This window comes from Dipodomys spectabilis, unplaced genomic scaffold (assembly GCF_019054845.1).
Source record: "Dipodomys spectabilis isolate Male_0828 unplaced genomic scaffold, ASM1905484v1 ptg000609l, whole genome shotgun sequence".
In the NCBI taxonomy this organism is placed as follows: Eukaryota; Metazoa; Chordata; class Mammalia; order Rodentia; family Heteromyidae; genus Dipodomys; species Dipodomys spectabilis.
The window spans coordinates 786018-850814 of NW_024871286.1; the positions used below are offsets into that span (position 1 = coordinate 786018).

General features: G+C 63.6%; 6 protein-coding genes across 9 annotated transcripts in view; 3 read left to right on the forward strand and 3 right to left on the reverse strand.

The window, feature by feature from the left end:
- Ncan (neurocan) overlaps positions 1-5797 on the forward strand; it is a 14920-nt gene extending 9123 nt beyond the window's left edge. Inside the window, exons 8-14 of the mRNA XM_042671246.1 lie at positions 61-177; positions 1238-1351; positions 1643-1801; positions 1917-1999; positions 2476-2620; positions 4680-4862; positions 5611-5797. Of these exons, the coding sequence (XP_042527180.1) occupies positions 61-177; positions 1238-1351; positions 1643-1801; positions 1917-1999; positions 2476-2620; positions 4680-4862; positions 5611-5756 (947 nt within the window). The 3' untranslated portion in view covers positions 5757-5797. The remainder of the gene's footprint in view (positions 1-60; positions 178-1237; positions 1352-1642; positions 1802-1916; positions 2000-2475; positions 2621-4679; positions 4863-5610) is intronic.
- Positions 5798-11998: 6201 nt separating this feature from the next.
- On the reverse strand, positions 11999-17000 carry Hapln4 (hyaluronan and proteoglycan link protein 4). Its single transcript, XM_042671248.1, has 6 exons — positions 16948-17000; positions 16033-16468; positions 15086-15203; positions 14550-14912; positions 13202-13531; positions 11999-12775 (listed from the first exon to the last, which is right to left on the reverse strand). The coding sequence occupies exons 1-6, from the start codon at positions 16998-17000 to the stop codon at positions 12384-12386; spliced, it is 1692 nt and encodes a 563-aa protein (XP_042527182.1). The 3' UTR covers positions 11999-12383.
- A 265-nt stretch (positions 17001-17265) lies between these two features.
- Positions 17266-24157, reverse strand: Tm6sf2 (transmembrane 6 superfamily member 2). The gene is made up of 10 exons (XM_042671249.1): positions 24054-24157; positions 22668-22771; positions 22047-22144; positions 21874-21977; positions 21501-21583; positions 20956-21080; positions 19869-19970; positions 19548-19640; positions 18746-18865; positions 17266-17544 (listed from the first exon to the last, which is right to left on the reverse strand). The coding sequence occupies exons 1-10, from the start codon at positions 24149-24151 to the stop codon at positions 17266-17268; spliced, it is 1206 nt and encodes a 401-aa protein (XP_042527183.1). The 5' UTR covers positions 24152-24157.
- Positions 24158-25846: 1689 nt separating this feature from the next.
- On the reverse strand, positions 25847-39742 carry Sugp1 (SURP and G-patch domain containing 1). 2 transcript variants are annotated; one of them, XM_042671177.1, is made up of 14 exons: positions 39688-39742; positions 37116-37287; positions 35489-35592; positions 34571-34789; positions 33523-33634; positions 33101-33201; positions 32422-32545; positions 30595-30941; positions 28819-28925; positions 28392-28569; positions 28155-28261; positions 27195-27340; positions 26520-26649; positions 25847-25954 (listed from the first exon to the last, which is right to left on the reverse strand). In XM_042671177.1, exons 1-14 carry the CDS (start codon positions 39719-39721, stop codon positions 25928-25930), a joined length of 1908 nt encoding a protein of 635 aa, XP_042527111.1. In that variant the 5' UTR covers positions 39722-39742; the 3' UTR covers positions 25847-25927. The 2 variants fall into 2 exon arrangements, with proteins under 2 accessions (XP_042527111.1, XP_042527110.1); XM_042671176.1 differs by having other exon boundaries at positions 33523-33646.
- A 372-nt stretch (positions 39743-40114) lies between these two features.
- On the forward strand, positions 40115-58105 carry Mau2 (MAU2 sister chromatid cohesion factor). 3 transcript variants are annotated; one of them, XM_042671180.1, is made up of 19 exons: positions 40115-40429; positions 48706-48723; positions 49160-49225; positions 51776-51871; positions 52182-52276; positions 52804-52831; positions 52919-53074; positions 53306-53452; positions 53523-53613; positions 54374-54477; positions 54724-54801; positions 54924-54989; positions 56309-56395; positions 56694-56743; positions 56864-56941; positions 57090-57201; positions 57406-57496; positions 57752-57879; positions 57962-58105. In XM_042671180.1, the coding sequence occupies exons 1-19, from the start codon at positions 40154-40156 to the stop codon at positions 58034-58036; spliced, it is 1842 nt and encodes a 613-aa protein (XP_042527114.1). In that variant the 5' UTR covers positions 40115-40153; the 3' UTR covers positions 58037-58105. The 3 variants fall into 3 exon arrangements, with proteins under 3 accessions (XP_042527114.1, XP_042527115.1, XP_042527116.1); XM_042671181.1 differs by having other exon boundaries at positions 56309-56392; XM_042671182.1 differs by having other exon boundaries at positions 40132-40429; positions 57969-58105.
- A 5003-nt stretch (positions 58106-63108) lies between these two features.
- The window catches only part of LOC122100868 (basic proline-rich protein-like), a 7163-nt gene continuing 5474 nt past the window's right edge, over positions 63109-64797 (forward strand). The window contains exon 1 of the mRNA XM_042671250.1: positions 63109-63127. Coding sequence (XP_042527184.1) covers positions 63109-63127 — 19 coding nt within the window. The remainder of the gene's footprint in view (positions 63128-64797) is intronic.

A 64797-nucleotide genomic window follows, 5' to 3' on the forward strand; every position in this document is an offset into this window, starting at 1 on the left:
CAACAACAACAACAACAGAACTCATAACCATGAGCTGAGCCCTGCGCTCTTCACCCCCAGCCCCAACGGACCCCTGTGAGAACAACCCTTGTCTGCACGGCGGAAGCTGCAGCGCCAACAGCTCCACCTACGGCTGCAGCTGCGCGCAGGGCTTCGCGGGGGAGAACTGTGAGATCGGTGAGTGGCCTGCGATGGGGAGCCCCCAAAACCTCTCCTCCTCACCCCTCATCTGCACATTTTGTTGTGGTTGTTTTGTGTTTAAAGACGCTTTCAAAACACCCAGACCACGTCTCAGTGGGGAAAGGCCGCAGAGAAAGCCTCCATAGGAAAGGGTAGCGGGGTCTTTATAGCTCAGAGCGCAGAGCCAGGCGCTGGTGGCTCCCGCCTGTAATTCCAGCTTCTCAGGAGGCTGAGGTCCCAGGACAGAGGATGGCAGTCCCGAGGCAGGGGAGTCCGAGATTCATCTCTAAGGAGCCGCCACAAAGCCAGGGCGGGGCTGTGGCGCAAGGGGAAGAGCGCTAGCCTTGGGCAGAAGGGCCGGGGACAGCGCCCAGGCCCTGAGTTCAAGCCCCGGGACTCAAACAAGGAAAAAAAGAGAGAGAAACTGAGTCTCAAAAGAGGAACCGAGCTCCATCCACGGAGCACTCCGAATGCTAATGCGTGCTCACCGTGCAAGGTGCCACAGCTCCGAGCTGCGCTCGCATTGGCTGGGGGGGGGGTCCTAATCCTGACTCCCACGGGAGGTGCACGCTCACTGGCTGGCAGGGCCCTGACTCCGCCCCTGTACGCTCACTGGCTGGCAGGGCCCTGACTCCGCCCCTGTACGCTCACTGGCTGGTAGGGCCCTGACTCCGCCCCTGTACGCTCACTGGCTGGCAGGGCCCTGACTCCGCCCCTGTACGCTCACTGGCTGGTAGGGCCCTGACTCCGCCCCTGTACGCTCACTGGCTGGCAGGGCCCTGACTCTGCCCCCCACTGCTAGGGCTGTACTCTCACTGGCTGGCAGGGTTGTGGCTCCGCCCCCTGCCCACGGGGGGGTGCACACTCAATGGCTGGCCAGGTCCTGACTCCGCCCCCACCCCAGGGCTGCACTCTCACTGGCTAGTGCGGTCCTGACTCCGCCCCCGCCCCAGGGCTGCACTCTCACTGGCTGGCAGCGTCGTGGCTCCGCCTCTGCTCGGGGCGGGGCCGCGCCCGGGCCCTCCGCTGACCTCTGGCTCCCTCCCTCCCTCCGCAGACATAGATGACTGCGCCTGCAGCCCGTGCCAGAACGGGGGCACCTGCATCGACGAGGTCGCCGGCTTCGTCTGCCTCTGCCTGCCCAGCTACGGGGGCGGCCTGTGCGAGAAGGGTGGGTCCCCCAGCCGCGGCGGCTGAGCCCGTGCGGGTGGCACTGGGATTCGAACTCACGGCCTTGATCGGGGGGCGGGGGCTCCGCCGCGGGGGGACGAGGCTCCGGCTTCTCGGCCTCCCGGTGGGAGCTGCGATCACAGGCCCGCGCTCCGCCGCTGCCCAGCGCTGGCCGCCGCGGAGATGGGTCTCCCTGGGGCGCGCGGCAGAGGCGGAGGCGCGGGGACCGAGCCGGGCCATGGCGGCCGCCCCAGTCAGGCCCGGCCCCTTCGCTCTCCCCTCCCATCCCCAGACACCGAGGGCTGCGACCGAGGCTGGCACAAGTTCCAGGGCCACTGCTACCGATACTTTGCGCACCGCCGGGCCTGGGAGGACGCCGAGCGGGACTGCCGCCGCCGCGCCGGGCACCTGACCAGTGTGCACTCGGCCGAGGAGCACCGCTTCATTAACAGTAGGGAGGAGCGAGGGGCGCGCCGTCCTGGCGCAGGGCGTCCCGGGGAGGGGGTGGCGGCCATGTGGCCAGCTCCAGCCCCTCCCTGACCGCCCCCCCCCACCCCGGCCTGCAGGCTTCGGGCAGGAAAACATGTGGATCGGACTCAATGACAGGATCGTGGAGCGGGACTTCCAGTGGACAGACAACACTGGGCTGGTGAGTGGCGGACTCTGGCCTCAGTTTACCCACGTGTGGCAGCCCTGGAGGCCCCCGCCTCCTTCCCCAGGGCTTCTCCTGCCCATCTTCTGCATCTGTGCATCCACACCAGCTTGCTCTTCCTTGCCTGGTCTCGCCGGGGCCCTGCCTCTGGGCCTTTGCACGTGCCATGCCCGCTGCCGGCGCTCTGTTCCCTGTCTGGTTCTCCTTCCCCTCCGGTCCTCCACTCTCCTATGGCGCCTCCCAGAAGCCACCGGGTCTGGAGGCCTGGTCGCCTTTTTTTCTCTCAGTAGCCATTTGGGGGGAGGGGTCACACAGGAGGCAGGAGGCCCACTCGGAGAGGCTGTGGCCTCCTAGCTGGAGGGGGGCCGGCTTGGGCCTGGGCGGGGCCACAGCGGGGATGGGGAATGTGCATGGGGGGGAGCCCGGGGCCGGGACCCAGACTCCCGGATGCCGCCCGCTCCCTCCTCCCGCAGCAATACGAGAACTGGCGTGAGAACCAGCCCGACAATTTCTTCGCGGGTGGGGAGGACTGCGTGGTGATGGTGGCCCACGAGAGCGGCCACTGGAGTGACGTGCCCTGCAACTACAACCTGCCCTACGTCTGCAAGAAGGGCACAGGTGTGTCCCTCCCCGTCTGTGTCCCTCCCCCCATCTGTGTCCCTCCCCCGTCTGTGTCCCCTCCCCCGTCTGTGTCCCCCGTCTGTGTCCCCTCCCCCGTCTGTGTCCCCCCCATCTGTGTCCCTCCCCCGTCTGTGTCCCCCCCATCTGTGTCCCTCCCCCGTCTGTGTCCCCCCCATCTGTGTCCCTCCCCCGTCTGTGTCCCCCCCGTCTGTGTCCCCTCCCCCGTCTGTGTCCCCTGTCTGTGTCCCCCCCGTCTGTGTCCCTCCCCCGTCTGTGTCCCCTCCCCCGTCTGTGTCCCTCCCCGTCTGTGTCCCCTGTCTGTGTCCCCCCCGTCTGTGTCCCTCCCCCGTCTGTGTCCCCCCCATCTGTGTCCCTCCCCCGTCTGTGTCCCCCCATCTGTGTCCCTCCCCCGTCTGTGTCCCCCATCTGTGTCCCTCCCCCGTCTGTGTCCCCTCCCCCGTCTGTGTCCCCTGTCTGTGTCCCCCCCGTCTGTGTCCCTCCCCCGTCTGTGTCCCCTCCCCCGTCTGTGTCCCTCCCCGTCTGTGTCCCCTGTCTGTGTCCCCCCCGTCTGTGTCCCTCCCCCGTCTGTGTCCCCTCCCCCGTCTGTGTCCCTCCCCGTCTGTGTCCCCCGTCTGTGTCCCCTCCCCCGTCTGTGTCCCTCCACGTCTGTGTCCCCCCATCTGTGTCCCTCCCCCGTCTGTGTCCCCCATCTGTGTCCCTCCCCCGTCTGTGTCCCCTCCCCCGTCTGTGTCCCCTGTCTGTGTCCCCCCCGTCTGTGTCCCTCCCCCGTCTGTGTCCCCTCCCCCGTCTGTGTCCCTCCCCGTCTGTGTCCCCCGTCTGTGTCCCCTCCCCCGTCTGTGTCCCTCCCCGTCTGTGTCCCCCCATCTGTGTCCCTCCCCCGTCTGTGTCCCCTCCCCCGTCTGTGTCCCCCCATCTGTGTCCCTCCCCCGTCTGTGTCTCCCCATCTGTGTCCCTCCCCCGTCTGTGTCCCCCCATCTGTGTCCCTCCCCCGTCTGTGTCCCCCATCTGTGTCCCTCCTCCGTCTGTGTCCCCTCCCCCGTCTGTGTCCCCCGTCTGTGTCCCCCCGTCTGTGTCCCTCCCCCGTCTGTGTCCCCTCCCCCGTCTGTGTCCCTCCCCGTCTGTGTCCCCCGTCTGTGTCCCCTCCCCCGTCTGTGTCCCCCCGTCTGTGTCCCTCCCCGTCTGTGTCCCCCCATCTGTGTCCCCCCGTCTGTGTCCCTCCCCCGTCTGTGTCCCCTCCCCCGTCTGTGTCCCCTCCCCCGTCTGTGTCCCCCGTCTGTGTCCCCTCCCCCGTCTGTGTCCCTCCCCGTCTGTGTCCCCCCATCTGTGTCCCCCCGTCTGTGTCCCTCCCCCGTCTGTGTCCCCTCCCCCGTCTGTGTCCCCTCCCCCGTCTGTGTCCCCTCCCCCGTCTGTGTCCCCCCCGTCTGTGTCCCCTCCCCCGTCTGTGTCCCCCCGTCTGTGTCCCCCCGTCTGTGTCCCCCCCCCCCGTCTGTGTCCCCTCCTACCCCCCACCCCCACCCCAGCCAGATGGGAGGAGGAGGCCAGGAGGACTGAACAAAAAAATTGTCACAAGACCCTCACCTCCAATCGTGAGCTGGCTGTGGCGGTGCCCGCCTGCCGTCCCAGGCCCGTACATAAGGGGATCTGGGCCACTTTGGGCAGAAAGATGCCGCCCTGTCTTACTAAGGACGGTGGAGGCCTGGCCTGGGGAAAGGCGGGCCCTCACTGCAAGCCTCACCCGGGCAGCCGTGCTAGCCGCTCAGGAGGGTCTGGGGTCAGAGCTCAAAGCCAGCCCCGGCTGCAGTCTGTCTCTCCTTTCCAAAAGGCCAGACAAAGGCGCGAGTAGACAGCCAGCTTTGAAGGGAAAGGCGCAGTGAGGGAGTGAGGCCCGAGCTCAAGCCCTGGCGGGGGCAGGAGGGGAGCAGGGCGGCCACGCCGCGATCCCAGCCCTGGCGAGCTGAGTTCAAGGCCAGCCGACGCCCCGGCCTCAGGGGCCTCGGGCGCCGCCCGGCCGCCCCTGACCGTGCCGTGCCCCCAGCGCGGTGCGGGCCCCCTCCGGTCCTGGAGAACGCCTCCGTGGTCGGCGCGCGCAGGGCCAAGTACAGCGTCCACGCCACCGTCCGCTACCAGTGCCACGAGGGCTTCTCCCAGCAGCGCGCCGACGCCATCCGCTGCCGGGCCTCGGGCACCTGGGACCCGCCGCGCATCCTCTGCGTCAGACGTGAGTCCCCACAGCCCCCAAACGCCCGCCGCCCGCCCGGCAAGGCGGAGGACCGCTGCTTTTGTTGTTGTTTTTTGTCGGTCGCGGGGCCTGAACTCTGGGCCTGGGCGCTGCCCCTCAGCTCTTCAGCTCAAGGCGAGCGCGCTACCCGCCTGAGCCACAGCGCCACTTACGGTTTTCTGAGTGGTTTATTGGACATCAGAGTCTCACAGACTTTCCTGCCCAGGCTGGCTTTGAACCACAATCCTCAGATCTCAGCCTCCTCCTGAGTAGCTGGGAAGCCAGGCGGGAGCCACCGGCGCCTGGCAGGATGTTTTTGCCCTCCACCCCTCCCTCCCTCCCTTCCTTCTTCCGGTTTGTTGGCGCCAGGCCTGGGGCTGGAACTCAGGGCCTTGCCACTCTGGCTTGGCTTTTCCACTGGAGACCATTGCTCTGGTGCTCTACCACCTGAGCCACCTCCACCTCCAGCTTCTTCCCTGGTTAACTGGAAATCAGAATCCCTTGGATGTGTCTGCTGGGCTGGCTTCCAGCCGCAGTCTCCACGTCTCAGCCGCCCCCCCCCCCCCCCCCCCCCCCCGCGGAGCTGGGGCCACAGGCCCCGAGTGATGGACAGACCGCAACACCCTCTCCCTGCGCCCATGCTCCCCGGCTCCCGCCTGCTCACACAGCCTCGCAGCCTCGCGGTTTACCCCGCCGCCCCCAGCCCGGCTCCTCACCGCCCTGCCTCTGCCCCCTCCCTTCCCAGCAGCCCGAAGGTCACACCGGATTCGCCGGCACCGGCGCCACCACCCGCACCACCACCAGCGCCGCCACCACAGATCACACAAGGAGCGGAGGAAACACAGGCTCCACCCGGCTGAGGACTGGGACCAGGAGGGAGGGAATTTCTGCTGAGGAGCAGGGGCAGGACGGAAGCAGAACCAGAAGCACAGCCCCCTCACCCCCCACCCCCACCCCCCCACCCTGCCCTGGAGCCCCAGGGGAGGGGCCGAGCCCCCCAGCACCCCCAACCCCCCTCATGATCCTTTGTAAAAAGCTCCTTCCTTCTCTCCCCCCCCCCCCCCCCAGGTCTTCTTAGCCTTGTGTCTGCCAAGTCCCCTCCACCAAGGCCGCGACCCTGAGGCCTCTGTTCCTGGAGGAGGCCCAGCTGGACCCCGGCCTCTCCTGGCTCTGCCTCTGATGGCCAAACGCCCTGGGGTTAAACTAACACTTTGATTAAGTCTGCATTTGGGTTCATGCGAAGGGATCACTTTGTACCGCAGGGATTCAGGCTCAGTAAACACTTTGCTGTCCTCCATCCAGGATGAAGCCTTTGCTTCTCCCTGGACTGGAAGATGGCATGGGAATCCCATGTGTTTGGGTTGGGCGGCGGCGATTCCTTGGGCGTGTCGTGTGGAGTTGATGTACCCAGCCCTGAGATTTGGTGTGCCTCCCACCTCCCCACCTGTGTGGCAGACCTCGTACACGCAAGTGGGGCCAGTTTCGGGTTCCACGAGTCAGACTCCTCCCCCTCCATCTCTCAGGGAAACGGAGAACCTCTTTCCTAAACTTTCAAGGGGGTACCAAGTTTTCTAACCCACTACCCTGTGCCCTGCCCCCTCCCCCTCCCCCCCAGCCCAGTCTCCAGCCACCGCCTGGGGGGCCTAGAAACCGCCCAGTATCATGGTGTAGGGAGATGTGAGGAGTTAGAACTAACACACGTGTGCACACACACACATGCACAATGCTTTTTTTCTAATAGTTTTACAGTTCTGCGTTTTGTTTTTCAATGGGAAAGAACTTTCCCATCGCCAAGCCAGACTCCAGCCCGCCTCTGTGATCCCTGGCGGGGACGCCCCGTGTCCCTTCAGGTCTGCTGTCTGCTCCCACTCCTTCCACACTGTGTACCATCTGAGGTTTTGGCCACATCTGAGAAGGATAGGTTGCCCAGTGGTGGGTGCTGACCCAGAAGCCCACGCAAGGCCCCGCGTTCATCCCAGAACCACAAGCAAACAACAAATTTAAACAAAACAGTGATGAAAGGTCCTGTATAGGAAGGCAACACAAGTCAACGCATGGCTGGATCAGTATGCATAGAAATGTTAACTGAGCCTAGATCCCTGATGAGAAGTCAAAGTCATGTGTGACCAAACAGAAAAAGAAAATCACAGTGAGAATCAAGCTAGACACTCACCATGCCCGAGTCTTAGCAGCCCTGCGACTCATGGCCCATTCCATCCTCCATTGTCTCCCCCAATTATTTCATGGCTAAGAGCAGAGAAAGGATTGAGTCCTCCCCACCCCCCCTCCTCCCCTGTGTCCAGCTCAGTACTTCAGGTAGAGACCAAACATATCACCATACCACCAGCGTCCCTCACGCAGACTTGGCCCTAGCTGACCGGTGCTAACAGCATACTTGGCCCTGGTGCCCAACAAGCCCTTGGCAGCCCGGGCCTCACCTCACCCCGGTGCTCAGGAGGCTCTGGATGTAGGCGCAGCGCTTCTAGAGGAACACGGGCCACGACTCTGCCCGTGGCTGGGACCTGGGGCGCCGTCCGGGGCCTTGCTGGGCGCTCCCTGAGTAGGCGGGGTTGTCTTTTGCTCTTTTCCTCCGAGGTGTGTGCGTGTGCCTGCGTGGGCCCTCCCTCCTCTGTTCTGTGTGTCTGTGTGTGTGCGCGCACGTGCGTGTGAGCGGCCCTGGATTCCCGGGCGTGACTGCGGGCCTGCGGACCGGGACACTGTGGCCGGGTTGATGGACTTGGACATTTTAATAAAAAATTTTTTAACTGTTCTGCTTTGCCCGAGCTCTCTCCTCTGGTGGCTTTTATGTCATTCATTCATTCACGCTGCAAAGGAAGGAAGAGCAGACCAGTGTGAACAGTGCTTGGTCTGGGCAGCTGCGACCCTCAGAGATCACGAAAGAGCTGGGAGAGGGAGGGGGGAGGGGGGAGGGGGAGAGCTGGGAGGGAGGAGAGCTGGGAGAGGGGGTGAGGGGGGAGCTGGGGAGGGGGAGGGGAATAGGGGGAGGTGGAGAGCTGGGAGGGGGAGAGCTGGGAGAGGGGGGAGGGGGAGGAGGGAGAGCTGGGAGGGGGAGGGGGGAGCTGGGAGAGGGGAGGAGGAGAGCTGGGAGATGGGGAGGGGGCAAGGGGGAGAGCTGGGAGAGGTGGGAGGGGGAGAACTGGGAGAGAGGGAGAGGGGGGAGCTGGGAGAAGTGGGAGGGGGAGAGGGGGAGGGGGGAGAGCGGGAAGGACAATGCAGGCAGAGGAGAGCAAAGGGCACATTTCTTTCAATTAGTGATTTGTTTTTGTTTTGGTCAGTCGTGGGGCTTGAACTCTGGGCCTGGGCACTGTCCCTCGGCTCTTCAGCTCAAGGCTGGCGCTCTACCACTTGAGCCACAGTGCCACTTCCGGCTTTTTTCCTTTATGTGGTGCTGAGGAATGGAGCCCAGGGCCTCAGGCATGGAGCCTCGCGCTCTACCACTGAGCCGCCTTCCCAGCCCCCTGAGCTTTTTGTTGTTCTCGTTCAAGCACGCTACGCTACCCGAGACACAGCTCCAGTTCAGGCTTCTTGGTGGGTCAGAGCCAGCTGGGACAGAAGTGACTGACTCCACCTCCGACTCAGGAAGTGGATGTGGCTCAAGTGGCAGAGCATCAGCCAGGAGCAGCAAAGAGGGGCAGGAAAGGGGCCAGGGTCCCTGCGATGCCCCTCGGGGCCACACCCCAGAGACCCCAATTCCTCTCCCTAGGCTCCGCCTCTCAAAGGTATCAGCACAGCCCTGGGAAGGGGCAGTCTCACCCGGGGGTATGGAGTCCGCTTTTCTTTGGGGGGCACGGGGGGGGGGATGAAACTATCTTTTGACTAGAGCTGGTTGAACAGCGCTGTAAGAGAACGACCTCTCAGTTCGGGCTTGGTGTGTGTGGGGGGCGTCGTTCTGGGGTTTGAACTGTGGCCCCTGGTGTCTTTCCGTGGAGGCTTGCTAACTGTGAGCATCGCTGCTTGTGTTGTGGGGAGTGCGCGGGAAGGCAGGGGTGCAGGCCAGCAGCTTGGCGCCAAGGCCTAGCATTTTCTGGGCTTCAGGGACCTGCACCTAACCTAAGGAAGTTCTCCTTCCCCACCAGCGGCGCGGCCTCATTGGTCGGCGTGAGGCCACACCCTCACGCATGGACCAATTGCGGTTGCCTAGCGAGATGGAGCCTAGCACTCATTGGCTGAACTCAAAGGGGGCGGAGTCAACCCTTCTGAAATTTACATATGCCAGGTGAACCCGGAAGTGGGTCCCAGGGAGCAGAGCTGGGAGCCTCATTTCCGGTCCCCAGGAAACCTCAGGGGGAGGGGGCTGGGGGCGGGAAGGAGGGGAGGCCTGCGCGGGGTCCCGGCCGCCCAGCCCAAGCAGCCCCCAGCCCGGTCCTGCCCGCCAGGGACCCGCAGGAGCCGCCGCGGGCGCCTCCATTTCTCACTCATGAAAACAAGGTTTATTGAACCCTGGCTGTTGACACTGCGGGGGGGGGGGGAACCTCTGGGATCTGCCCCTTGACAGGGGAGAAAAGGGGTGCATCGGGGCTTTGGATGCTTGGTGAACCAAGAACCAGGGCTGGGATTCGAACCCACGTCCACACCGGGTTCCGGAGCTCGGAGCTGGGGAGGTGGCGGGGAGGAGCGCTCCGGGAAGATCCGGGCCGGGCCTCAGGCCAGACGCGTCCAGGGGCCGGCTCTCCACTCTGGGGGGCTCTCCGGGGCTTGCCCGCGCGGCTCAAACGGCCTCTGGACCCCTCGGGGCCTGGGGGGGCGGGGCAGGGAGGAAGGGGCCCGGGCAGCGCTGAGGGGGGCGGCGCGGGGGGGGGGCAGCGGGGGGGAGGCAGCGCGGGGGGAGGCAGCGGGGGAGGGGCAGCGCGGGGGGGGGGCAGCGGGGGGGAGGCAGCGGGGGGGGGGCAGCGCGGGGGGAGGCAGCGGGGGGAGGCAGCGGGGGGGGGGCAGCGCTGAGGGGAGGCAGCGGGGGGGGGGGGGGCAGCGCGGAGGGGGCAGCGCGGGGGCGGGCAGCGCTGAGGGGGGCAGCGGGGGGGGCAGCGCGGGGGCGGGCAGCGCGGGGGCGGGCAGCGCGGGGGGGGGCAGCGGGGGGGGCAGCGCGGGGTGGGTAGCGGGGGCGGGCAGCGCGGGGGGGGGCAGCGGGGGGGGGCAGCGCGGGGGGGGGTAGCGGGGGCGGGCAGCGCGGGGGGGGCAGCGCGGGGGGGGGGCAGCGGGGGGGGCACCGCGGGGGTGGGCAGCGCGGGGGGGCAGCGCGGGGGGGGCAGCGCGGGGGGGGGCAGCGCGGGGGGCGGGCAGCGCGGGGGCGGGCAGCGCGGGGGGGCAGCGCGGGGGGGGGCAGCGGGGGGGGCGGGCAGCGCGGGGGGGCAGCGCGGGGGGGGCAGCGGGGGGGGCAGCGCGGGGGGGCAGCGCGGGGGGCGGGCAGCGCGGGGGGGGGCAGCGCGGGGGGGGGCAGCGGGGGGGGAGGCAGCGGGGGGGGGCAGCGGGGGGGGCAGCGCGGGGGCGGGCAGCGCGGGGGGGCAGCGCGGGGGGGGGGCAGCGGGGGGGGCGGGCAGCGCGGGGGGGGCAGCGGGGGGGGGGCAGCGCGGGGGGGCAGCGCGGGGGGGGGCAGCGCGGGGGGGGGCAGCGCGGGGGGGGGCGGGCGCACGCGGGGCTTGGCGGGAGTGGGGTGCGGGTCTCAGAAGGCAAAGCGGAGCCGAGCGCTTGCAGAAGGGAGGGGGCCCCAGGCGCGCAGCCCTCCGCTTCCTGGGGAGGGGCGCGGCGCGGCGCGGGGCGGGGCGGTGCGGCGCGGCGGGCCCATCGGATGAAGGGCTGTCGCGGGGCGGCCGCGGCGGGGAGGGGCCCCCCGCGAGACGTCCCGGAGCGCGCGGAGGTCGGTTGTCCTGGGAACCACACCGGTCGTCTCCACGGCGACCCCCGGCGGGGCGGAGGACGCCAGCGTGGTCTCCATGGCGACAGCCTGGGGGGGCGGGCCGCCGGCTGGCGGGCGCGGCGGCCCAGTTTGCACCCCGAGTTGGGACATCCGGGGTACAAGTAGGGGGAGGGCCGTCTGCGGGGGGAGGGGACAGCCCACGGCAGCGGCCGTGTCTGGGTGAAGGTTCAGAGATGCGGGGAGGCGTGGTCCTGCGGCCCCGGTGCGGGTCAGCGGGGGACCCGGGTGGGGCGGGCGGGGGTCAGCGGGGGGGGGACCCGGGGGGGTCAGGGGGGGGACCCGGGGGGGGCGGGCGGGCGGGGGCCAGGGGGGGGACCCGGGGGGGCGGGGGGGGGCCGGGGTCAGCGGGGGGGGGGGACCCGGGGGGGGCGGGCGGGGGCCAGGGGGGGGACCCGGGGGGGGGCGGGCGGGCCGGGGTCAGCGGGGCCGCAGGGCCAGGCCCGGAGCTCTTTGGTGGCAGCCCGTAGGGGAGGGCGGGGGAGGGTCCTTCCTCCCCCCCCTTGGGGACGCAGCCCGTTACCCTGGAAACCACGTAGGGGACGAAGCCCTGAGCCCGGGCTCCACGCGCCCGCGGAGCGTGGTCGCTGGGGGACCCTGAGGTTAGTTTTGTCGCCAGGTGATGGGGAGGAGGGTCTGGTGGGCAGGTGACCCAAAGGGACCAGTTCCCATCTCCGGGGAAACCTAAGGGTGCGTGAGTGCGCGGCCGGGGGTCCGGCCTCCAGGGACCGAGGGGCGCGGCCGGTGTTTTCGGGAGGCTGAGGTGGGTGGCTAGTCTTGGGGAGACCTTCGGGGGTCTCCTGGCTTCCTGTGGGGTCCTGGCTCTCCTAGAAGCTTGGAATTCCAAGACCCAGGGGTGGGCGTGGCCTAGCTCCAGGCAGCTCAGGGGCGGGGTCTTAGGGGCGGTGCGGACTCCGGGGAGATCCGCAGGGGGCGTGGCCACCCTCCAGCAGGCTTCAGGAGGCGTGGCCAGGTTCCAAGATACCTCGGGGGCGTGGCCAGTCGCAGGAGGTCTCGGGGGCGGGGTGAACTCCAGGAGACCGTAGGGTGCGTGCTCAGTCTCCAGAAGACTTCTGGGGCAGACTGCAAGGGCAGTCTGTAGGGTGCGTTCGGACGTGACCACCCTCCGGAAGGCTTCGTGGGGCGTGGCCACCCTCCAGAAGGCTTCGTGGGGCGTGGCCACCCTCCAGAAGGCTTCGTGGGGCGTGGCCACCCTCCAGAAGGCTTCGTGGGGCGTGGCCAGGCTCCAGGGGACGCCAGGGGCGGAGTCAACATCCAGAAGGCTTCAAGAGGTGTGGCCAGACTCCAGGATCCATCAGGGGGCGTGGCCACTCCCAGGAGGTCTCGGGGCGGAGTGAATCTCCCGGAGACCTCAGGGGGCGTGGTCATCCTCCAGAAGGCCTCAGGGGCGCGGCCATTCTCCAGGATAGGACGTGGGGCGTGGGCATTCTCTAGGATGCATCAGGGGCGTGGGCAGTCTCCAGGGGAGGAGGGGCGTGAGCCCAGCGACCACTGAGGCCTGGGGCGTGTCCAGTGTCCGACCACCCATGGGGAGCGTGGCCCATCTCCCCAGCCGGTCCTGCCGCTGGATCCTAGACGCGCAGCGGGGTCCAGGCCGCGGGGTCGCGCGCGCCGCCGGCCCAGCCGCCGCCGCCGGCCCAGCCCCACCCCCAGCCGCCGGGCGCGGGGTCGGGGGCGCCGGGCGCGCGGTAGCAGTAGATGCCGAAGAGGCGTCGGGAGGCGTCCGGGAAGCCGAGGCTGCGCACGCCGGGCCGGAGGCCCCCGCAGCGCGCGCGCGGGTTCACGATGGGGTAGCGCGCGCTGCCGTCGGCCAGCCAGCCCGCCGTGCAGCGGTCCAGCAGCTGCAGCTTCCACGCGGCGAACAGCTGCCCGACCTTGGCCACCGCCGCGCCCCGCGCCGCGCACGCGCGCGCCGCCCCCGCGAAGGGCACGGGCCGCAGCGGCTTCAGGAAGAACACGCGGCCTGCGGGGTGGCGTCGGGATCGGGGTCAGGACGTGGCCGGGAGCCCGGCCTCCGGACCCCTCTGCCCCTGCCGCCCCACGGCCCAGGACTCTCGGTGTCAGGGTCCAGGAGCGCTCCCACCCCGGGCCTCCAGGAGCCCGGTCGGGAGAGAGCAGAGCCGGTCCACGGCCCTGAGGTCCCGGACAGCTGAGGGCGGGGAGGGGGCGTGGCCTCCCTCCTGTGGGCGGGGGCTGAGTATCGGGGAGGCGGGCTTTCCTCCCATAGGTGGGCCTTCCGCCAGGGGTGGGGTTTGCATTTGGGCATGCGCACTGGGGTGAGCTACTCTCCCGGAAACATCCCAATAGGAGGCGGGGTCTGCGCGTTCAGAGGCGGAGCCTCCTTCCCCTGAGGGCGGGACCTACGCCGTTGGGGGCGGGGCCAACCTACCCGGGAGGTTGGAGGTGAAGCAGAAGGCGTCGTAGCGCTCCTCCGCGTTGTGGCGGTATCCGTAGTTGCGAACGCCTCCGTTAGCGCCGCCTGCGGCTCCGGGGCTGCCCCCGCCCAGGCCTCCGCAGGGCTCTCGCGGCCGGCTCACCGGGTACTGCACCGAGCCGTCACGCAGCCAGCCCGCGTTGCACCAGTCCAGGCCGTCGCGCCAGGCCGCGTGCAGCTGCTCCGCCGACGCCAGGATGCCGTCCTGCTCGGCGCACGCGCGCTGCGCCTCGGCGAAGGTCAGCTTGTAGCGGCCTCCCCGGGGGTGGTAGGGGAAGACCACGCCTGGCGGGGGATGCGGGCGTCTGACCTCCGTCCAGACTGGACGTTCGGCCCATCCCTCTCCCCGGCCGTGCGTCTCACACCCCGTGAGGCTTCTTTGGCCTTCAGCTCGAGGTCCCCTTTAAACGCAATCCTGTCTGCCCTTCTCCCGCCGGTGGACACCTCTGCACATGGTCTTTCTGCTCTTTCCCACCCGCCGAACTCCTGTTCGTCCTTCACAACCCAACTCCTCTGCTCCGCTCAGCCCTGCTTGTCCCTGACACCGCACGTGCAACAGTCCCTCCCGCTGGACTGTCTGCCCAGAACAGGACTCCCCCCACACACACCCCCGATGGCCCGGAAGGTTCCGGAAGGTTGGCCGCAGGGCACAGACGCCTTGTTCAAGGCGGTGCCCGCTGGTTTCTCTGTCCACCTTTAGTTCTCAGGGCGGAAGTCGTCCCTCCCTGGACTCGGTCCGTCCAGGAGCCGAGAGGTCATTGCGTTTTAAGGAGCAGGGAGGGTTTGGATGTTCTCCGCAGGCCCGGGAAGGAGGCACGCGGGGCCAGCGAGTCCCTGGCTCTGCCCGAGCCCCTGGGCGGTCGGCTGGCCCAGCCGTCCTCCCTGAGGCTGGGGAGGGCTGGAGGCTGGGGCCGGCCCCGAGAGAGGGAGACCTTCGCTGCAAACCCCGCCCCAGCCTCGCGCCCAGCCAATCAGCGAGGCCCATCGCGCAGCCACTGTGATTGGCTCACTCGCGGGCACGTGATTGGAGCTGGCCCAATGATAGACAGCCCTGGGCCTCGATGGTAGACGGGGCGGGCTTCGCCGGCGCCAGGCTAAGCGGGGCGGGGCGGGGTGAGGTCGGCCGTAGCCCCGCCGGGAAGCGGAGATGGAGTCCACCTTCCCGGCACGGTCCACGCGTCGGGACCGCGCCGCCCCTGAATCCCTGCCCTACTGACACTTCTGCAACACTTCTACAGCCAACTCGATCCGTTCCCCCCGGCCCCCGCTTCCTCCCTGCCACGTGAACCCCACGCCTGGTCACCTTCCAGGTCCAGCTTGACCATGCCCGCGTCATCCTCCAGCTCGTTGGTGACCTCGCACTCGTAGCGCCCGTAGTCCTGCAGGGTGACATTGCGCAGGACCAGGGACGCGTCGCCGGGCCCGTCGTTCTGCAGCTCCGCGCGCCCGCGGTAGCTGCCGAATGCCCGGTGCTGCGGACCCAGCGCCACGAAGACGTCGGCGAAGGCCAGCGGGTCCACCACCTTGGTCCACTTGAGGCGCACGCCGTCCTGGTCGTCCGCGGCGGCCTCGTAGTGGTAGCGACAGGGCAGGACGATGGTGCCACCCCGGTGGCTCACCACCTCTCCGGGCGCTGTCTGCACCACCACGGAGCCCGACTCGCCCTCTGCGGGGCGAACCAAGCCGAGCTCAGAGGGGCCCGGAGGGCGGGCGAGTCCCGGGGAGGGGCGCGGGAGGACTCGGGCCGGGGCAGGGGCAGGGGGGCAGGGACTGGGGAGGCGGCGGCCACCGGAGGGCAGGGCGGTCACTGCGCCGCCTCCCCACGCGCAGGCCACTCACCGAGCACGTGCACCACCTTCTTCCGGCCTCGCTGTGCCCCCGCTGGGGCTGTGAGCAAAAGGAGGCCCCACGCCGCGGTCCAGAGCGCGCCGGGGCCCGGCGCGCCGCGAGCGCACACCTGCGGGCACAGGGCACAGGGCTCCAGGGGACACCGACCCCTGGCCGGCCCGCCCACCGACCTGTCTCCGCCCCTTCCGAACGGGGTGGGGGGAGGAGATGCTCCGAGCAGGACCTCGGGTGCCACGCCCTCAGAGCGAAGCCCCGCCTCCTGGAGATTATGCCCCACTCAGGTGGAAGCCTCGCCCCTGGATGCCACGCCCTCAGAGCGAAGCCCCGCCTCCTGAAGATTATGCCCCACTCAGGTGGAAGCCTCGCCCCTGGATGCCACGCCTTCAGAGCCAAGCCCCGCCTCCTGGAGATTATGCCCCACTCAGGTGGAAGCTCCTGGAGACCACGCCCCCAGAGAAGCTCCGCCCCAGAGGCCACGCCCCCAGCTCTGCCCCCGTTTGCACTTTAAGTCCCACCTGGAGACCAGAGCCCCGTCCCCGTCCGCTTCCCGCGTCCCCTTCCCCACGCGGGCCTCGGCGTCCCCCCCCCGCCGTCCCCTTCCCCACGCGGGCCTCGGCGTCCCCCCCGCCGTCCCACCCCACGCGGGCCTCGGCGTCCCCCCCCCCCGCCGTCTGGCCCGCGCGGGACTCGGCCCCCCCCCCCCCCCCGCCGTCTGGTCCGCGCGGGCCTCGGCCCCCCCCCCGCCGTCCCGCCCCACGCGGGCCTCGGCGCCCCCCCCCCCCGCCGTCTGGCCCGCGCGGGACTCGGCGCCCCCTCCCCGGCGCCCCCACCCCACGCGGGCCTCGGCGCCCCCCCCCGCCGTCCCGCCCCACGCGGGACTCGGCCCGCGGCCCCCTGGCGGGGGGGGGGGGGGGATGGGAGGCGCTGCGCAAGGTTACCGCGCCAGGAGACTGCAGCAGAGCGCGGCGCGTGGCCGAGGAGGGTGCGGGGAACAGGAGGGGTGCGGGGGGAGCAAGCGGGCTGGGGGGGCGGGCGGGGGGCGGGAGGGGGCAGGGGACGGCGGGAGGGGCAGTGCGGGAACGGCGAGGGGCCGGGGGACAGGCGCGGGGGCGTCGGGCAGAGGACGCACGGGCGGGCAGGGGCGGGAGGGACAAACTTGCGGCGGGGTGCGGGCTGCGGGCTGCGGGCGGCGGTGCCCCCGCGGAGCCCGGGGTGCGGGAGGGGAACAGGGGCGTCGGGGCGCCGCCGCGGGAGCGGGAGGACCCGCCGGCGCCGCACTCACCATGCTGCTGGTCCCGGCCCGCACGCCGGCCGCACCGCGCCGGCCCGCAGCGGCTCTGGGCAGCGCGGCGGTGGCGCAATCCCGGCGTCTGCCTGCAAGGGGAGGAGCGGCGGGGGCGGGGCCTTAAAGGGGCCGCGGCCCGCGGTCCGCCGAGGCCTGGCCGGGAGGGGAGGAGGGAGCGCGCCCCGCGCGCAGGGGCGGCCACGGGTGCGGGGCGCTGTGCGGGGCGCGGGGCTGAGGCTGGAGGATGCGGGCACCGGGCGCCCGGCCGGGTCACAGGAGTCCCGCGCCTGCCCTCAGTTCCACCCCATTTCTTTCCCTTGTCAGTCGGTCGTGGGCCTGAACTCCGTCCGGGCCGGGCACTGTCCCTCAGCTCTCCAGCTCACGGCCGGCGCTCTACCCCTGGAGCCACAGCGCCACTTCCGGCTTTCTAGTGGTTCGTTGGAGATCAGAGTCTCAGGGACTTTCCTGCCCGGGCTGGCTTTGAACCGCGATCCTCAGATCTCAGCCTCCTGAGTCGCTGGGGTGACAGGCGGAGCAGCAGCGCCCGGCTGTGGCCCGCAGCCCCCACCTGGCCCGGGTGGACAGTCGCTTGCCAGTGCGCCGGGTCACGGGTGGAGACATGGGTGGAGACGGGGCCTCCTGTGTCCATCTGCCTGATCTCAGCCTGCCAAGGTAGCTTGGATGACAGGTGTGAGCACGGTGCACACACTGGTTCCCCTGGGACTTGAGGCAGGGCTGAGGCCTCTGAGCCTCAGTTTCCCCCCACTGCGATGGTGGCTGGGCGTCGGGGCGAAGGAGAGGCCTCACCGCCAGCGCTCACACAGTGACGGCCAAGATACCAAAAAGGCTTCTCTTTTATTGAAAGGCTCTGTGGGGCAGGGTGAGCTCAGGAGTGTGCGTGGCTGCTGAGCTCTCTGTGGGCATCCGTGTCAGCGCAGGCCTGGCACCGCACTGTGAGGCGGCCCGGCTGCGGGGCTGGTGGTGCGGGGCTCCGCGGTGTGGGCAGGAAGAAGGAGGGCCGGCGCAGGCAGCGCCAGGCCAGCAGGTGCGGGCCCAGGGCCAGCAGGAGGTTGCAGAGGAGGAAGCAGCCCCAAGCGTCCTCGGGCACGCGGTATGTGAAGGGCGTCCGCGGGTGCAGGGAGGCGCCCACGTGGGAGAACTGTGCCTGGGGGGAGGGGACGGAGGGAGTGGGGGAGGGGACGAGGGGGGAGGGGACCGAGGGGGGAGGGACGGAGGGAGTGGGGGGATGGAGGGGGTGGGGAGGGGTGGAGGGGGGAGGGGGAGGGGACAGGGAGTGGGGGAGGGACGGAGGGGGTGTCTGCGCTCCACCACCTGAGCCACACACCCAGCCCTTTCTGCTTTAGTTATTAATTATGACTACCACTAATTACTGTGGGGGCGGGGCTGGTCCAGCCTGGATAGCAATCCTCCTACTTATCCGGGCCTCTTGCGTAGCAGGGATTGCCGTGGTGAACCCTCACTGGCTTATTTGGTTGAGATGGGGTCTTAAGGTTTTGTCTGTTTGGGCTGGTCTTAAAGTGTAATCCTCCAAATCTCCACCTCCTCCTAGTAGCTGAGGTTACGGGAGTGTCTGACTTACCATCCTGGGGCGTTTTTTAACAGGCAGAGCTGAAGGACCTCCATCCCCAGCCCTCAGCTGGTCCCTGAATCCTAATATTCTCACTTCTGACCCTTCTCCTCCTCCCAGCGGTGCTGGCATCAATCTGGCTGTGTTTCCGCCACAGACACGTTCCTGGGCCCCCTCTCCCAGCCTGGGCCCAGGCTCGCTCTCCCCATCAGTAACCCACGCACAGGCTCCTAGCTCTGCTGGGGCTTGAGTTGTGTACCCCTCAAAAACCTTTCCTGGGGGCTGGGAAGGTGGCTCAGTGGTAGAGCGCTTGCCTTGCATGCATGAAGCCCTGGGTTCGATTCCTCAGCACCACATAAGCAGAAAAAGCCGGAAGTGGTGCTGTAGCTCAAGTGGTAGAGCACTCGCCTTGAGCTGAAGAGCTGAGGGACAGCGCCCAGGCCCAGAGTTCAGGCCCCACAACTGACCAAAAAAAAAAAAAAAAACCTTTCCTGGCTCTCTAAAGTCCTAAGCACATCTGCGCCGTTCAGTCTCCTGCGTCAGCCGCCAGCTGCTCTCGCCTCTGCCTTTCTGCCACAGCCCCGCTAAACCACTGACCCCAGGGCCTTTCCTAATGCTGGCCCATTCCAGGAGAGCTCATCCTCACACGTGAAAGCTCCAGTCCTACGCCTGCTTCTAGGAAACCTGTCCTTCCTCCAGACCCGGGCCAGCATTTGGCCCCAGACTAGGGAAGTCTGGGCTTGGACCTCTTGGATGCATGTTTCCCCACCCACCTCACCTGGCCAACGGCTCCAGCAAACACCAAGGCCCAGTCGGGCAGCCAGACACAGCCCGGGACAACCAGGGCGTAGGCCGCCAGGCCGCAGAAGGGCAGGAAATAGAACAGGTACACCAGCATCTGGGAGGGAGCAGTGACCTCAGCTCGGCCTTGCGCCCTCCTGAGGACCCTGGAAGAGCTGAAGGACCTGGACCTCACCCAGGATGGGGCTCCCTGCACAGCCCAGCCCTGTACAAGGGTCCCTGAGGGACCCCCCTCCTTTGTCCCAACCTCCCTAACATACACTGAGCCCACCCACCATTCTCCAGGAGTGGCCTGTGACCCTGAGCTGGCCAGTCAGCGCACTCCGGTCACAAGACTGTAGTGATTGACAAGGGATGGGCCTGAGACATGGGCTGGGCTCCTATTTTTCTGAAGAGACTGAGTGGGGGTGGACGGAAGCCTGGGGCCGTCTCTGCCGCCCTGCAGAAGGGAGCCATGCCAGGAAAGTGGAGCCCAAAGACCAGTAGGTTGAGCGCCTGGCTCTGGCCATACCTGAAGCCCAAATTTTTTTTTTTTTTGGTTGGTCGTGGGGCTTGAACTCTGGGCCTGGGCGCTGTCCCTCAGCTCTTCAGCTCAAGGCGAGTGCTCTACCACTTGAGCCACAGCGCCACTTCCAGTTTTCTAATGGTTTATTGGAGATAAGGGTCTCACAGACTTTCCTGCCCGGGCTGGCTTTGAACCGCGATCCTCAGATCTCCTGAGTGGCTGGGATGCCAGGTGTGCACCACCGGCGCAAACCTCCCTCCACGGCACATCTCACCTGCACCTTTGGGTAGACCACGGGGTCCCGCAGGTACGGCTCATACTGGTAGATGTAGACAAAGCAAGTGTCCGTGCTGCAGTCCAGCGCCACCTAGGGCAGACGCAACAGTCAATCCCTACCTCAGGCCTCCCAGACCCCCCAAGTAGGGCTTGCCATCTCTGGGCCTCTCCCAGCCTTATTCCCTTGCCTTGGGATCCACACAGCCAGGAACTGAGGAAACAGGACAGGAAATAGGGCCTGGTCACGAAACTCAGGCCAGATTTGAACAAGAACTTCCCCCACGGCCCCGCGTGCCGCTGGCGGGGCTGGTGCACTCACCAGGCCCCGGAAGAGGGTGAAGACCGCAGCCAGGACGAGGTACAGGACGAGAGCCAGGTCTGCAGGGCGCTGCAGGAGGCGCTTGGCCTGCCATTCCTGCACCTGCTCCGGAGAGAATCGGAGCTGCCTGAGGCCTGAAGCCCGCGGGCACTCCGCACAGCTCTCCTCCCTTCCTCAGGACAACCAGGGAGTCCTGAGGACACAGAACCTCATTGGGGTGGGGGGGCGCAGGCAATACTGGGGCTTGAACCCAGGGCCAGGGTGCTGTCCCTTAGCGTTTTTCACGCCAGGTTGGCATCATACCATTTAAGCCACAGCTCCACACTTGCTTTTTCTGAGTAGCTTATTAGAGATAGGAATCAGATGGGCCAGGTGCCGGTGGCTCACGCCTGTCATCCTAGCTACTCAGGAGGCTGAGATCTGAGGATCACGGTTCAAAGCCACCCTGGCCCAGAAAGTCCATGAGACTCTTACCTCCAGTAAATTCAGAAAACCAGAAGTGGTGCTGTGGCTCTAAGTGGTAGAGCACTTGAGTGAAAAAGCTCAGGGAGAGTCGCTAAGCCCTGAGTTTAAGTCCCATGACTGACACAGATAGATAGAGAGATAGATAGATAGACAGACAGACAGATAGATAGATAGAAAAATGTGATGCTAGGCACCAATGGCTCAGGCCTGTAATCCTAGCTCCTCTGCAGGCTGAGACCTGAGGGCCATAATTAGAAGCCAGCCTGGGAAGGAAAATCCATCAGACTCTTATTTTTGGTTCATTGTGGGGCTTGAACTCTAGGCCTGGGCTCTTCTCCTCAAGGTGAGTGCTCTACCATTTGAGCCACAGGGCCACTTCTGGTTTTCTGGTGGTTCACTGGAAACAAGATGCATGAGGTCCTGGGTTCGATTCCTCAGCACCACATAAACGGAGAAGGCTGGAAGTGGTGCTGCAGGTAGGATGACAAGCGTGAGCCACCGGTGTGGGCTCTTTTGTGTTTTGAGTCAGCTATCACAGCAGCCCAAGCTGGCCTGGCACCTGACGCGCTTCTGCCTCGGCCTCCTGAGGGCTGGCATCATGGCACGCAGGACAGGCACTCACCATATTAGGGGTACAGCTGGTTGGTGCCCGGGGCTGGCTGAAGATCCTCATGCCAGCCCAGCACGGGATGAGCATGTAGAGGAAGGCCAGGAGGAAGGCCGGTCTGATCTCCGAGCTGTATTTACCTGGCGAGCACGCACAGAGGGAAGGAGGATTCACTTGGCTTTAAATAACGTGGCAAGCGCAGTCCCGCAGATGTCTATCTACAAACCCACGCTGCTCGACCCGGCCTGCCTCAGTGTACCTTCTCACAGCTGGTCCCTCGGGAAAGCCCGGGGGTGTCTCCCCTGCCGAGCGCTGCCTCCCCGTCTCCACGTGCTGCCTGGACCCCAAGGCTGGACCCCAGTTTATTCTGTCCTCAGCCTCCACCCTTAGACCTCCCTTTCTGTGCAAGAAAGTTCCCCCTCCCAGCCAGGGGTGACACTCATGTGGAGCTTTCCACCTCCAAGAGGACACCAGGCCTTGAAGGAGCAGAGGGAGAGAGGGGGAGGGGATCAGGGCAGGGCCCCCGGGGGCCCAGCGGGTCCCCAGAGCCCAGGCCTCACCGAGGATGTTGCCCGGGATGAACACCAGAAGGCTCATGGTGAAGGATCCGAGCCAGTACAGCCCCAGGTTCCGGAACTCTTTCCTGGGAGGGGGAGGGAGGGGAGCCTGTGCCCCAACCAGGTCTGCGGGTCCAGCCGGGGCCCCCAGCCCGCCCTGGGCCCTCTGTTTTTGTCATTGAAAACTGTTTCCAGGCCCGGAGCTTGCTCACCCCTGCTTAGCCAGCCGCCACCCCCTCCAACCCCATCCCCCAGTCCCCTAGACAGGGACACAGGATGGCCAGCCCTGCCTGGTAAGAGCTCCGGGCTCCCCTCTGGCCAGCCCTGGCTGTGGGGCCCCCATGACCCCAGGCCCCCCATGTCCTGGGTGCCGTACCTCCTGCGGATGGCGCCGGCCATAGCAAGGTAGAGCAGGTAGTGGACAGTGCCGTCCCAGTAGCAGATGAAGATCCCGTGGGCCGTGCGCAGGTAGGGTTCGGCCTGGGGGTGCAGGGGCGAGGCTCAGGCCAGGGCTGGGGCAGAGGAGCCCCCGGCCGGCCCTCCACGCACCTCCTTGGTGTAGAACTCCAGGAAGCCCACCACGTAGCCGTCCTCCTGCAGCGCGATGACCAGGTCCACCACCGAGGTGAAGGCCAATAGGGCACACACTGAGGGGAAGTGGGCGGGGCAATGTGGGCGGAGCTATGGGATGGGTGGGGCGTGGATTGGACTGTAGTCTGTGTCTGGGTGGGGCTTCTGAGGGGGTGTGGTCTTGTTGGGCAGGCCACTGTGGGCGGGGCCTTGGGGATGGGCGTGGCCCAGGCTCAGCCAGGTTCGGGGACCCTGTCTCATTCAGCATGAGTGATGGAGGAGACAGCGGAGGCTGAGCCCCTGCAGGCCTTTTCTGGGGGTGGGGATAACTCCCCATTCTCCTGGAAGAGCCATGATATTGCCCTGTCCTTGGAGGACCTAGCTGATGGAGGGGAGGCCTTCCAGGGGCTCCCGGTCTTAAGATGAGGCTCTTGGGGGGTTCCCCCAATCGAATGGGGGTGTTCTACACCTGGGGGTCCCCAATCTCACGAGAACCATCCACAAGACCCCAAAGTAATGGAGAAGACCTTTCTGGATCCCCAAGTCTGAGGGTGGAGGTTGGCCCCGAGGTCAGCCCTCCCCCACCTCCGGGTGACTCACCAGCGTAGAGGGGGTCCCGGGCCACCTCCCCACCGGCCACGTGGTAGATGGCCAGGAAGAGCAGCCCCAGGACCAGGGCGCTCATCAGTGCCACCCATGCGGGGCTGAGGGGAGGGAAACCAAGTCAGGGGGGCCAGGCCCAAGGCTAGGCCCCACTCCCACACAGGGAAAGAGAAGATTCCAGAAAGTGCCAGCTAACTGGGCTGAAGCTCAGTTAAACACCACAAGACTTTTTCCTATCAGTTGGCTCCTACTCAGAGCCGCTTCCAGGAGGGGGCTCCTCCCTCCCCCTCCCTCCCTCTGTCCTCTTTTCTCTCCGTGTCCCTCTGTAGCCAGACTCTGGCAGAAGTTCTAGTCAACTCTGCACACCTCTGTTGGGGTCTCCCAGCCTTTCCCAGCTAAAGTCCACATGCCTCTCATCCATGCTACCTTGTCCCTACACATCTACCACTACCCAGTAAGACAGGTCAGCCAGAGGCGTAGATATCGAAGCCAGGTCTCTGGGTGACCCCCAACATGGTATGTAGACCTGGCCCAGAGAGGGTAAGAGACTTGCCCAGGGTCACACAGCAACTCTGTCAATCAACTCCCTACTCTCTAAGCCTGTCTGCTCAGGAACTTGTCTGTCTCTTGGGGTTCAGGTTGGGCTTTTCTATGCATCAGTATATTCATATGTCAAGACGGTGTGCAAACTACTCAACATAGTAAACTCTCAGAGGCAAGTGGGGTGCTGGGGCTGCCGGTGGTTCCGGCTGCTCAGGAGGCTGGGAGCTGAGGCTCAGTTTAAAGCCAGCGCTGGCAGGAGAGTCTGTGAGAGACTCTTATCTCCAAGTGACCACCAAAAAGCTGAAGAGGAGCTGTGGCTTAAAGGGTAGAGCACCAGTCTTAAGCAAAAAAGCTAAGGGACAGCACCCAGGCTCTGAGTTCAAGCTCCAAGATTGGTATGAAGAAAACAACAACAAAACCTTTCCAGAAGGGCCTGGTGACCCCCAGCATGGGGCACTTTGTGGATTCACCTGGCTGGGACCTGGAGATCGAAGCCAGGGTGTGGAAATGGAGTCTGGGGACAGTGCAAAGAAGAAACCCCAGGCCTGAAGCAGGGCGTGTGGGGAACAGCAGGGCTGGGTCAGCAGGCCTTATCTGGGGCAATACTTTGACCTCCTGGTGACTTTGGAACCCAGGCCGGCAGGGTGCATCCCTGATGGTACCCCAACTCCCTGCCTGGTGTGGGGTGTGGACATCCTGTCCTGGTCCCCAGCCTTCCACCCACGAGCCCCTCCCCACCCCCACAGCAGGGGGACTTCTGGTTGGAGGAGATGGGGCTCCCATGGGGCTGGTGCCCCTGTCCCTGCCCGGCCTCCCCCTGCCCCCCCTCCCCACACGCACTGCGAGATCTCGGAGACACAGCTGAGCACGTACGCTACCGGGATGGCAGCAAACGACAGCGCCCCAATCCTGCCGGCCAGCGGGGCGTCCACCTCCATGGCGGGGCCGGGAGGGGGCCGGGAGCAGACCAGGATGGCTCGGCCCGCGCGGGCTGCAGCTGGGGCTCCGGCCCCGTGGCAGACCTGGGTGCATGCCGCGGGCCCGCCCCGCACAAAGGTCATCCTCACGCCCAGGGAGGCCCCGCCTCAGCCACCATGGAGCACCTGGCTGCCCGGCCTCGGTTTCCCTTTTTGTCGAATGCCGGATGGGCAATGACACACAGGGAGTCTGGAATCGGCGGCCCCCAGGCCTCTGCACCGTGGCCTTCGCCCTCCCTCCACCCAGGCCTCAGGGCAACAATGGGGGTACATGGGATCTGGGCCAGGCAGCTGGTGGGGACACGGTGGGGACTGGGACCACAGGGGACGGGGGGGGGGCTGGGACCACAGGGGACGGGGGGGGGGGCCTGGGACCACAGGGGACGGGGGGGGGGCTGGGACCACAGGGGACGGGGGGGGCTGGGACCACAGGGGACGGGGGGGGGGGCTGGGACCACAGGGGACGGGGCGGGGCTGGGACCACAGGGGACGGGGGGGGGGCTGGGAGGGGGACGGGGGGGGGCTGGGACCACAGGGGACGGGGGGGGGGGGGCTGGGACCACAGGGGACGGGGGGGGCTGGGACCACAGGGGACGGGGGGGGCTGGGACCACAGGGGACGGGGGGGGGGCTGGGACCACAGGGGACGGGGGGGGGCTGGGAGGGGCACGGGGGGGGGGCTGGACCCACAGGGGACGGTGCAGGGCTGGGAGGGGGACGGGGGGGGGGCTGGGACCACAGGGGACGGTGCAGGGCTGGGAGGGGGACGGGGGGGGGGGGGGGGGGCACGTGCAGGCAGCAGGGAGCCAGGTCAGGGTAACAGACACGTTGCTGGGTGGAAGTCCAGGTGAAGGCCGTGGGGGTCTTGGGTTGAGTGTGGGGGAGCCCCCGCCCCAGCAGCCCCGGGCGAAGGCCGTGGGGGTCTTGGGTTGAGTGTGGGGGAGCTCCTCCCTCGCTCCAGCAGCCTCGGGGGTGAGCCCTGGTGGATGGGGGACTCGTGGCTTCCCCAGGTTGGTCCTGCGCGGGCTCGAGGCCCACCCAGGGTGCGCAGCGCTGATTGGGATATCCTAGCTGACTCCTGGGGTGCAGGTGTGGCTGGCCAGGGCTGCAAGGGTCCCCGGGCTCCCTCCACAGCCCCCTGGGACACTGGGTCTCAGGCGCTGGGCTCAGCCCGCGCCCCCTGGCGCCCGCTGTCTGTGCCCCCACTTCTGGCCGGGGCTGTGGGCGGGGCGCTGGCACGGCCTGCGCCCCTCCCCCTCCCGGGTAAAGTCCCGCGGCTGGCCTGGCGCGGCTCCAGGGCCTCGGTGGAGAGGACGCCGGGCTGGCACCTGGCCCGGTCCCATTTTCTGAGCTGCAAACTCCGGTGGGGCCCCGGGCTTCGGGTAAGGGCACCTGGCACGGGCCACCTCATGCGCACCCCACTTGCCGAGGGCCCGGCAGCGGGAGGACATGGCCGCCCTGCCCCGCCCCGCCCCCCGACGACGACGGCAGAGCGCCCACAGGAAGATGCCCAGAAACCCATGCTGGCCCTGCCTGGGGGCCCAGGACCCCGAGGAAAGGCTGTCCACTCCCCAGGCTGAGCCGGGACCCTCCCCGCCCCCCCCCCCCCCCGCCCTCAAGGCGCTGTCCAGCGCAGTGACCACGGGACACGCGGACGCGGGGCGGTGAGCACTGGGACTTTAATGCTTGGAATGGCGCGTGGAGATGCAGGACAGTTCCACGCACGGGGACGCCACGCTCAGTAGTACGGCCGCCGGGGGTTGTTCTGTGGGAGGGAGGAGTGTCAGTGGGGACGCGCGGGGGGGGGGGGGGGGGGGCGCGCGGGGCGGGCGCGGGGGGCGGGCGCGGGGGGGGACGCGCGGGGCGGGCGCGGGGGGGGGCGCGCGGGGCGGGCGCGGGGGGGGGGCGCGCGGGGCGGGCACGGGGGGGCGCGCGGGGCGGGCGCGGGGGGGGGCGCGCGGGGCGGGCGCGGGGGGGGGGGCGCGCGGGGCGGGCGCGGGGCGGGCGCGGGGGGGGCGCGCGGGGCGGGCGCGGGGGGGGGCGCGCGGGGCGGGCGCGGGGGGGGGGGCGCGCGGGGCGGGCGCGGGGCGGGCGCGGGGGGGGGGCGCGCGGGGCGGGCGCGGGGGGGGGGCGCGCGGGGCGGGCGCGGGGCGGGCGCGGGGCGGGCGCGGGGGGCGGGCGCGGCGGGGGGGGCGCGCGGGGCGGGCGCGGGGCGGGCGCGGGGGGGGGCGCGCGGGGCGGGCGCGCGGGGGGGGGCGCGCGGGGCGGGCGCGGGGGGGGCGCGCGGGGCGGGCGCGGGGGGGGGGGGCACGCGGGGCGGGCGCACGCACCAGCGGGTTGGGCCGGAAGCGGTAGGCCAGCATCATGCGCTTGCGGAAGGCCTCGTACTCGTCGTCCTCCTTGGACAGCTCGGCCGGCCGGTCGATGCCGAAGCCCGCGCCGTCCACGGCGGTGGTCCCTCTGCGGAGGGAACGGCGTGAGCGCATGCGCCCCGGGAGCCCGGGGGGGGGGCAACGCGAGGACAGCACGCGGGGGCGCGCAGGAGGGGCGTGAGCGCATGCGCCCCGGGAGCCCGGGGGGGGGGGGGGGGAACACAACGCGAGGACAGCACGCGGGGGGCGCGCAGGAGGGGCGTGAGCGCATGCGCCCCGGGGGCCCAGGGGGGGGGCAACGCGAGGACAGCACGCGGGGGGCGCGCAGGAGGGGCGTGAGCGCATGCGCCCCGGGAGCCCGGGGGGGGGGGGGGGGGGCAACGCGAGGACAGCACGCGGGGGCGCGCAGGAGGGGCGTGAGCGCATGCGCCCCGGGGGCCCGCGGGGGGGGGGGGGGAACACAACGCGAGGACAGCACGCGGGGGGCGCGCAGGAGGGGCGTGAGCGCATGCGCCCCGGGGGCCGCGGGGGGGGGGGGGGGGCACAACGCGAGGACAGCACGCGGGGGCGCGCAGGAGGGGCGCGGGCTGCCGCGGGGTGTGGCACCCCAGAGCCGGGGCGGCGCGCGCTCACTTGCTGACGGGGTTCTTGACGCCCTGGCCCTCGGAGCCCAGCCCCTCGCCCTCCTTCCAGCCCATCCTCATCAGCATCTGGTAGCCGATGTTCTCCACGGTCAGCTTGAACTCCTTGTACTCTGAGTAGTCCGGCTCTCGGCCCTCCTGCGGGGGGACGGATGGACGTGGGGGGGTCTCAGGGGCTGCCAACCCCAGCCCAGACCTACCCCCCTGCCCCTGGCCGCTCCATGAGGCACCAGCGGGGCACGTGCCCCGCTCCCCCGAGGCCAGGGTCCTCAGGGTGGACCCAGTTCTTTGTCCTCTGGGGCCCGGGGGCTGAGCGCCCTAGTGGGCAGGGTAAGAGGGGCAGGCCTGTCCTGTGTGATGGCGATTTTTTTTTGTTTTGCTTTTGTTTGTTTGCCAGTCCTGGGGCTTGAACCCAGGCCTGGCACTGACCCCGAGCTGCTTTTGCTCAAGGCTAGCACTCTACCACTTGAGCCACAGCACCACTTTTGGCTTTTTCTGTGTGTGTGGTATGGAGGAATGGAACCCAGGGCCTCATGCAGGCTAGGCAAGCGCTCTACCACTGAGCCACCTTCCCAGCCCTGGCTTTGTTTTTGAGATGAGATGCGTGTGGCCCAGGCTGGCCTTGAACTCCTGGGTTCAAGTGAGCTCCCAGCCTCAGCCTCCAGAGTAGCCGGGAGACTGGAGAGTGTAGAGCACCAGGCCTGGTCAGGGGCCACACTGGGAGGGTGCAGGGGTACTGGCTTCTATGCCCCTCAGAAGGCGGCTGGGGTGTGACGCCCCTGCCCCTGCAGAGTCCAGGCAGTGCTTGCCCGGCCCCGGCCTGCCCCGGGGAACTGGCTCCAAACCACAGCAGCTCGCTGCCAGCTGCCGGTTCCTGGTACAGACGGCGTCTGCCACCAGCACCCTGGCTGGGCGGGTGGCCGAGGCCGAGGGGCACGGGGCCTCCGCTCACCTTCAGGGCCTTGAAGGTCTCCATGAACTTTTCCAGCTCGTCGGGCGGCAGGAAGTCCCCGATGAAGTGCTTGCCACGGCCCATCTTGGTCAGCTGCTCAGCCCACTCTGCCAGAGGGAGGGTGAGGTGAGCGCCAAGGCCGGGGAGGAGGAGCTGGGGGCTCTCCCCGCCCTCCTCCCCCTCCCCCGTCTCCCCGCCCCTCCCCCTCCCCTCCCCCTCTCCCCCCCACCCCCGCACCGCGGGTCTTGTCCATCTCCATGCGCCGCAGTTGGTGCTCCCAGGTGCCCAGCTCGCTGTCCACCTCCTCGTCGCTGTCGTAGCCGTGCTGGTGCTGCTGCAGCGCGCGCTCCCACAGCAGCTGCATGTCCTGCATGGCGCGCTTGTGCTGCATGATCATGTCGTACATCTGCTGCATCTGGGGGCGTGGGCCGGACACCTGAGCCATGGCGGTGCGGCCTCACCCAACCCCGGCCCCCAACCCTCAGAGAAAACCCTCAGGGACTCTGTCTCACAGGGTCCACCCTACGGGAGCGGGTACCGGGCAGTGACCACCCCAAGGCCCCTGGCCCCAGCCCTGCTGGAGGCTGCGGAGAGGCGTGTGGCTGACAGGGGACCCGGATTAGGGATGGGGCGGGCTGGGGCCAGGGCCGGGCCGTGGCGGCACCTCCTGCTGCTCCTTCAGCTGCTTCTTCTGGGCGTCTGAGAGCTCGGTGACGCCCACCAGCCCCACCGGCTTCCCCTTCTCGTAGCCGAGCCCCTTGAGGTCCTGCACTGCAGAGTGAGGAGACGGGGTGAGCGTGGCGCCCGCTCAGCCCGGCCCGTTCTGGGGGTCTCGGGCTGGGACCTGCGCAGGCACCCTGCGCATGCGCCCGTCTGCCGTGCCCCACCGTGGGAGTGGCTGGGGGCACACACAGAGCCCACGGCAGCGGCTAGGTGGTCGTGAGGGGCCTGACGGTGTTCAAGCACACCGCGTCCCAGGAGGAGGCTGTCGCCAACAGATTGCACATTGCACACAACGCTCCGGGGCGGGGCGCGGCGTGGGCTCCCCACACGAGCCAGACGCACGCAGAGCTGCTGACATTTAATTTGGCATCAGCTCGGGAACTCGTCTGGCGCGAGCCGCGTGAATCCGCCCCATCTGGGTGTCGGAAGGAAGCAAACAAGCACCCCCAGGGGGTGGTCTCCCCACCAGGGGAGCGGCTGGCGGGGAGCAGCGGGCCCTGCGGGATGGGAAGGAACAGTCCTCCAGCTTACTGCGGGTGGGGCAGCTTCAAAATCAGCTGCAGGGGCCGGCACCCGTGCCTCACGCCTGTCCTAGCTACTCAGGAGGCTGAGATCTGAGGTTTGAGGTTCAAAGCCAGCCCGGGCAGGAAAGTCCATGAGACTCTTATCTCCAATAAACTACCAGAAAATGGGAAGTGGAGCTGTGGTTCAAGTGGGAGAGTGACCGCCTTGGGCAGAAGCGCTCAGGGACAGCGCCAGGCCCCGAGTCCAAGCCCGAGGGCTGGCACCAGATAAACATACAAATGAAAGACACACGTCCCATGGTTGCTTCTCGGGGTCCCAGGGGAAGGCGCAGGGTGTGAGGGAACTGGCGCTGGGCCGGCCCCTCCACAGGGAGCCCGTGGGTGGGCGCTGCCTCCATGCAAACCCAGAGGCTCGAGGTTGGTGCGCGGGCAAAGCACCTGCATGCATGAGGCCAGGGGTGCACCCCAGGAAGCCGGGGAGAAAAGAGAAGAGAGAGACCCATCTTTCCCAGTGGTACTGGAGGCAACCAGCGAAGAGCCAAGCTGGGCGACGGCGACGTGACAAGCGCGCCCGCTGAGCGGGCATGGGGCCTGAGCTCAAACCTCGGCACTGCTGCGAGCTATAAGGCACGACATCATTAGCTGTGAGGGATGGTCACCAGCATGGCCGCGTGGCCAGGTGCAGGGCCAGCCTGAGGCGCTGTTCACCCTAGCCACAGGGGAGGCCTGAGGAGGAGGCCTCCAAGGGGAAATCTGAGACCCTACCTGAATAGCCAGAGCAAAAAGGACTGGAGGCGTGGCTCAAGCAGTATAACACCTGCCTACCAAAAGCAAACCCCAGAGTTCAAACCCTGCTACTTGTAAAACCTAACAAAACCTAGACTAAATGAGCTCCTCCCGGGGCACTTTCTGGAGGGGGGTGAGTCTCCTGTCCTCACTTGGGGACTGGGGCCGAGGGCTGCATCTCAGGACCTCTCTCGATGGAGGCGGGCTCAGAGCTGGTCTGCCTGGACTCGCCTCCAACCTCCCAATCCCAGCCTCCCTGCAGTGAGGACCCCAGGCGGGGCCTGCAGCCCGCTCTGGTCAGGAGCCTGGACCTCAGGGCTGCCCTACCGAATGCCCTGGAAGGGACAGTCCCGGGGGAGCCGAGGCGGGGAAGGACAGACAGACACGCGGGGCGGGGGTGGGCCCACCTGACAGGGGGGAGGGGGAGGCGTCCGCGTCCCGCTGCGCCAGCTCTGCGGGCGGCAGCTCCACCTTGTCCTCCGCGGGCCCCCAGCGGCTCTTCCGCCTCCTCTTCACCGTGGGGGTGGGGGCGGGCTTCCCGGGGAGGGCGGCTGTGGGGGTGACGGCGGGCGAGGGGGCCGACGAGGCGGGGCAGGTGATGGCCAGCGGCGAAGGCCCCAAGGAGGCCTTGGGGGGGGACTTGCGCTTGAGGCTGGGGTCGGGGGCGCCTGCGGGGCCCGCCTTGGCTTTGCGGAACTCCTCCAGCTTTTGCCGGTAGTATTTGTGCGCCTGGCTGTTGGGTTCATAAAGGAAGCTGTGGAGGAGAGCGGCAGCAGGCGGTCAGTCGGGCACAGGCTGGGCACAGGCCTCGGGCGGCTGGCTCCGCTTTGCTTTGGGGGGGGGGGGTAGGGAAGGTGGCTCAGCATGTATGAAGCCCTGGGTTTGATTCCTCAGCACCACATACACAGAAAAAGCCAGAAAGGGCGCTGTGGCTCAAGTGGTAGAGTGCTAGCCTCGAGTGGAAAGCAGCTCAGCGCCAGCACCAGGCTGCGTTCAAGGCCCAGGACTGGCGAAAAAAGAAAAAAGGAAAATGGTGACAGCTCAGCTGTAACCCCAGCGACCAGCAAAGCGGATGCGTCTGATGATGTTGGTTTGAAGCCAGTTTAGACAGTGAAGTCCATGAGATTCTTGTTTTCCATTAACCATCAAAAGGCTGAGAGTGGAGCTTTGGTCCAGGAGGCAGAGCTCCAACCTTGAGTGAAAAAGCTCAGGGACGTTGTCTAGGCCCTGAGTATAAGCCCTAGTGTATGCACACACACAGGGGAAAAAAAATGATCTATAAAGAAACTATCAAAGGGAAGTGGCACCATGGCTCGAGTGGTAAAGCACTAGCCTTGAGCACAAAGTGGCTCAGGAACAGCATACAGGCCCTGAGTTAAATCCCAGGAATGGAAAAAAGACAACAGCAAAAAAAAAACAAAATTAGGGCTGGGAAGGTGGCTCAGTGGTAGAGCGCTTGCCTTGCATACCTGAGGCCCTGGGTTCCATTCCTCAGCATCACATAAGCAAAAACAAAAAAGCTGGAAGTGGTGCTGTGGCTCAAGTGGTAGAGCGCTGGCCTTGAGCTGAAGAGCTGAGAGACAGCGCCCAGGCCCAGAGTTCAGGCCCCACGACCGGCCAAAAAAAAAAAAAGAAAACAAAAAACAAAAAACTACCAAGTTGTGTTGCGAATCTTGGAAGGTGGCTGCAGAACCCATGTGCTGCCTGGCTATCGGGGAGACTGAGTCAGGAGGACGGTGTGTGGAGTCGGGAATGGAACCCAGGACTGAGTGTCTCCACAGCCCAGCAGCCCCAGCCCTGTTTCCCCCAGACGGGGTCTCGGCTAGGCAGCGCCAGTGCGCTGGGATTCCCAGTCGTCCCCACCGCCGCCTGGCGGGCGCGGGCCTAGCCCTGCTCTGTGCTCCAGGAGCAGCAACCTGCGTCTCTCGGGGCCAGGGCCCTGGCACCCCGCCTGGCTGCAGCCCCCACCGGCCTGGGGCAGCACCCATCCCTGGCACCCAGAAGCTGAGCTGTGCGACGGGCAAACAAGCAGGGGAACGCGGCTGCGGTCCTCAAGCTGGGGTCCCTGGCCACCCCCCTCCCTGGTGCCGTCCTTCCTGTGCCGTCCACACTCTCTGTCCTCCTAGTGCATGGGGGGACCCCCGGACACACCCGATGGGAGCCCGTTGGAGCAGGCCTGGCTGGCACGGGGACTGGGGCCCGTCCTCGGGTGGCGGCGGGGTCACCCCGCTCACCTGAAGGCCTGGTTGTCACGGTTGTTCTGGAGGGCGATGGTCTCGACCTCGGGACCCCCATCTGCTATGAACCTGGCCAGTTTTTCTGCAAGGTTCTTGGTCTCTTCGTCCTCTGGGGGTGAAACTTTAAGCAGGCTGTCAGTACTGAGCGCAACTCACCACACCCCACAGCCTAACGCCTGCTAAGAGCCCCACGCACGAGTGAGCGGGCCGATTAGGAGAATACAAAGAGAAACAGGCAAACGGGAATCTGGTTACTGCATGGAACTGCGCGCCACCACGCCGCCACCCCTACCCCCCGCAGGGGCCGGGCCCCCCAGCTGGCTGGGGGCAGGACATGGGGATAGGCCACATGGGGCGGGGGCTTGGCCTCCTGTGCCGAGGAGGGGGTGGCAGGCCCCAGCCTCAGGCCCCCGCTGCCCACACCACGTGGCTGGGGCCTGGCCATCCCTACCAGCCATGGCTTAAAGGCTCCCCACGGGGCCCACTGAGACCTGTCCCGCCCCTGAGTCCGCGGACACCATGGTGCCACCTCCCACCCGCCCGCCTGGATCGAGGACCACGCCCATCCCTCCCCACCCAGAGCTGAGGTGGGGGCATCCATCATGCTTGTGGAGACGCTCCAGGGACCCCAACTCCGCTTCGGAGCTGCCCTCCCAGAACCACCCCTGCCGCTCACCTCTCTGCAAGGCGGCCTGTGGCTTCTGCGCCTCCTTTCTAATCTCGGCCACCTTCTTCCTGTAGTACAGGAATTCCCTGCTGTTCTTATCGTGCAAAAACCTGTGCGGGGGGTGGGGGGGGGGCACGGAGAGAAGAAACAGGTGCGGAGAGATGAGCTGCGGGACGGCCTGAGGGGGCCCCAGCCACGCACAAGCGCGCGGGCCTCAGGGTGTCCCCGGGACCCCTGGTGGGACACCAATGTGCTAAAGGCACCTGTCTGAGGACCTCGAGTTCGAGGCCGGTCTGAGCCCCGGAGCTAAACCTCAGCAAGTGCTGGTGGGGTGGCCGGGCAGAGGCGGGCCACACTGGGGCGCAGCGTGGCTGGGGGTACAGCGCCCCAGGCCCAGCCGTGGGACACACGCACGTCCCCCCAGTACTTACGCAAATGCGGGGTTCTCCTTGTAGTCCTCCATAGCTACTTTCTCTAACTCGGGGCCTCCTTCCGCCACAAAGCGGGCCAATTTCTCTATCACTTTCCGAGTCTCGGCTCCCTCTGGGGGTGAAACTTTAAGGAGGCTGTCAGTACTGGGGCTCAACTCACATACCCCACAGATACAGGCACTCTCTCTACGGACCACAACGACAGAGGGGTGGGGAGAAGAGCGTGAGACGTGCCGGCCGCCGCCCCCCACGCACAGGGCGCGGGTGGCAGCGTCTTGAGGAGACACTGCACTGACACACAGGGGTTCCCCAGTACTATGGGGGGGGCAGAAACCCCTCCTACTTCGCAGCTTTCAGTGTGCTGGAGCCTTCAGAGATGGCAAGTTCTCTGAAAACATGGCTCTGAACTGACGTGGGGCTTACTGCAGCAGTGCCCTGGGGGTCGGGGCTCCCCCTCACTAGCTGCCAGGACCAGGCATCTGGGGTCCCCGGCCAGCCCCACCTCCAGGAGTCCTAGGGTCCACGAGTGACAGCATGTGCTTCTGCCGCCATCTGGTGGTGCCCTTTGGCGGTGGCGCGCTGGGCGCCCCAGGGCCTTTGCACGAGCACAGCCCCTGGGCAGTGTGTTTTCCTGAGTGGTTGGAGCCACACGGAAGCTACTTGGGCACACCTCACTGGCCTGGTTCCAAGGTGGCTCGTGTCAGCTGCCACAGGGACCATGCGCTGATGAGCCTCAAGGGAGAAATTCCTGTCAACTGGTGCCTGGCCTAACGACTGTTATTCTCTTGTCTGGGCTGCCAGGAAGCACAGGGCGGAAGCGGTGTTCTACGCCTTGCTTTCCTCCCCTCCCCGTCCCCCCCACTTCTTCCACATGCTTTGGGAGAACCCCACCTCAGTCACCGGAAGGCCTCGAGCCCCCGTCCCGCTGTCAGGATGTGCCAGGCAAGGGTCTGGCTGCGGAGGGGGGTTCCCACCGCGCCAAGTCCGCCCCCGGCGCCCGCCCCCTGGCTGGCGGGGCGGGAGGGGGGAGGGCGGCGCTGTCCCTTACCTTTGATCTCCAGCCACTGCTCCTCATCATCGTCGTCGTCGTCATCATCGGGGGACTGGAAGATGCTTGGGCGCTGGGCCACGGGCAGCTGCTTGGCGTGCGAGTAGCTCCTGGTGGGGCCCGGGGTGCCCAGCCCCAGGCTGGGCCGCTTGCTGAGCAGCAGAGGCCGCCGCGCCGTGCTGGGCGGGGGAGCACTGCGGGGCGCGCTGGGGGGTGGGTCTTGGGACGGAATAAAGAGGGATCCCCTTCAGTACGTCTGCTCCCCTGCGCTGTGGGCTCCTGGGGGTGGGGCGGCCCCCAACCATCCGTTTCCAGCCCATGGGTAAAGGCCACGGTGCCTGCCTTTCCTGGGCAGATTTTACTGTGACTCAGTCTCCACCCCAAGGCCGCCCGCCCCTAGCAGCGGGGAGCCCCGAGGATGGTGAGGGTCCCTGCCAGCCCCACCAGCCCCGGTAGCCAGAGCACGCAGGATAGGAGCGGGCAAGCCGTGTGTGAGCCTGTGCTGCCACCTCGTGGCCCTGCCCAGAGCCAGAGCCGCCTTGCAGGGGTGGGTGTGCAGGGCGCGCGCGCGCGCGCGCATGTGTGTGTGTGCTTGAATTCAGGACCTGGGCACTGTCCCTGAGCTTCTTGTGCTCAAGACTAACACTCTACCACTTTGAGCCACAGCACCACTTCCAGCCTTTTCTATACAAGTGGTGCTGAGGAATGGAACCCGGGGCTTCACACATGCTAGGTAAGCACGCCACCACTAAGCCACCTTCCCAGCCCCTATACCATGTGCTTTGACACGTCTTTCAGAGGGAGACTGAGCAGAGCCCACAGGACCCTCTGTCCCCAGTCCCTGCCCACATATAAACACAGGCGCCCCGGGACGGTGGCTTGGGCCCAGCGCGGGCGGGGAGGGCGGGGTGCGCTCACCGGGGCTTGTCTGGGCCTTCTGCAGCTTCAGAAACTGCTGCAGGAAGCTGCCGTCGTTGGCAAACTTGTTGGAAATGCAGGAAGAATGGTGTGCCTTTGCCATTCTAGAACAAGATGGGAAGAGGGTGAGCCAGCTGCGCATGTGGTCCCCACTTGAGGGGACAGCCTCGACCGGCGCGTGGACGTCGGAACCCCAACCTCCTGAACATCAGCCCCCAAGATGGCTCCCTTCTCCTCCCACACATCGGTGCCTGTCCTCCCGCCGCCACTTCACCAACGGCCCGGCTTCGTCCTGCCTGCCGGGTGCCCGATCCTCCTCTCGGGCAGAACCTGCGTGTCTTCCTGGTTTTTGATCCAGAGTCCTGCAGATGCAGTCCAGGCTGGCCTCAAACTCACTGAGGGCTGGGATTACAGGTGTGGCCACCAGGCCTGGCCTGGGAGTATCTTTATCTATGTGTGACTGTAATTCCATCAAATGCTTCCTAAACAATCTCTTGGGGTAACTACAGGAAACTGGGGTGTTTACTACTATTATTATTATTACCTTTATTCTCTCTGCCTTTTTATTTGCAAAGAATGTTTCATTTGGATTTGGGGCCTTGGACTTGTTGGGCAGGTGCTAAACGAAACCACTTGAGCCATATTCCCAGGCCCTTTTTTAGTTGTTTTTTTTTTAGGTAGTTTTTGAATTGAGCCTCCTTTATGCTTGGCCCAGCCTAGACCTCATTCCTCTGATTTATGCTTCCCACATACCCATACTACCACTTGCCTTTTTTAATGCTTGAGATAGGGTTTCCCAAATGTTTTTCTCCTACCTGGCCTCCAATTACAATCCTCGAGATCAGCTTCCCAAGTAGATGGGATTACAGGCATGAGTCAATGTGTTTGGTTAAAACAACTTTATGTTGTTTGCAGGTTGTACTTCTGGCTCTTGTATTTACAGCGATGTGGGGACCTGAGGCCAGGGGACTGCTGGAGTCCAGAAGTCCCAGTAGATACAGTAAGATTCTACTTCTAAAAAACAAACAAACAAAGCCAAGCGCTGGTGGCTCACGCCTGTAATCCTAGCTACTCAGGAGACTGAAAACTGAGGGTCACAGTTCAAAGCCAGCCCAGGCAGAAAAGTCCTTGTGAGACTCTTATCTCCAATTAACCATTCAAAAACCCGGAGCTATGGCTCAAGTGGTAGAGTCCCAGCCTTGCGTACAAAGAGCTCAAGGACAGCACCCAGGCCCTGAGTTCAAGTCCTGGGACCAACACACGCACATACAGAGGTGGAATCTGTAACTCAGTGGTAGAGCACATGCTTAACACTAGAAAGGTCCTCCATTCCATCTCCAACACCACAGACAAAAAACAACACAGTGACACTTCAGACTCGGAGGAAGGGGCCATCCCTCTGCGGAGCAGATGGTGAGATTGCAGCCTTAGGGCACAGGCCTGGGGTGAAGCACGGCTGAAAGCAGTGAATAATTGAACAAGAGCAGGCAGCCCTACATCTGGGCTCCTACTCCTCACCCACCACACAGCCTCAGGCCGGGGCCAGGTGGAGGCAGTGGCAGACCCTGGTCACAAGCCCCCCCCTTTGCCGGTGCCCAGCTAAGAACCCAGGCCCAGGGGCACTCACTCTCCAGGATGGGGGGGTGGCGGGCTGGCCATCTGATCCTGTTTGGCTTTCTGCTCCATTTTGGCTTCAATTTCTCGCTTCTTCTGAGCGATGAGCTCCTCCTGATAAAGGACGTTCAAGCCCATCTTTCCAGACTTTGGGGGCGCAACCCCGAACCAGCGGTTGGCCTTTCCTGGGGATGGAAAGAAACAGGTCAGAACAGCTCCTGTGTTGAAGACTGGGTTCCCCGGCTAGAAGGGGGACAACAGAGAGCTGATCGTGTGCAGCAGTGTGTGCGCACGCCGGTCCTGGGGCCTGCCGTCAAGACTGAGGCCCTGTGCCTGAGCTTTTTCACACAAGGCTACAGCGCTAGCACGTGAGCCACAGCACCACTTCCTGCTTTTGGCTGGTTATTTGGAGATAAGTCTCATGGACTTTCCTGCTCAGCCTGCCTTTGAACCATCACCCTCTCAGATCTCAGCATCCTGAATACCAGGATGCCAGGTGTGAGCCATGGGCTCTCATCCTTGGGTTGATCCTGAATGAGTTCATGGCTGAGTAGATTATGAGGAGGCAGGCCAATGGGAGGCTGGCCCTAGGAAGGGTGAATCCTGTCTCTAACCCCTCTGGGTCTCCCTCTGGTCTCCTCTCCCCTTCCTCTCAGAAGCTCTGCGCCACTCCATCCTCCCACCCATGATGTCCCCCACTTGGCCACAGTCCCGCAGCAATGGAGCCCGTCCACCAGGGGGAAACTGGATGGCCCAACAACAACAAAAAGGAAGATTGATAAACAAGAGCTTTGCTGGAAATGAGGTGGGATTACTGGAACCGCGCTGAACATCATGATCTTTATAATAACAACGAAAGATTAAGATTTAAAAAAAAAGGTGTGTGTGTGTGTGTGTGTGTGTGTAAGTGTGATTAAGCTGGGCACTGGTAGCTCAGAAAAATAAATCTAACACACCCTTGCCTCTAATTAACCAGCAAAAAGCTGGAAGTGAAGTTGCGGTTTAAGTGACAAAGCACCAGCCTTGAGCAGAAACACTACAAGAGAGCACGAGGCTGGGAACACCAGGACCTAAATCCTGCCCGCCCCCCAAAAAAAACAAAAACAAAAACATGGGAGACTTAGACAACAATACCTATTCCAGGAGAGCAGACCAAGAAAAAGAATTATTAGTGTGCTTGAGGTGTGGCTCAAGGGGTAAGACTGCCCACCAAGCAAGCACAAGGCCCTGAGTTTGAACCCAGTACCACCTAAGAATTTTTGGTTTTTTTTAAAGAAATGAAACAAAACACTAGTAAGGTAGACATTTAAGCTGGAGCTGGAGTACTGGGACAGTCAGATGGACAGGGACCTGGACAGGCCAAGAAGGGACAGCGCCTGGGCGTCTGAGGACCACCAAGCACCAGTGTGGATGAAGCAACCAGCCAAGGCAGAGCATGGCAGGAACCTGCATTTTACACGAAAAAGTTTGGGATGCTGACAAGTGACCAGAGGCAGTGAGCATTGCAAGCAAAGAGCAAAAAGATGAGGGCAGGCGAGACAGAAGACACCCCAAAGGCTCCCAGTGGGACACAGGCTAAATTCCAAATTCTAAAAGCTGATTTTCCAGGCTTTGCTCCCCAGTTCCTCCCAAGACGCCACCCTAGCTCCATTTCACTCAGCGTGTCTGCGCGTTTGTGCAAAGCGCTCATCCCAATGGCGGGACCTGGGTGCTGTCCCTCAGGCTGCTTTTGCTCAATACTGGCACTCTATCCCTTGAGCAGCAGCTCTATTTCCAGATTTTTGGTGGTTAATTGGACCAAAAAAAAGGTCATGGATGTTCCTGCCCAGGGCTGGCTTCGAACCATAAACGCTCAGCCTCCTGAGTAGCCAGGTGAGTAGGGAGTAGTTGGTGAGCCAACACCAACCACATAGTTCTATTTTCATTTGTACAAGCCTGATTCCTGTCTCAGGCCCTTTGGGGGGCGGGAACACTCTCTGAGCACCCCGAAGCACAGCCTGCAGCCTGCAACCCCCCTCACTTCACAGTCTGGACGTCCATTTGTTCCCCGCTGACCTGAGCCGGCGGGGCCGCGCGCGCGGAGGGCAGGGCTGCGTGGGGCGCCCGCCCCGGGTGCCCGGGGCGGCAGGCAGGGTGCACGACCCACCCGCTGCGGGGGGAGGCTGGGAGGGGCAAACCGTCCGGGAGCGGGCTGGGGGAGCCCGGCGGCGTGCGCCGGGGTGGGGCGAGCCGGTCACGCCGGGCTCTCTCCGCCTCCAGAGGGGCGAGGCGGCCGCTCGGCGGCTCTGCTTCCCTCGAGAACCGAGCTCGCCGAGGCCGCGCGAGCTAATGATTTGAAAACAGGCGCCGGACAATCGCGGCTGAGCGATCTTTCCGGAAAAAAACCCGGGGCGTCCTGAGGTAAACCGGAGCCGGGCGGGGCGGCCAGCGGCCGGGGGGCCGGGGGGGCAGAGAGGGGCACGCAGCCGCCCGGCGGCGGGTGCCGGGGTCCCCGGGCTGGCCGGCCCCGCCGGGCGGGCGACCCGCGCCGCGCAGCCCCGCCGAGCCCGGCGGACGCCCGGGGGTGGGGAGGCGGGGGCTGTTACCTGCAACATCCCGGTTGTCCATCTTGAGACTCATCCAATCCCACAATGCTCCGGCGCCCGCTGGGTGGGTGGGGGGGGGGGGTTGGAGGGCTGTTATGGTGCGCGCTGCCTCATGGGAGATGTAGTCTTCGTCGGTCAGCCACGCCCAGCCGCCACTGTGGGCACACCGAGCGTCTCCCCTAGAAGAACACAAGCAAGCATCAGCCCTACGGGGTTGGAAGGGGGCGCGGCAAAGTCTCTCCGTCCCGGTGACCCCCGTGTACGTCACCTTTTCCTCACGTATTTTCCGGGTGCCGCAGCCATCCCCAGAGCAAACTACATGTCCCAGGATGCCTTGCGCGCGGCGCGCGCGCGCGCGCGCGCGCGGGCGGCCAGCCGTCGCGAGATCCGCAGGGAGCCTCTCGCCCCGCCCCGCGCGCCGGCTTCCGTCTCCCTGTGGCGGCGGCTTGTTGTTGTGGAGGCCAAAATGGCGGCGCAGGCGGCGGCCGCGGCCCAGGCGGCGGCGGCCCAGGCAGCGCAGGCCGAGGCGGCCGAGTCGTGGTACCTGGCTCTGCTGGGCTTCGCCGAGCACTTTCGTACTTCCAGTCCGCCCAAGATCCGGCTGTGCGTGCACTGCCTGCAGGCCGTGTTCCCCTTCAAGCCGCCGCAGCGCATCGAGGCCCGCACGCACCTGCAGCTGGGCTCGGTGCTGTACCACCACACCAAGAACAGCGAGCAGGCGCGCAGCCACCTGGAGAAGGCGGTGAGCGGGGTCGGGGCCGGGGCCGGGCGGGGCGCTGCGCGGGGCCGGGGCCGGGGTCGGGGCCGGGGTCGGGGGCCGGGGCCGGGCGGGGCGCTGCGCGGGGTCGGGGGCCGGGGCCGGGGCCGGGGTCGGGGGCCGGGGCCGGGCGGGGCGCTGCGCGGGGCCGGGGCCGGGCGGGGCGCTGCGCGGGGCCGGGGCCGGGGTCGGGGGTCGGGGGCCGGGCGGGGCGCTGCGCGGGGCCGGGCGGGGCGCTGCGCGGGGCCGGGGCCGGGGCCGGGATCGGGGGCCGGGGCCGGGCGGGGCGCTGCGCGGGGCCGGGGCCGGGGCCGGGGCCGGGGCCTGGGTCTGGGGCCGGGGCCGCGGGCCGCGGGGTGCTGCGCGGGGCCGGGGCCGGGCGGGGCGGGGCGCTGCGCGGGGCCGGGTTCGGGGCCGGGGCCGGGCGGGGCGGGGCGCTGCGCGGGGCCGGGGCCGGGGTCGGGGGCCGGGGCCGGGCGGGGCGCTGGCGGGGTCGGGGCCGGGGCCGGGGCCGGGGCCGGGCGGGGCGCTGCGCGGGGTCGGGGCCGGGGGCCGGGGCCGGAGCCGGGGCCGGGGCCGGGCGGGGCGCTGCGCGGGGCCGGGGCCGGGGTCTGGGGCCGGGGGCCGCGGGGCGCTGCGCGGGCCCCGCACGTCCCTCCTCGGGAAGGCCCTCCGGGACGCGGCCTCTCCCTGAGCGCAGCCAGGCCGCCGAGCGCTGGGCTCCGTGGCTGGACCCCCTCCCCCCCGCCCCGCATCCCTCGCTCTTTCGGGACGCCCCGCATCGCGGACTCGCGGACGGGGAGGTGGGGCTGCGGCTGTCCGGCCGCCGCGAGCGCTCGGGCGCCGGGGAGGGCGGAAGGCGGGTGTCCGGAGGGCCCCCGCGGCCCGGCCCCCCCATCGGAGCCCGGGGCGGGTGGGGGTCATCCGAGGTGCCTCAGGAGGCCGAGTGGGGACTCTATGGCTGAGGGGGGCTGGACGGGACGGGCAGGCTGCCGTCTCCCCACACCCTGCTTTCCTTCTGCCTGGTCCTCGGCGGCTTCCCTCCCCTCCTCCGGCTCCGACTCCCCCAGCGTGGGGGCTGGCGCCGCCGCCGCCCGCTCCCGAGGACGCCTGCCAGCGCCTGTCATTCTGCCGCTGAGCCCCGCCCCCTCAGGCCCCCACCTCCCCGTGGTTCTGATTAAAGGATAAACAACTGTTTTGTTTTGTTTTTTGGGGGGCGGGGGGGGGGGGGAAGCTCAGCACCTCAGCTGCTGGAGTTAGTCCACCATGATTCTCCCTTAACGAAGCAAGTTTTCAATAAAACCTCATCCAGACCTGGGCACCCTAGCAGTTCTCGTCTCTCTTGCCTTCTGAGTAGCTGGAATTACAAGCATTACCCACAATGGCTGATTAAGAAGAAACTTCGTGAAAAGACTTAGTCTGGGTCTTTGAATGTGTTGTCTGAGGTCAGTGTGTGCTGTCTCACAGCAGAGTTGTCAGTAACCAGATGAAGTTTGGGCTGGGTGTAGTGGCTCACAGGTGGAATCCCTAGAAGCAGATTTCTGGAGGGTTGGAGGACCAGGCCAGTCTTGGCAAAAAGTTAGCAAGACCTCATCTCAAGGAGCAGTGCTTATGTGTGGGGGTGTTGTATTCCATCTTCCCAGCCAGGAGGAAAATGTGAATAAAAGGGTCTTGGTCTAAGTCAGCCCAAACAAGGAAAGCAAGGCCCTATCTGGAAAATAAAGCAAAAAGGATTAGAGTCATGGCTCAAGTGGTAGACCATCTGTCTGCAATAATGAAACCCTGGGTTCCAAAAAACAACCATTAACCATTATTCCTCCCCCCCATAAAAGAAAGAACAGTTAAAAATCTTTGTCCAGGCACCTATGGCTCATGCATGTAACTCTAGCTACGCAAGAGGAACATGGTTCCAAGCCAGCCTGGATAGAAAATCTTTGAGAGTCTTTTTTTTTTTGGCCAGTCCTAAGGCTTGAATTCAGGGCCTGGGTGCTGTCCCTGAGCTTCTTTTGCTCAAGGCTAGCACTTTACCACTTGAGCCACAGTGCCACTTCCAGCTTTTTCTGTGTATATGGTACTAAGGAATCGAACCCAGGACTTCATGCATGCTAGGCAAGCACTCTACCACTGAGCCACCTTCCCAGCCCCTCACATAGTGAATTCTAACAAAACTGGACTAGAGCCTGGTGAGGGGCTGCACTCCTGGGATGCTGGCATTGGGGAGCCTAAGGCATCCGGATTGCCAGTTCAAGGCCAAACCTCTGCTATATAGTGAGACCCTGCCACCTGGGCTCAAAGCCACACACACACCAGTCACCAGGTCCTATGTCAGAACAATGCACCCTTACAATTTCGGGGAAGTTTTCCTTTCATTTGTCCAGCAGGTATTTGTGCCAGGCCTCCTTTGAGCTCTGGGGATTAGTGATGACTAAACACTCCCTGCCCACTGGGTGTTGAGGTTTGGGTGAGAGAGACAGACGGACGATAAATGCGGTGGCCTTGACGTAAGAACTGGAGTGAGACCTGAGAGCGGGGCTGGCGCTGGTACATAGCCCTTTCGGGCAGCAGCTGCAAGGGGGCTCGGTTTGTAGGACTGACACTTGGGCAGGCCTGAATGGGTGGGGTGGTGAGACTCATCCAGGGCACAGGGTCAGCGGCAGAGAAAGCCCCAACTGCGGGACCAGCAGTTTTTGCAGTCTCTCCAAAGTGTAGTTGAGGCTGGGATGCAGGGCAGTGCCAGGCTGCCGCTTGATGGATCCCTCCTCCTCCCCTTCCTCCTTGGCATTCTTTTTAAAAACCAACCAACTAACCAACCCGGGCTGGGAAGGTGGCTTAGCGGTAGAGTGCTTGCCTTGCATGCATGAGGCCCTGGGTTTGATTTCTCAGCACCACTTAAGCAGAAAAACCCGGAAGTGGCACTGTGGCTCACATGGTAGAGCCCTAGCGTTAAGCTGAAGAGCTGAGGGAGAGCACCCAGGTTGTTCAGCCCCACGACCAAAAAACAAAAACAAAACCTATCCTGGGGGCCTGGTAGGGTGGCTCAGTGGTAGAGTACTAGCTTTGAGCTGAACAGCCAAGGGACAGCGCCCAGGACCAGAGTTCAAACTCCACGACTGACAAAAAAAAAAAACCATGGGGCATGAGCTTCTTTTGCTCAAGGCTAGCTCTTTACTGGAGCCACAGCGCCACTTCTGGCTTTTTCTGTGTGCTTGGTACTGAGGAATTGAACCCAGGGCCTCATGCATGAAGGGAAACACTCTACCACTGAGCCACCTTCCCAGTCCCCTCCTTGGCATTCTAACAGTGCTGCTAGTCATTGTGTCCAGTTTTGTTGTCTTTCCTCTTCTCGGCCTGTCAAAGGATCAGTGTACCTGAAATTGCTCTGGGAGCCTTTGTACCTGTAATCTCAGCCCTTATAACGAAGCGCCTTGAAAAGTGCCTTTGTAGGCTGGGTGCCGGAGGCTCACGCCTGTAATCCTAGCTACTCAGGAGGCTGAGATCTGAGGATCGATCTGAGGATTGTGGTTCAGAGCTAGCCCAGGCAGCAAAATCCATAAGATTCTTATCTCCTGTTAAATACCAAAAGAAAAAAAAGCCAGAAATGGAACTGTGGCTCGCATGGTAGAGCACCAGCCTTTGTAGGATTGTAACTCAGAGCCTGTGAACAGGAAAAAGCATGATCTGTGGGGTTTGGGGCTGGCAACGAGAACCCCTGGATCAGGCCAACGGTTTGAGTCTTCTCTCTAATCTGAACCCAGCAGTTTGTCCTGCCTAGTTTCTCTTGGAAGCCGTTTAGAAGGGATGAATGTGCTGCTGCTTCGAGTCGGCCCGCTCTCACCCACCCAGGAAGAGGTCCTGTCAGAGTCCTCCAGGGTATTTGCCATCCCGGGCACTGGCCTGGCGTGTCCCGTCTCTGCAGATCCTGAGCCGCCCTGCACAATGTACCAAAGCCGTTGGGTTGGGTTGGTGGAGTGATTCTGGTTTTCCCCTCACACAGGAATCCTACGGCTAGAGGATGTGCAGGCCCATTTCTGCTGCCTGTCAGCCAGTTTTCCTTAACTACCCCATTTCTTCTGGCACCCCTTTCTGAGCACACTTGCAGTCATCTCTTGTCTTTCAGGCTCCCTGGCTTTGCTCTCCTTTCCCACATCAGTCACTGAGTGTGGGTGTGCCGAGTATGTGTGTGCACACCTCCTGCTTCGCCTTCTCAAGCACACTTCCTTGTGTGAACCTCAGGCCTTACGCATGCTAAGCACACGCCTTGTTCCCAACCCCAACTTGGTTGGTTGGTTGTGGCAGTACTAGGGCTTAAACTCAAGAATTTACTCAACTTTCCTGGTTTCATAGCTGGTGCTCTATCATTTTACCCATACCTTTAAATTTTTGTTGTTTAGCTCTGAGTCTCTTAGGCCAGGTGCTGATGGCCCACGCCTGTCATCCTAACTACTCAGGAGGTTGAGATCTAGGATCACAGTTCAAAACCAGCCCAGGCAGGAAAGCCCCTGAGACTCTTATTTCCAACTAGCCACCAGAAAACTGGAAGTGGCGCTGTGGTTCAAGTGGTAGAGCGCTAGCCTTGAATGAAAAAGCTCAGGGACAGTGCTCAGGCCGAGTTTGAACCCCAGGATCACACTCAAAAAAAAAAAGCTACAGAAGAGTAAATGCTTCTTCTACAGAAGGAAATGTACTTCAGTACAGGTAGACATCTGTATTAGCAACCAGTGTTCTATTCTCTCTGTCTCTGTCTGTCTCTCTGTCTCTCTCTTCCAGGTTCTAGGGCTTGAAGTCAGGGCCTGGACGCTGTCCCTCAGCTGCTTTTTGCTCAAGGTTAGCTCCACCACTTGAGCCACAGCACCACTTCCAGCTTTTTCTGTTTCTATGGTGCTGAGGAATTGAACCCAGGGCTTTGTGATGCTAGTCAAGCACTACGGCTAAGCCACATTCCCAGCTAGTGTCCTGACCTTGCGGTGCATAGTGCTTGCTTCTCCATGGCTTCAAGGGTCAGCTGTTTGATCAAGATGGTTTAGAAAGCACCGCCACATGCTGCCCGTCAGATGCTTAATATCTCAGTGTATCTCAGGCTAGTCTTGAACTTGCTGTGCAGCCCAGGCAGGCCTGGAACTTGAGCTCCTCCTGCCTCAGCCTCCAGCACCAGGATTAGACACAGCCACTGCACCCCGCTTGGATGCTTGTCCATTCTTCACTGAGGGGCGGCAGCCTGAGAGTCTCCGCTTTCATTTCCTGAAAGCTGGACAACTGTCTACTTTGTGGCCCGATAGGGCTCCGTGAGCCAGGCTTCTGAGCGTGGCCGTGTGGGGGGCGCTGGATCCCTGCCCGCTGGCAGGGATTGAACTTGTGCCTGGCGTGTGAGCCCCGCCGTACCTGCCTTCCCTTCGGCTTGTGCTCAGCTGTGCTGACCCGAGTCCCAGGAGCACTAGGCTTTTCCTGCCACTCTCTCTCCCGTAGACTTTGCAGGACCACAGAGTAAAGCACGTCATAGGTGAGGCAGCGGTCTCCACCAGGACCTCCTGCAGGCCTGACGTGGCGGGCACTGCGTGTCAGTTAGCTTCGCATCACACCTGAGATGGTCACTTACTCGGAAGGAAAGTGTATTGGGCTCGGGGCTGTAGAGATTTCTGGCCAAGATCACAGTTCCTTTCAAGGCCGCTCGCCTCAGCCGTGGCCGGGAAGAGGCCTGGGTCCCAGGACCTCTTCAGAGGCCGTGACCACTTCCCGTCCGCGAGGCCTCACCTCCCGCAGGCCCCGCACCTCCCTCTAGCGGTGTGAGTCTTTGTGGGACCCTGCAGATCCAAATTTGTGTTAAAATCTTAGCTATTCAGGAGTCTGAGAGCAGAGAATTGTGGTTCAAAGCCAGCCCAGGTAGGAAAGTCCATGAGACTACCTCCAGTGAGCCACCAGAAAACCAGAAGTGGCGCTGTGGCCCAAGTGGCAGAGCGCCAGCCTTGAGCACAAAAGCCGTGCCCAGGCCCCTGGCAGTGCCCAGGCACTGAGTTCCAGCCCTAGGACTGGCTCACTTGCAAAATCTTACGAAGATGCAACTCGAGGGCTCCGTTGGTGCAGGGCACCGCCGGGTGCTACTGGGCAGATGTGTCCTCCAGGAGGCGAATGCCGCCGGGAGACGGGGGCCTGTGTGTGACGGGCAGGGGTCATGCGTGAAAGGCGCTTGGGATGGAATTGGCAGCGCTCCCGATCTTGTGACAGGGCGCGTGTGTCAGCCGCGGCGGGGACAGCGGTGAGGTGCATCACAGGACGCCAGCTAACTCCCTCCATCCGCGTGGGCACTGAGTCACACGCCTCAGCCCTGGGTGGGCCCCACTTGGCACTAGCTGCTTTTTACCCCCATCTTCTCCCTCCCGTGAGCCCTTTCCCCTGTGACTGGCCAGCTCCCAATTGGTGCCATCTTTAGCTTTTCTGCCTGGCCTACTGTTTGACTGGGGTGGCTTCTGTGCAGTCTTCCCCGTCCCCCCCCCGCCCCGACACGCCTCAGCCCCTCCTGCCACGAGCAGGCCACTGTCCCTGCCTGCGAGCCCTGAGCAGGGCACCAGGAAGGCACAGGCCCAGCTGGCTGCCTTTCCATCGTCCCCTTCCCCTGCACTCAGCTTCAGCTCGCTGTCCTACAGCGCCCCCTCCTGGCATGCTTGCGTCTTTCAGATACTGGTCTCAGGAAGCTTCTGTTCTCCCTGCTTTATTTTGGTTAGGTTTATTTGGTTTGTTATTTTGTGCTGTTATTGGGACTTGAACTCTGAACCTTGTCCTCTCAATTGGGTTTCTTGCTCATGGCTGGTACTTCACCCCTGGAGCCATGCATATCTCCAGTGCTAGCTGTGTGTGTATCTGTGTGTGTGTGTGTACGCACCGTGCACGCGCGTGTGCGCTTGGGGCTTGAACTCAGGGCCTGGGCACTGTCGCTCTTTGTGCTCAAAGCTTGTGCTCTACCACTTGAGCCACAGCACAACATCTTGCTTTTTCTGAGTTAGTTTATTGGAGGTAAGAGCCTTATGGACTTTTCTGTCTGAGCTGGCTTTAACTGTGACCCTCAGATCTCAGCCTCCTGAGTAGCTAGGATTACAGGCATGAGCATCGGTGCCTGGCCCAGTTTTGGCTTTTTGAGAGTTAGTTGGAGATCAGAGTCTCACTCCCTTCAGGCTGTGGCCCTCGGATCCCAGGCTGCTGCGTACATAGCATTTAGGTGTAAGTAGTGATGTAAGTCTGAGCCACCAGTGCCAGGCTGGTTTGGAGTTTTTGAGATGGGTCTCCAGGCTGGCCTGGAACTTAGGTTGTCCTGCATCTGGGCGGCCCAGTCCCTCTGTGACATCCCCAGCCATTCCTCACTGTTAACCCTCGGTCCAGAGTCATTTCCAGCACCAGGGGGCAGACTCACTGTCTCCTCCCTCTGCAACCTGGTTTGCGGTATTTTTCATCACTTGAACTTGAGCTTGCTTGCTAGGTACTCTGCCACTTTCCGGTCGGGTCTACTGTGTGTCTGGGGACGGCCTCAGCCATGACCCTTCTCCTAGCTGGGCCCTGGGCACACCACGGGGCCTGACTGGTTCATTGAAAAGGAGGGCTCTATCTTTGTCTTGGCCTCAAATCTCCATCATCCTGATCTTCACATCGCTGGGATTACAATTCTGAGTGTCCCTCTGGTGGACATAGCCCATAGGACACCACTCCTGTGGTGTCATGCTTGCCAGCTTTCTCCACCGTGGACACCTCCTGCTTGGCCTGACACCCCCCCCCCTTCCCAAGCAGTGGGGCCTGTGGCATGCGGCCTGCAGGGGCCATGAGTACAGAACTGCAGCCTGAGGAGGCCGGGCGGCAGCCGGGGGTGTGGCTGGGGAGCATAGGGGTGGAAAGGAGCCCCAAGGGACATGCCCCTCGCTCCATGCTCTCCTGGTTTCCAGAACCTCCCAGACAGTGCTACCAGCTGCAGGCCAGGTGTCACTGGATCGGCTGCTGGGGGCCTTCTGCAGGGGGGTGTGGCGGGCTGGGCTTGCTGTCCTGGCCAGCCTCCCTAGTTTGTTCCCTCCCTCCCTCCCTCCCTCCCTCCCTCCCTCCCTCCCGGGTGCAGCCGCCCTCTAGCTGGAAGTGTGGGCCTCTGAGCTCCCCGTGGCCTCTGGGCGCCTTTCCTGGTCCTCCCCTCTTGTCAGCCCCTCACTTACCTGTGGAGCCACCTGGGCAGGATGCGCGTGTGCCACTGGGCCAGCCGCCAGCGTTAACCCCTTCCTTTCCTTCTCTTGCAGTGGCTGATATCCCAGCAGGTATCCTTTCCAAGTCCCAGGTGCCGGGCCCTCACTCTTTGTTTATTTGTTTGTTTGTGGGTCGTGGGACTGAACTCTGGGCCTGGGCGCTGTCCCTCAGCTCTTCAGCTCAAGGCTAGCGCTCTACCACTTGAGCCACAGCGCCACTTCCAGCTTTATCTGCTTATGTGGTGCTGAGGAATCGAACCCAGGCTCAAGCATATGAGGCGAGCACTCTACCCCTGAACCACCTTCCCAATGCCCCCCCTTCCCAAGCACACCCCAGTCCTGTTCTATTGTTTCCTATTTGACTACAAAGGATGTGTTTGGAACTTGCTGCTTCCCACCGTCTGCCGCCTGCCCCTCCAGGCCACCCCTCCTGCCCTCCCCTGCGCCTGTCCTGCCCCGTCCCCTGGCTCCGAGGGTCACAGCTCGGTCTCCTTAACCACTGCCCCAGATCCCACAGTTCGAAGACGTCAAGTTCGAGGCAGCAAGTCTGCTGTCGGAGCTGTACTGTCAGGAGGTAAGTGCAGCCAGCCCCTGGCAGCTGGCCAGGCACACCGGAGCCGCTGGAGCCGGGAGGGGCCCAGAGGCTCTGGACCCCCCAGCCAGGCCTGCAGGTGCCCAAGCCTGCTGGGAAATGTGTGGTCTGGGCATGGCGGCGGGGCCCCGGGCATGGTTTACTTATGTAGGGAGCGGGGCAGGGGGCACCCAGCACAGATGCGATTTTCCTTTCAGCACTTTTTTTTTTTTTTTTTTAATTAATTTTATTTGTGAACATACTGTACAGAGGAGTTACAGTTACATGGGCAGGATAATGCGTACATTTCTTACCAAGCATTGCAGCCTCCTCCTTTGTTTACACTTTCAGCACTTTTGAGGTGCCCAGGGTGGAGCCTAGGGCCTCTGCACTGCGCCCCCAGCCCAGCCCCAGGGTTTGCCTGGGAGCTGACTGCCTCCCACCCACGGCTTTCGAGAATAATCTCATCCCAGGGTGGAGCCAGCCTGAGAGCCCCGGGCTGGCAGCAGGAGCGAGCGGGAGGAGGCGGTTGCAGGCCAGCCTGGGGTGGCACAGTAAGAACCTGTCCCCCTCCCAAAAAAAGGAAAGGGAACAAGACAGGGGAAGGCACCCCGGACTCTGCACCCCTGCGCCCCCCCCCCCCCCCCCAGCGCTGCCATCTTAACACCTTCGGGAGCGTGAAGCTGCTTTGGGTCGCTTGAATGAGGAGTTGGCTTTGTGTTGCGGAGCAGGGCTCGCGTCAGCCCGGGGCCCCCCCGGCACTCGGCAGGCTTGCCTGCAGCGCCCTAGCAGCCGAGCCTGGGAGAGTTGTGCCTGAGCTGGCTTCAAACCTCGGTTCTCTAGATGGCAGCCTTGTAGGTGCTGGGATACAGGTATGAGCCACGGGTGCCTGGCTATGGAAATTATTTTAAGTGATTCAAAAGTTTCCCAGCTGAGCACTAGTGGCTCAAGCCTGTCATTCTAGCTACTCAAGAGGCTGAGATCTGAGGATTGCCGTTCAAAGCCAGGCCAGGCCGGAAAGTCTGTGAGACTCTTTGTCTCCAATGAACCAGAAGTGGCACTGTGGCTCAAGTGGTAGAGCGTGAGCCTTGAGCTGAAGAGCTCAGGAACAGCTCCCAGGCCCAGAGTTCAAACCCCACGATCGACAACAAAATAAAAATAAGAAATAGTTTCCCGGCAGTGAGCCCAATAAATCACTTAGTTCTTTCTCTTCCCCTCTCTTTTTTCTCTCTTTCGGCTCATACTGGAGTTTGAACTTGGGGCCGTGTGTTTGCTGTGCAGGTGCTTTACTGTTTGAGATGTATCCTCAGCTTTTGTTTTTATTTTTGTTTTTTGCTCTTTTTTTTTTTTTGGTCAGTCCTGGGACTTGAACTCTGGGCCTGGACACTGTCCCTCAGCTCTTCAGCACAAGGCAAGCACTCTACCACTTGAGCAACATCGCCACTTCCAGCTTTTTCTGGTGGTTCATTGGAGATAAGAATCTCGTGGAGGGCCGGGCGCTGGTGGCTCACGCCTGTAATCCTAGCTACTCAGGAGGCTGAGATCTGAGGATCACGGTTCAAAGCCAGCCCGGGCAGGAGAGACCGTGAGACTCCTATCTCCAATAAACCACCAGAAAACCAGAAGTGGCACTGTAGCTCAAGTGGTAGAGCGCTCGCCTTGAGCTGAAGAGCTGAGGGACAGCGCCCAGGCCCAGAGTTCAAGCCCCACGGCCGACCAAAAAAAAAAAAAGAATCTCGTGGAGGGGCTGGGAAAGTGGCTCAGTGATAGAGTGCTTGCTTTGTATGCATGAAGTCCTGGGTTTGATTCCTCAGCACCACATAAGCAGAAAAAGTTGGAAGTAGCACTGTGGCTCAAGTGGTAGAGCGCTCGCCTTGAGCTGAAGAGCTGAGGGACAGCGCCCAGGCCCAGAGTTCAGGCCCCACAAACATCAAAAAAAAAGAATCTCATGGGGACTTTGCTGCCCAGGTTGGCTTTGAACTGTGATCCTCAGAAGTTCAATCTTCTGAGTAGCTATTGGTGAGGCATTGGTGCCCGGCTGGGAGTCAACGTTTTGTTGGTCGTGGGGCTTGAACTCTGGGCCTGGGCGCTGTCCCTGTGCTCTTCAGCTCAAGGCGAGTGCTCTACAGCTTGAGCCACTGCGCCACTTCTGGTTTTCTAGTGGTTTATTGGAGATAAGAGTCTCACGGATGTTCCTGCCCAGGCTGGCTTTGAACCGTGATCCTCAGATCTCAGCCTCCCGAGTAGCTAGGATTATAGGCGTGAGCCACCAGCGCCCGGCTAGGAGTCAGCTTTTTGTTGGGCTGCTTGCCCTCTGCCCTCCCATCCACGCTTCCCACCACGCTGCAGTGGGAGGCACGTGCCAACATGCTCTAGGTGGTCTTCTAGGTGATCTGGCTGGGGCACGGCTATCCTTTGGATCTCAGCCGCCTTTATTTTCCTTTCTAAATAAGTGGCATGTGACAAACCACCTGTGGTGGCAGGGGCGGTGTTCAGGCAGGGAACTTGATGACTGGCTGCTTGTTCTTCCTTGAATGTGATGGTTCCTTCCAGAATTCTGTGGATGCGGCGAAACCACTGCTGAGGAAAGCAATCCAGATCTCGCAGCAGACTCCCTACTGGCATTGCCGTCTGCTCTTCCAGCTTGCTGTGAGTACTGGGGGCCCCCGGGGCCCCTCAGGCCGCCACGGGCAGTGGGCCTGCAGCCCCTGCCCCAGCAGCAGCCCTAGTTGGAGCTTTGCTCTGGGGAGCGGGTGGGAAAGTGTCCCAAGGCCCTCAAGGGCTGGCTGCACCCCTAAAGCCACCACTTGGGAGTTCAGGAAGCCTTCAGAATCGTCTGCGGGCGCTGCTGGGCATGCCTTCCCCCCAGACAGCACAGAGGCGGCAGAGTAGCCGTGGGGCAGGGAGGGCGGGCCCTGGGGTGCATGGGTTTGGGGCCACTTCATTGCTTCCTTTTCAGCAACTGCATACGCTTGAGAAGGACCTGGTGTCGGCCTGTGACCTCCTGGGCGTGGGGGCTGAGTATGCCCGCGTGGTGGGATCCGAGTATACACGGTGTGTACCTGTGCCCGAGTGCGCACGCGCACACCTTGACAGCGATGGTAGCTTAGCACAGGGCGCAGATCCGGGCCTCCTCGAGGGGCTGCGCGCGCTTCCTGATGCCGTGGCCGAGCTGGGGTCCTGGCAGGAGTGTGGGCCGCGGGAGGCCAAAACCAGACTTGCCCAAATAGTGTGGCACAGAGGGGCGCAGCTGTCTGTCCCTCCGTGGATCCTGGGGGACAGGGCCCAGCTCACAGACAGGGCGCCCACACCTGCCCCTTGCCGCGTCCCCTGACCCCAGGCCCTCGGCCAAGGGCGCCAAGATGACGTGTGCTGGGACCCAGTGCTCAGAAGACAGGAGCCCTGTGAGTTCTAGGCTAGCCTGACTTGCACAGCAAGGCCTGGTCTCAAAACAACAGCACGACAGGACAGGATGCAGCAGCACCAGAAGTCAGACAGGGACTCGCGTGTCACCTGCCCGCCTGTGCTCGGGCCGCCTGCGGGCCCCACAGGCCTGATTCCCCTCTCTCTCTCTGTTGCAGGGCTCTGTTCCTGCTCAGCAAGGGGATGGTAAGTGAAACTGGGCTGGGGGTGCTGGGGTGCGGGGGCCGGGAGGAGAGTCTCAAGTCTGTCTGCCCCCTCCTCCCCCCTCCCCAGCTGCTGCTGATGGAGCGCAAGCTGCAGGAGGTGCACCCGCTGCTGACGCTGTGCGGGCAGATCGTGGAAACCTGGCAGGGAAACCCCATCCAGAAGGAGTCACTGCGTGTCTTCTTCCTGGTGCTACAGGTCACCCACTACCTGGACGCCGGGCAGGTGCGTGGCCGTGCCTTCCCCGTGTTGTGCCCACCCTGCCCTCAGGACAGCTGCCCGCTCAGACTTGGGGGGAGGCCAAGTAGTTCTCAGCCAGTGTCCCCTGGCCTTTCCCAGGTGCCAGCAGGAGGTGCCTGGAGATGGGTGGGGCCTAATGAGATGGGCGTGGTCTGTGTGAGGGGCGGGGCCAGGCGCCCTGGTCTCTTGCTCAGGCGCCTCTTCTCCCTCCGGCAGGTGAAGAGTGTGAAGCCATGCCTGAAGCAGCTGCAGCAGTGCATCCAGACCATCTCCACGCTGCATGACGACGAGATCTTGCCCAGCAACCCCGCCGACCTCTTCCACTGGCTGCCCAAGGAGCACATGTGTGTGCTGGTCTACCTGGTGAGTCCCGTGAGGCAGCCCCAGGCCCGGCCTGAGGGAGCGGCCGCTGACCTTGCCTGTCTCCCGCCAGGTGACAGTGATGCACTCCATGCAGGCCGGCTACCTGGAGAAGGCACAGAAGTACACGGACAAGGCGCTCATGCAGCTGGAGAAGCTCAAGAGTGAGTGTGGCCGCGCCTCCACCGCCCCGTGGCCGCAGGGCTGTGCACGGGCCGTGCTCCTGCGACCGCGTGTGCAGGCGCGTGTGCGTGTGCAAGCGCGGGGGAATGCTGGCCGCCTGCAGCGGGTCCTTTTTTTTTTTCTTTTGGTGCTAGTCCTGAGACTGGAACTCATAGCCTGGAGCCTGTCCCTGACCAGTTTTTCTCAAGGCTACTTACTGCTCTATACTTTGACGGCTTAATTTTCAGCTTTGTAGTGCTTAAGTGGAGATAAGAGTCTCCCTGGGACTTTTTTGCCTCAGTGGCTTCCAGCTGCCATCCTCAGATTTCAGCCTCCTGAGTGGCCAGGATTCCAGGTGTGAGCCACTGGTGCCCAGCTTCTTCCAGCTTTTTGTTGGTTAACTGGGTTTGAGAGTCTCAGGGATTTTTCTGCCCAGGCTGACTCCCAGCCTCCTTCCTCAGATTTCAGTCTCCTGAGTATCTGGGAGGTTACAGGGGTGAGCCACTTGTGCCCAGCAGGTAACTGTTCCCCCTCCTCCCACCCCCGCCTCCTGTGCAGCCAGGACTATAAGCAGGTGGAAAGGAAGCGCGGCTCAAAGTTGCCACTTTGTCTTTCTCTTGCTACTGGAGCTCCAGCCCAGTGTCTGTGTGTGCCAAGTGCGTGTTCCTCCCCTGAGCACCCCACCAAGAGTCTCCCCTTAGCCACCCATGCTTGAGCTCCGTCCTCCCCCTGCCCTGTGCTCACTCCCAACTCGCCCCCCAGTGCTGGACTGCAGCCCCATCCTGTCCTCGTTCCAAGTGATCCTGCTGGAGCACATCATCATGTGCCGGCTCGTCACAGGTCACAAGGCCACGGCGCTGCAGGAGGTGAGCCTGGCTGGGGTGGGGGCTCTCGTCCCTCCCCAAGTCCCCAGCTGGCCAGGCCCTGTTCTCAGGTGTCCCGCCCCCGCCCCCCTTCCTTGGAGGGGCCGAGTAGGGCAGGCGCGCGGAGGGGAGGAGGCAAGTCGGGCCTGGGCGAGGGTCGCCGTCCACAGGGAGGTGTTGGGCGCAGGAGGCTTCTGCCGTGGGGTGGGGCTCCCAGCCAGGGCCCTGACTGCCTGCCCCTCCCCCCAGATCTCCCAGGTCTGCCAGCTGTGCCAGCAGTCACCCCGGCTCTTCTCCAACCACGCGGCACAGCTGCACACGCTGCTGGTGAGCGCTGGGGTGGGAAGGGGTCTGCAGTGGGCCTTGTGCAGGGGCGTGGGGGGGGGGGCTCTCGGAGCCGGTCCCCGCGTCCCTGAGCGTGGGCCCCTGACGGCGCCCTGTCTTCGCAGGGCCTGTACTGCGTCTCTGTGAACTGCATGGACAATGCGGAGGCCCAGTTCACCACGGCGCTGCGGGTGAGGCCACCGGGCTGGGCTGGGGCAGTGGCGGGACTCGGCCCACGGTGCCATTGGTAGCATGAGGACAGACCTTGGCCAAGGTCTTCCAGCCCCCACGTGCAGGGCGAGGGTGGGAGGAGCTCGGGGAGGAGGGGCCTGGGCGTCTCGGCACCCTGTGTCCCCCTCGGGACGGGAGGCTGTGGACACCTTGCTCCTGACAGATTGGCATTTGGGTGAGGGCTAGGCTCCCTTCCAGATACACCTCCAGCCCCTGGCATCGCCCCAACCCCTGCCCCTTGCTTCCTGCCCACTACACCCTTCCCTCTCACTGTACTTCCCAAATTTGGCCGCTGTAGGAGCAGGTGGTCCATCATCAGAGCCCAAAGCCAGTGCCCTGAGCGCCTACCGGGACAGGTGGTCCCTGTGCCCCAGGACAGGTCTCTGGTGTTGAGCGTCTCCGGTCCTGAGGACACACGGGCTCCCCACGCACAGGGCCCTGCAGGGAGTGCTTGCTCATTTAGGTCTGCTCCTCCGTCTTTTTTTTTTTTTTTTTTGGGTCGGTCATGGGGCCTGAGCTCTGGGCCTGGGCGCTGTCCCTCAGCTCTTCAGCTCAAGGTGAGCGCTCTACCACTTGAGCCACAGCACCACCACTTCCGGTTTTCTGGTAGTTTGTTGGAGATGAGTCTCATGGGCTTTCCTGCCCGGGCTGTCTTTGAACCGTGATCCTCAGATCTGAGCCTTCTGAGTAGCTAGGGTGACAGGTGTAAGCCACCGGCACTGGCTCCTCCGTCTATCTTGTTCCTCAAGAAGGACTGGGGGGGCTGGGAAGGTGGCTCAGTGGTAGAGCACTTGTCTTGCATGCATGAGGCCCTGGGTTCAACTCCTCAGGACCGCATAAGCAGGAAAAAAGCTGGAAGTGGCGCCATGGCTCAAGTGGTAGAGCACTAGCCTTGAGCTGAAGAGCTGAGGGACAGCGCCCAGGCCGAGTTCAGGCTCCAGGCCTGACAAAAAATAAAAAAGAAGAGGGCCTGGGGTGCAGCCAGGCATGCAGGTGGCCCTGAGTTCCATTCCTGCCACTGCAGATGAAGAAGAGAAACCCCAGAGGCCACTGGCAGGGCCTCATGTCTGCCCGCCCCGTTGGGTGACGCCTGTGGCTTTTGGCCCTTTTAGGCTGACAGTGCCCCCAGCCCTGGGGGGTGGGCGCTGTACCTCGGCTTCCCCTAGGTGTCCAGCCCTGCACCAGGTGCTGGGGGGGGGGGTTGGAAAGAGCATCTGGAGAGACTGGGCTACTATCCTCCCCCCGGATCCCCCACATCCATCCCCTTTATGCGTTCCAGCTCACCAACCACCAGGAGCTGTGGGCCTTCATTGTGACCAACCTGGCCAGCGTGTACATCCGGGAAGGAAACAGACACCAAGAGGTAGTAGGTGCCACGCTTCGTGTCTGCCTTCTTCCCTTGGCCTGGCCCCGAGGCTGCGCCTACGCCGGCCAGCTCGTGCACCCCGCGCCCTCGCCTCCTCTGGCCCGTAGAAATGGCGACTCCCCAGATGCCAGGACTTGGGTCGGCCGGTAGGGCATCGGGGCAGTGCGCCTGTTCTCTGCCACCCGGATCTGAGGGACGCACACATCCGGCCAGGGGCCCTGCACCCGCGGCAGCCCGTGCGGGGCACACTCGCCTCCCGCGAAAGGCGGCTGCTCTGACTCGCACTTTCCACCCTTAGCTGTACAGCCTGCTGGAGAGGATAAACCCTGACCACAGCTTTCCTGTGAGGTGAGCAGCCCTGGGCCCCCACTTCTGCGGAGGGGACCCCCCCCCCCGCCCCTGTGCCAGCCGCCGCCTGGGCCCTGCGGCTCTGTGGGACGCTGTCCCACGTCGCTCTTCTGTCGCCAGCTCCCACTGCCTGCGCGCGGCTGCCTTCTACGTGCGCGGCCTCTTCTCCTTCTTCCAGGGCCGCTACAACGAGGCCAAGTGAGTGTGGGTGCTCGTGCTCACGGGCGGGGGGCGGGGGAGGGCAGGGGGGCGGGGGTGTGCCTGGCCCAGGGCTGCGACTCGGTGCTCCCGTCCCCGCTGCCCTGCCACCCCTTCCCTGAGTGTGGCCGCGTCCCCTCCCCGCCAGGCGCTTTCTGCGGGAGACTCTGAAGATGTCCAATGCGGAGGACCTGAACCGCCTCACGGCCTGCTCGCTCGTGCTCCTGGGCCACATCTTCTACGTGCTGGGCAACCACAGGGTGAGTGCCCGCCCGCCGGCCGGGCGCGGGGCACCCTCAGCCTCCCACACACCCTGCTCGTGTGGGAGACCATTCTCCCTTAGAGTCGCGGCTCGGGACTGCCCGGCAGGCTCTGCCCACTGAACCCCTCAGTGGGCAGCCTGTCCCCGGTGGGCGCAGAGCCCCTGCCCCAGCCCCTCAGCCTCAGCCACTGTTGGTTGACAGGAGAGTAACAACATGGTGGTACCCGCCATGCAGCTGGCCAGCAAGATCCCGGACATGTCGGTGCAGCTGTGGTCGTCTGCCCTGCTCAGAGGTCAGTGCACAGCCCGCGGGGTGCCTGGCGCCACAGGGCCCGCAGGGTCCCGCGGGCAGGGCCCAGATGCCTGGGGCTCCGGGTGCCCAGTGGGGAGCTGGCGGGGAGATGCTCCTGGGCTTGACCCGCCAAAAGCTGGCTGTGGAGGTGCGGCTGAACTGGTAGAGAGCTAGCCTTAAGCGAAGAAGCAAAGCAAGAGCACGAGGCCCCGAGCTGCAGCCCAGAACCAACCCGGGGGCCGCGGTGTCCCCCCAGACCTGAACAAGGCGTGCGGGAACGCCATGGACGCCCACGAGGCAGCACAGATGCACCAGAACTTCTCGCAGCAGCTGCTCCAGGACCACATCGAGGCCTGCAGCCTCCCCGAGCACAACCTCATCACGGTGCGCCCCCCCGCCCCCGCCCTGCCCTGCCCGAGGGGGCTGGGGGGCCGGGGACCCCACCTCACCTGCTGTTCCCCCACAGTGGACAGACGGCCCGCCCCCGGTGCAGTTCCAGGCCCAGAACGGCCCCAACACCAGCCTGGCCAGCCTCCTGTGAGCCGCCAGCGCCCCGCGCCCCCAACACCCTCTGTGCCCCTGGGGGCTGCCGCAGGCGTGTGCACTGACTTCCGGGCGCCCTCCACGTGGGGCCGGGAGCCCGGCTGCTGGCTCCAGCGACCCCCAGACCACTTCACCTGCCCTGCCACACGCCAGCTTCCAAATGCCGCCAAGAGGAAGAAGCCACGGCTGCCTGGGCCGCCGAGGCCCCTTCCTCCCCGCCCCGGAGCCGGAGCCGGAGCGGGAGCCAGGCAGTGTCGGTGTTGCCGACCTGCAGTCTTGCCATGGTGTGGACTTCACCCAGCTCAAGGTGTGCAGTGACACCCCGAGATCTGAACCCCGGACCTCTCCCCAGCAGTCCCCGCTGCAGAGGACGCTGGGGACCAGGAGGTGGTGGCTCTGACTGCAGGGCTCCGAGCAGAGGGGGGCCAGGACCCCCGATGGTGCTGCCCTTCCGTGGGTCTCCCGAGAGGCGGCCCGTGGTGACTCCCCTGCAGAGCAGGGCTGAGGCAGCGGCCGCCCAGCGGGGTGTGGCCCGGGCCCAGGTCTCGATAGCTTTGCACAGTGAGCGACGTGGGGTCTCCGCGGGGGACACCGGCGGCACAGACCAGCCGCCGCCACTAGGCCTTGGGGTGCCTCCCTGGGCGGGCCACTGCCCGCGGCCAGCACCACGGGCTGGGACAGCGGTGCGGGCCGCCTGGCGCTGCCTCGGGGAGGAGGTCGGGCGGCGCTGGGCCCGGAGCCGGGCAGAGACCCCGGCCCGCCCCACCCGCCCCACCGCTGCGTCTGCCCCAATCATGTCGCCCATCATGTCTTGCTCCGCCTATTTATTGAAGACTTCGCTTAGAGGGCATTGTATCTGTAGAGCGGTTGAACAAGAGCCTCAACGCCAACGTCTGTCTTGATGTGTGCCTGCTGGTGGTGACCTCTGCCGCGCACACGTGTGAACGCGCGCGTCCTCTGCACGAGGGCGCGCCCACTGCCCGGCGTGCCCTCTGCTCTCGAGGGTTGTGGGAGTCACGTGGGGCCGCGGCGCGCGCCTGGCACGCGGGAGCCCCGGCCCCGCCCCTGCCCCCGCCTCGGGCCCCGGCCCCGCCCCTGCCTCCCGCCCCGCCCCTGCCCCCGCCTCGGCCCCACCCCCGGCCTGGCCCCGCCTCCCGCCCCGGCCTGGCCCCGGCCCCGCCCCCGGCCGGCCGGCGTGGCAGGGGTTGTTCTCCCCTTGTGTTGACTGAATCACAGGCCCACAGGGTGGCCCGGGCCCCTCCAGCAGGACACTGTCACAGGCCCTGCCAGTGAAGGCCAGGCAGTGGGCTCACAGTGCTACCCATCACTTGGGGTCCAGAAGATTCTGGGAGCCCTCCTGCAGGTCCTAGGGAGCCTGGGTACCAACACTGTCCTCAAGGGTTAAATCCCTGCCATAGTGACCCGGAAGTGTATCACTACTCTTCATCCCTCTGTGCAGGCAGGCCCCTGGCCTGTCCTCTCCCACCGTGGCCAGCAGGGGGCAGGCTGGACTGTCCACCCGGGAGAGCTGCTTGGAAAGCTGGGCCTGGCATGGCCGATCACAGGATGGGGTTCCCTGGGTGCCCAGCTACTCCACAGACCTCTGCAAAGGGACACATCCACGGCCTACGGTGTTCGGGAGGGAAGGGCACACACAGTCCCTTTGTGGGAGGGTCCGGGCTGGGAACCAGGTCCCCCCCTCATGCCCAGGCCACGCCCCTCATTCCAGATACAGTCCATAGCTGCTGTTCCTGCTTCCCTTCTGGGTTTGCGGCCGGTAGGACCACAGCGTGGCCTCCTGGGCTGTCCCAGGATGAGGGAGTGTGGACAATGGCACTCAGGAGAGAAGGGTCATGTCCCCAGTGGCACTCCAGGCCTCTCACGCCCTAGCCTGTCATATGGGGCTCACGCCTGTCATCCCATCTGCTCAGAAGACAGATCTGAGAGTCGAGGTTCAAAGCCAGCCTCGACAGTAAAGTCTGAGACTGATCTCCAATGAACCACTGGGAAACCGGGAGTAGTGTTGTGGCCCAAGTGGTAGAGCGCTTGCCTTGAGCTGAAGAGCTGAGAAACAGCGCCCAGGCCCAGAGTTCAAGGCCCACAACTGATGTACACACACACACAAAAGTAATTGTGTGTGTGTGTGTGTGTGTGTGTGTGTGTGTGTATACAGTCAGTCCTGGGGCTTGAACTCAGTGTGGGTGCTACCCCCATCTTTTGTGCTCAAGGTTAGCATTCTGCCACTTGAGCCACCCACCGCTTCTAGCTTTGAGGGCTAATTGGAGATAGTCAAACCTTTTCTACCTTGTTTGACACTGAACTAGAGTCCTCAGATCTCATCTGAGTAGCTGGGATTACAGCTGTTAGCCACCAGTGTCCTGAGAAAGTAGCACTTTATTTGCCCGGTTCCACAGCTTTTTTATGATGGCCAATTCTTGGAAGTGGCGCTGTAGCTCAAGTGGTAGAGCGCTCACCTTGAGCTGAATAGCTGAGGGACCCAGATCAAGGCCCATGACCTACAAAAAAGATTGTCCATTCCTGACGGGTCCGTTCCAGCAGCCTCACCCCTTCCTGGGAAGGTGAAGGAAGCAGGAGGCAGGGAAGGGCAGAGGCGAGATGACGGGAACGTTTCTTTTGCATCTGGTTTGATTTGCTAGGCCAAGACCCTGTCCAGGGGGGCGGACAAAATAGCTCATGAATACGGGGGAGATGGGCCTGTGGATGGGGATTCAGGCTCGCCATGAGTGAGGACTGAGACCCTGAATCAAACAAGAAGCCGGTGCTGGCCGCTCACACTTGCCATCCTAGCTACTCAGGAGGCTGAGATCAGAGGATCGGCGGTTGAGAGCCAGCCCAGGCAGGAAAGTCTGTGAGACTTCTCCAGTTAACCACCAGAAAACTGGGAGTGGTGGTGTGGCTCAAGTGTTAAAGTGCTCGCCTTGAGCTGGAGAACTCAGAGACCGTGCCCAGGCCGAGTTCAAGCTCCATGACCAACACCAACAAAAAGTCCATGGAACTGTGATCTCCAGTTAACTACCAAAAAGCCAGAAGTGGAGAGATGGCTCAAGTGGTAGAGCACTAACTGAGCAAAAAAAGCACAGTGACGTGCTTAGACCCTAAGTTAAAGCCCCAGCACTGGACTGGTATCAACGAGAGAGAAAGCTGGACACTGGTGGCTCACACCTATAATCCTAGCTACTCAGGATGCTGAGACCTGAGGATCGTGGTTCAAAGCCAGCCAGGGGAAGAAAATATACGAGACCCGTATCTCCAATACCAGAAAATCAGAAGTGGCACTATGTCTCGAAGTGGTAGAGCATTAGCCATGAACAGAAGAGCACGGGCCTGTCATCCTAGCTACTCAGGAGGCTGAGATCTGAGGGTCACTGATCAAAGCCAGCCCAGGCAAGAAGATCTATGAGACTCATCTCCAATAAACCACCAGAAAACTGGAAGTGGTGCTGTGGTTCATGTGGTAGAGCATGCACCTTGAGCTGAAGAGCTGAGGGACAGCGCCCAGGCCCAGAGTTCAAGCCCCACAACTGACAAAGCCACCAGTGTTGAGTCATGGGGTTTCTATGTGGATCATCTATTAACTCTCAGAGCCCCCCTGTAAGCACCATAGTCTAATTACCTTCCCCCACTCTTGCAGTGGGGATTAGATTTCCACACCGGGGCCCTGGGAGGCACTCTGCCTGGCCCCACCTAATTCAGAGCCCAAACTTGAGAGTCACACAGTGCTAGTCCCGGCAGGGCAAAGTCCCCCTGTCACAGTCTTCTCTGTAGAGCGGGCTGCTTCACCTCCCCATGCCTTGCCACCCAAGCACACCCCCTGTGGGCCAGACTCCATCCACACGGTCCCGTACCCTGACCACAAGGTCATGGGAGTCCGGCCCTCATCCCATAAGTCCTGCCTAAGTTACCCAGAGCGGGAGCAGAAGTTACGGTGGCTCTAAGCCAGGCAGTGGTGGCTTCTGCCTGTAATCCCAGCTGCTCACCAGCTCAGATCTGAGGATCACCAGTTCACACAAAAACAACCAAAGAAGGTGAGCCAGCCTGTGGTTGGTTCTAGGCAAAAATGATGGTCTAGTTTTTTTTTTGTCAGTCATGGGGCTTAAACCCTGGGCCTGGGTGCTGTCCCTCAGCTCTTCAGCTCTAGGCCAATGCTCTACCACTTGAGCCACAGCACCACATCTGGTTTTCTGGTGGTTTATTGGAGATAAGAGTCTCAAGGACTTTCCTGCCCGGGCTGGCTTTGAAACGTAAGCCTCTGATCTCAGCCTTCTGAGTACCTAGGATGACAGGTGTGAGCCACTGTCGCCTGGCTAGGTCTAGTCTTTTCTTGGCCCTGTAGGAATACACAGGTCTTTAATGATGATTCAAATTTACCATGGTACAAGAGTGGACTCACACAAAACCATTCCGTTTTTCACTTTTTGTATAATAGACACTAAATTCTGGGATCTGGGCATGGTTTTACCTGCCTGTAATCTCAAATTTGGAGGCAGGATCCCTCATAATTGGATGCCAGGCTGGGCTACTTTGTAAGACCCTGTTTGAAAAATAAAATGAGGCTGGGAAGGTGGCTCGGGTAGAGCACTTGCCTCGCATGCATGGGGCCCTGGATTCAATTCCTCAGCACCACATCCATGGAAAAAGCTGGAAGTGGGGCTGTGGCTCAAGTGGTAGAGCGCTCGCCTTGAGCTGAAGAGCTGAGGGACAGCGCCCAGGCCCAGGGTTCAAGCCCCACGACCAGCAAAATAAACCCATGAGATGATCAGCCCTTTATCATTATTCATTAATTAACTGATCTTTCTCACTTGGCCTTTTCTGCTTAAAGCTGGCCCTCTGCCACTGGGGTGGATTTTACTGTTTCATTGGAAGTAAGAGTCTCATGGACTTTCCCATCCCAGGCTGGCTTCACACCCCCTCCTCAGATCTCAGCCTTCGGAGTAGCTGGGGTTACAGTCGTGAGACCCCAGTGCCTAGCTTTGTCAGTTGTTTGACAAATGTTCAGGTTGCTCAAACAAATCTCCAGTTACCTGCTGGACTCTGGAGAAGGAGGCCGGAATGAGGGCGGATGGACGCGGTGAGTTTGGATTCAGGCATGAAACAGAGGTAGCTTAGAAGAAGTTAACCAAAGCAGCGTCAAGCCCAGATCTCAATCTCCGGAGTAGCTGGGATTACAGGCGGCGTGAGCCACTGGTGCGGTGCCCTGGATAGATGCTTTTCGTGTAGCACCTTTTTCCTTTGCTATTATTAACCAGCCGTCCATCCGTCCTCACTTCCAGAGGCCACCGCTTCCTGAATCCACGGAGAACTCCCGACTGTCCATCAGGAGGGCTCCCCCGGCCACTGGCTGTCCTGGCTCCCTCCTGCAGGCCTGGCTCTCTTCCCGTTTCCCTATTTGGTTGTGAATGTTACTCAGCCAGTTTGCCCACATGACTTCCCAGACCCCGGAAGGGCCACGCCTTGGTGAAAGGCATTGGAGTGAGAGATGCAGTCTCCAGCACCACATGGTCCCTGGTGCCCTAATTTACTTATCTGTTTGCTTGTTTGTGCCAGTTGTGAGGTTTGAACTCAGAGCCTGGCCGGGGCTGGGGTGGGGGGGTGGGGGGTACGGCGCGGGGAAGTGTCTCGCTTGTTTTACTGTGTCAGTTGTGTGGCTTGAACTCAGGGCCTGGGCACTGTCCTTAAACTTTTGCAGTCAAGGCTAGAACTCTACCACTTTGAGCCACAGCTTCATTTCTGGTTTTCTGGTGGTTAAAAGATGAGAGATTAGAATCTCTGGAACTTTCTTGCCCAAGCTGGCTTTAAACCTCCCTCCTCAGATCTCGACCTCCTGAGGAGCTAGGATTACAAGCCCCTGGCCAGGGCTTTGGGTGTTTATTTTGTCAGAAGCAGTGGCTTTGCCATCCATTTCGGAAGCATATTTTGCTCCTGACAAATGTCCATTTGCTTTGGGTTCTTTGAAGATTTAGCCAAATGGAAGTTTTACATTTTTGGTGCTGAGGATTTTATCCAGAGCCTGAAAGGCACTGTGGGGCAGCACTCAGGTGCGCTCCCAGCCTGGAGTCTTGCGGGATGCTGTCTAACTGACCTCTCCAGAGCCCCACGCCTTCTTCCAGAAAAATCAAAGATGTGTTTACTCCTAAAACAAAAAGGTTGAGGCGATTATCTGACCTGACCTTTTCAGGGGTCGGGCTGGGAATGACGCGGGCTAGCCCTAGACTGGGATAATCTCTGAATCTCCACGTTCCCTCCCCCTCACATCCTTTTTGTTTTCTTTTTCTCTTCTTCACTACTGGGGTTTGAACTCAGGGCCTCACAATTGCTAGGTGGGTGCTCTACCATGTAAGCCACAGATCCAGCTTATCCCAGTACCAGAACTTAAACTCTAGGCCTCTAGGTATTTCTCCGGTGGTGCTCTACTATTTGAAATATGCTTCCAGTCCAGCTTTTCACTGGTTAATTGGGGAATGGAATATCACAGACTTTTCTGTCTGGGCTGTCTTCAAACCTTGACCCTCCAAACTTCAGCCTCTTGCGTAGCTAGGGTTACAGGCGTGAGTCACCAGCATTTAGCTCTGTTTTCCTTTTAGAAAGGATCTGGCTGTTTTTAGGCTGGTCTGGTGTTTAGCATTCTCCTACATTCTGGGATTACAGACACCCACTAGAATGTCTGATTTTCTTTCTGTTGGTCATGGGGCTTGAACTTGGGGCCCGGAGCTATCCTTGAGCCTCTCTGTGCTCAAGGCG

Coding starts and splice junctions, on each gene's coding strand:
- Hapln4 (XM_042671248.1), bottom strand. CDS start 17,000: ATGTCTCCACCCGTGACCCGGCGCACTGGCAAGCGACTGTCCACCCGG. Junction 14,913..15,085: donor GAAGGTGGTGCACGTGCTCG/GTGAGTGGCCTG, acceptor TTCGCCCCGCAG/AGGGCGAGTCGGGCTCCGTG. Junction 13,532..14,549: donor GGTCAAGCTGGACCTGGAAG/GTGACCAGGCGT, acceptor ATCCCCCGCCAG/GCGTGGTCTTCCCCTACCAC.
- Tm6sf2 (XM_042671249.1), bottom strand. CDS start 24,151: ATGGAGGTGGACGCCCCGCTGGCCGGCAGGATTGGGGCGCTGTCGTTT. Junction 21,584..21,873: donor GCCGGCGCCATCCGCAGGAG/GTACGGCACCCA, acceptor TCCCCCTCCCAG/GAAAGAGTTCCGGAACCTGG. Junction 21,081..21,500: donor CATCCCGGGCAACATCCTCG/GTGAGGCCTGGG, acceptor CGTGCTCGCCAG/GTAAATACAGCTCGGAGATC.
- Sugp1 (XM_042671176.1), bottom strand. CDS start 39,721: ATGAGTCTCAAGATGGACAACCGGGATGTTGCAG. Junction 34,790..35,488: donor GAAGGCCCAGACAAGCCCCG/GTGAGCGCACCC, acceptor TTCCGTCCCAAG/ACCCACCCCCCAGCGCGCCC. Junction 26,650..27,194: donor GTCAAGAACCCCGTCAGCAA/GTGAGCGCGCGC, acceptor TTCCCTCCGCAG/AGGGACCACCGCCGTGGACG.
- Mau2 (XM_042671182.1), top strand. CDS start 40,154: ATGGCGGCGCAGGCGGCGGCCGCGGCCCAGGCGGCGGCGGCCCAGGCA. Junction 53,453..53,522: donor TGTGTGTGCTGGTCTACCTG/GTGAGTCCCGTG, acceptor GTCTCCCGCCAG/GTGACAGTGATGCACTCCAT. Junction 54,802..54,923: donor CACAGCTGCACACGCTGCTG/GTGAGCGCTGGG, acceptor CTGTCTTCGCAG/GGCCTGTACTGCGTCTCTGT.